At 36.6% G+C, this 60948-nt stretch overlaps 3 protein-coding genes and 1 long non-coding RNA gene across 7 annotated transcripts; 2 read left to right on the top strand and 2 right to left on the bottom strand.

Moving 5' to 3' along the window:
• Positions 1 to 2067: 2067 nt before the first annotated feature.
• On the top strand, positions 2068 to 12530 carry LOC137711361 (COP9 signalosome complex subunit 7). 3 transcript variants are annotated; one of them, XM_068450589.2, is made up of 9 exons: positions 2068 to 3520; positions 4282 to 4357; positions 7362 to 7450; positions 10033 to 10122; positions 10299 to 10343; positions 10438 to 10508; positions 10916 to 11054; positions 12000 to 12042; positions 12261 to 12530. In XM_068450589.2, exons 1-8 carry the CDS (start codon positions 3194 to 3196, stop codon positions 12006 to 12008), a joined length of 846 nt encoding a protein of 281 aa, XP_068306690.2. In that variant the 5' UTR covers positions 2068 to 3193; the 3' UTR covers positions 12009 to 12042; positions 12261 to 12530. The 3 variants fall into 3 exon arrangements, with proteins under 3 accessions (XP_068306690.2, XP_068306689.2, XP_088552035.1); XM_068450588.2 differs by having other exon boundaries at positions 11951 to 12042; XM_088695909.1 differs by lacking the exons at positions 12000 to 12042; positions 12261 to 12530 and having other exon boundaries at positions 10916 to 11063.
• A 12201-nt stretch (positions 12531 to 24731) lies between these two features.
• On the bottom strand, positions 24732 to 26113 carry LOC148696415 (uncharacterized). Of its 2 annotated transcripts, XR_015963824.1 has the most exons (4): positions 25896 to 26113; positions 25726 to 25794; positions 25535 to 25633; positions 24732 to 25122 (listed from the first exon to the last, which is right to left on the bottom strand). It is a non-coding gene; the product is annotated as an uncharacterized LOC148696415 (long non-coding RNA). The 2 variants fall into 2 exon arrangements; XR_015963823.1 differs by having other exon boundaries at positions 25726 to 26113.
• Positions 26114 to 35919: 9806 nt separating this feature from the next.
• On the top strand, positions 35920 to 36315 carry LOC148696414 (uncharacterized). The gene has a single exon (XM_088695209.1). It carries the CDS (start codon positions 35920 to 35922, stop codon positions 36313 to 36315), a length of 396 nt encoding a protein of 131 aa, XP_088551335.1.
• A 5157-nt stretch (positions 36316 to 41472) lies between these two features.
• LOC137711003 (ethylene-responsive transcription factor 1) lies at positions 41473 to 42729 on the bottom strand. The gene has a single exon (XM_068450191.2). The coding sequence runs from the start codon at positions 42601 to 42603 to the stop codon at positions 41794 to 41796; it is 810 nt and encodes a 269-aa protein (XP_068306292.2). The 5' UTR covers positions 42604 to 42729; the 3' UTR covers positions 41473 to 41793.
• Positions 42730 to 60948: the final 18219 nt, after the last annotated feature.

The following is a 60948-nucleotide window of genomic DNA, read 5'->3' as shown; positions in this document are numbered from 1 at the left end:
ACAATCCTATACTGGGCCTTCGATAAAACCATCATTTTCCATCCTAGTAGTTTAGGTGAAGACCACGACATCATGGTTCTGACTACCGAGATTAATTTTCGTATCTTGGTGAATTGTGCCAGTGGCTTTCGGTGTCACAACAACAGGAAGATCATGTGCCTGCGACACGTTACTATAGACTTGACTTTGAACTATAAGTGCTAAACTGGTAGTTGTTTTTCCCATAGTTGTTTTCTTTTTTATTGACCGTGTCTCAATGGTCATGAACTTCGTAGCTTTAGCACTGGGTACCATTGGGCATGCCAAAATGTTGATCTTAAAAACTACCTAGCCTACGTGGCATACATGCTGAGTAATTAACAAGCTAACTACGTTCTTTGGTTGAATGCGGGGTGTGCCAATTCGTCAGCCGAGCTCTGGTGGGCAGTAAAATGTATGTTGATGTGGCATTGGGCGCGCTGCTGACTTCGAAGTCTTGCAATTGTGGCTGAGGAAAGAAATCATCTCGGCTTTTGGGTTTTAGAGCCTGAAGACAAGACTGCTAGTTTGTTCGAAGTTCATGAATCGTCGGCACCGGGTTCGGTCCTAGTAATTATATTTGTGCAAATATAAATATGCCGAACTGGTACCAGACTGTACGGACAAAAATACTTAAAAGAGATAAGTATCTTGATTGTAAATGTGGTCCGGCCGTCTGAATGCCGAACTTGAAAATGTACTTGAGTATCCAATCATAAAATAAACTCAGCTTTCAATGTGCTGAGCCTGGTAACACCTCACTTCGCCAAGAAGGCTGATGAGATGACCCTTTCCAAACTGAAGGTGCTCATCGGTCGGCTAATTCTACGGCTTCAGTGCTGTTTATCCAAACTGAAGACGTCGCTGGTTGCATCCACAATGCTGTTTATCCAAATTGAAGATGTATTGGCGGGAGAAAATAAAATAAAAATCTCAAGGTGTTTGAGAAGTTTCCACGGGGCAGTTGTGTGTTGAATTGGATGGGGTTAAAATGATGCACTACCTTCTCTATTTATAGTATAAACTTCCTTGATAATCGAGTTAAAATTTTACTCGGACTAGAATTCCTCATCCTAATCTGATTAGGTTTTGACCAATCCTAACTCCCATAGGATTCTGAATCAAGCTCTTTAATCACGCAAATTCAATCGACATCTTTTTTTATTCGAAGCATCCTTAATTTCTGAAGAATCCTTATTGCACTAGGATTCGACCACTTCACCCTTATCCAAGCAAAACCATTTTCTGATAGGATTTGGCCAAATTCTTCTGGACTTGGCCCATAATAAAGAAAATTCCTGATATTTCTTATTAGACTAAGAACAAGTCCAGGCTCGGCCCAAAACATTATTTTGGGCCCAAACAACAATAAAACTAAAATTTATCAACAAACTTATACCCAATAATCAAACCTAATATCACCGAATCTTTATCCTCCGTTCATTCTAGCTAAAAGTCTAAGACGTTCTCACAGAGAAAGACAAGCTCTTTTTGAATGATGGAGATGATGATTGTGAAGTTTTGAATCCTTCAACTAAGGTATGAATCGATTTATGCAATTTTTTTTCGTTTCATTTCACAATCAACCCCTTTTTCAAAGCATAATTACTAGCAAAAACATATATAGGATTTAAAATTTTAAAGTCTAGCTACTTGTGTGAATATCATGCTTTCTTTTTGTTTCATTCGTGGAGGCTATACTTTGCTTGTAGTTCTGATGGCAATGCATAGTAGCAATATAGCGATTGTCCTTGAATTTGAAGGTGTTGAGTTCCTTCTATCTGGTGAAAGAAATGCATGTATGTAGTCTCCAAAAGCTTCCCCGTCTTCCTCTTGTTTCAATGAGTCATAATTTAATTTGGTTGTTGGACTTCAAAAATGTTTCAATTTCATGAAAATATAGGAACATGATTTTCAAGTAGGTTCGTAGCATAGAAAAACATGCCTTCAATTTCAGAGGTGAATTTTTTATCTTGATTATGATAATTAAAACATAATCTTGTTTAAATTATGAGATTATTAGGTAACCTTATTGTCATGCAATGGGAAGATGGCGTGCCTTTATTTCTCAGCAAATTCGTGTGGGCCTTGCAAGACTCTTACCTCTCAGATGATGAGACTTTATGAAATGCTTTGAGTGGGAGACAAAGAGTTTCATATAATTTTTGTCTCCTCCGACTGTGATGAGGAAAAATTCAATGAACACTTCCAAATGCACGCCATGGCTGACAGTGCTAATCTTCATAAAAGATTAATTAAGTGACATGTATGGCATAGAATGAACTTCGATACGTTGATTTTGGGTTTTTATTTTCTATAAGAATTCAATTAAAGGTAATATGGGAGTAGAGAGTAAGTTAAGTATAGAAAGAGGTTATATGAGTTCAAATAAAATTTCCATTTTCATTTTTATTTTGCGTTCTTCTAAAATTCCTTCTGCGCGGGGATTTGTGTTAAAAGAACCGCCTTTTATTAATTTAATAGAGGAAATTGTAATAATGATCATGACTATTGGTCCCTTAACTCATCAAAATGCACATCTATGGTCCTTTTTGTCAACTCCGTTAGAACTTCTGTCAAAATGAGTCAAATATTGCGCATGTGAGGTTGAATCAAGGGGCAAATATAAAAAACCAAATGAGGTCGCTCAATTTTAACCCAATTAGAGAATTTATCCCTCAACTTTACCAATGATAGCTCAACTTTAACCCAATTGTAACAATAGTCCTCCAATATGACTCATTCTGACGGAGTTGATAAAGGGAATTATAGCTGCACGTTTTGATGAGTTAAGGGACCAATGGTCATGACTTTTTAGTTGAGGAAACATTGCTCTAATTAGATTAAAGTTGATTGACCATTGTTACAATTTACTTGTTTAGTAAATCAATAATACTCTAACTTAACTCCACCCTACTTAGTTGGGTTGATCGGTAGGGAGGAGGTTCTCTCTCCTTCTAATTTCTCTCCTGTTCCCTTTATTTATATTTAAACGGTTACAATTAAATCACATCAATATTTTATATTTTTTGTAGAGATAATAATACCAAAAAAAGATAAAAAGAGAAGCGGGAGAGAGTTGAGAATGAGAAGGGAGAAAACCGATCGGTGACCAGCCCAAACCTTTTGATCATTACTATAAATTTCGCCCAAAACAAAATAATATAAATATCAAATGTACAGGACCCAATATTCCCTCCTCCAAAACCACCAAAATTCATCCTTCAATTCGTCTTTTCAAGCCCTCTCTTTCCGTTTACCAAAAAAAAGAAAAAGAAAAGAAAAAGCTCTCTCTTCCCACCAAAATCTGGGTTTTTTCTTTCCGTTCTCAAAGAGGGGTTCCATGGAGGTAGAGCAGAAGCAAGCTCAAGTGATCGAGCACTTCGTGAAGCAAGCCTCTAGTCTCCAGGGGTCCTCTCTCGTCAGCCTCATAGTCCAACTCACCTCCCATTCTTCTCTTTTCGCTTTCTCTGAGATTTTGGCTGTCCCCAATGTGCTCGAGGTAACTCTCTTTGCTTTCTTGTTGTTGCTTGCCTGAAAACAATTTGGGTTTTGTTTCAAATTTGTGCTTTTTGGTTAAGTGCTTTTAGATTCTGCTAGTCCCATGCTTTAGAGCTTCTGGGTATCCCTTAGATTTTCTAGTATTTGTTGATTTTGAAGGTAATTAGTGTTCTCGTTTGGGTTTTATGCAAGATTGTAAATTTGGGTTTGATTTAGTATGTGATCCCAATATTAGAAACTAGAAAGTGGTTTTTAATATCAAATTAGAATGAGTTCCAATATAATTTGTGTTTTATTTCAATATAGAAAATAGAAGGCGTTTTGAGAAATTTAAAACAAAGGGAATGTTAATCATATATCTGATATGCATGTTTGGTTAAATATGGAAAATATGGATACCCATTAGAGCCCAAAGAGATCACTTACTTAGTATTAATCCCGCATCGAAATTGGAGCCTAGTAGATGGTGTCTTTGATGAGCTAATTGAATTTGTGCTTTCTTTAGTGTTAACTAACAATCCAATAAAATTTCTTTTATTTTTCATGTTATTGATATAACTTTGTTTACTGGAATTGCGAAAGGTGAAATAAGGGGGTAAAGCATGCCGTCCCATTTTATTTTCTTTCTTTATTAGTGTAGTTAAGTTTTACTCTTGGTTCTCGATTTGACTATCAAATCACCATTCCTTGATTATCTTACTTGACATTGTTTGATTCTTGACCATATTATTTTTCTACTCTTGTAAATTAATTTCAATGCAGCTTCAAGGAACTGGATATGCTGTATACATTGATCTGCTTCGCCTCTTTGCTTATGGAACATGGAGCGACTATAAGAGTAAGAAACTTTCTGCACAAACTGCTTTGCACCACCTGCGGGGATACATTATATACTTTTATTTGTCCTTCAATTAAATTAACTTTTTTCATTTTGCCAACTAGTTAAATAAGGATGTTTTTCGTTGTTTGAAAACATTAGATGTTTGGTATTGGATACCAAAGGTTTTACAGTTTTCTAGAGTCTCGAAACTATCAAGGATTCATCTAGTCATAGTTTAAAATAGAAGGTGATATCAGTGATTGAAGATAGTTGAGGTTCAACCATAAGACCAATTGGCAATATATGGAGTAGCTCGATTACATATAAGCACCTGCAAGGTCCCTCCTTTCCCAGATGTAGGATTCATACTCTCAACACGCCCCCTTATGTGTGGCTAAGTTTCAAGCCTAGTATGTGGACAACACAAATCGAGTGAGGTAGAGCACGTGTGGCGGTTGGGCTTTACATGAGAGACAATATGCTCTGATACCATGAAGAAAGTTTAGGTTTCACCATAAAACCAATTGGCAATATGAGTAGTAGCCCATTACTTATAAGAACATACAAGGTTCCTTGTTTCCCTGATGTGGGATTCATACTGCGAACAAATTGGTTGCATGGATGTGGTGGGATTCTTCTTTTGGAGTGCCGACATTAGTTTTTTTTTTGTGGGGGTAATAATATATTCAAGAAAAAAGAATTGAAATTTGTATTTATTATAAGATGTCGAGTCCTAAAGATTAGCACCATTACAAGTCATGTGGTGGGTTGCGCCGGTGTCTATGTACCATGTGGGATCATAGTATTTGTGTGGAGCAGGAGGGACACTCGCTATGAAGGCTTGAAAGCCTGCACAAGGAGCCATGTTAAGACGGTGGGGGCAGGCTGTGAAATGGTTGCCGGGAGAGTTGCAGTGGATGCACCAAGAACCCCAGGAGCCACATTAGGTTGAGGACCCTAATTATTATCCTGCTGATAATTGCCACGTCCACGCGACCACGTCAATGACAAAAACCACCTCAACACCGGCCCAAACCACCATGGCGGGTGCTTGCTGCTACTATGGCTGGGGAACATACTGCTGTTGCTGCTGATGCTGGACAAGCAGCTGTTGCGGTGGAGGACGGTTTTGGGCAGCCATGAGGGCATGGGCAGGAGCAGTAGAATTAAGGCGATTACACTGATCCTCATAGGTGAGCAGACGAGCCCGCAAATTACTGAAGGAAGGAAGAGCATCCAGCTGCAGAATGGAAGTCACAAACATGACATAGTCTTCCCGAGTCCGCGAAGAAGATCTGAGTCAGACGGGCGGATGGATAGAGGCTAAATCATCAGCCAAGGACTTGGCCCCCTTCAAATATTCATGAATCGAGCGAGTGCCCTTGGTCATATCAAGAAGACAAAAAACAGAGATTCATTGAATTGGCAAGGGAGGCTTGGGAAAAGTGTTGATGGAGTGCATTCCAAATCTCCTTGGCAGAAGTCTTGCCAACAACGAGAGACATAGTAGATTCAGAGAGGGTGGAAACCAAGTAGCTGTAGACAAGTTGATCAACCTTGAACAATTGAAGATGCTTATTAGGTTGGGCAGGGGCATCGCCAGAAGCAGGCAGACGAGCAGCAGGCGCAAGAAACGAACTGTTGACGTACTTAAATAAATCATGTCCAAAGCGAAACAGGCGTATCTGAAAAGCCCAGGTAAGAAAATTGGTCACTGTAAGCTTAAGAAAGTGGGCCAGATTAGGGCTGGAGGGAGAGAAGCAGAGGCGATGGAGGGAACCACTGCAGATGATGTGGGGCGAGAAGAAATGGAAGAAGCAGAGATGGTACAGGTAGCTTCTGAAGTGGATGTGACATGAGAAGGAGAAGAAGGGGGGGGGGGGGGGTGAGACTTAAAAGTTGATGGTCCACCATAAAACCAATTGACCTGATGTGGGATTCATACTCCCAACTGTGATTGGTATGTTTTGGTGTGTTCTGGTATGCTTGCATATGCTGTGAAAAGCGTCATAGTTCTGGAAATGAAGGGTAACATTGATACATTTTCCTCTGGCAGGTTTGATATAAACCTAAACAATTGTAGAGCCTTGTCCCACCTATTCATGCTTATCCATTTTATCCCACCAGGGCTTATTTATTATATTAGTAGGATGCTGTTATATATTTTTTAATTATCCCCACCCATGTTGTTTTCTGTCCTCTTACTTTAATACTACACTAAATACTGATAAGACACTACTTTGAACTGGTACATCCATTAATCGTATTTGAAATGTCCAAACTCTAGGAGCCTGTTCTATTTCATTTTCCCCAAGCTAATTGTGTATGTGGTCATTTTGTATTTTTTCCTTTTCTGTATCACCACATATTCAAGACACTATTTTATGAATATGTTTTTCCTTAAATAGCATTCTATCCCATCATAGCATGCCATCTTTCATTATGACGTAAAAGAAAAATTTTGCGGTTATATACTTAAAAAGGCAGAGTTTCTGAACCTTGATTCCATCACCTTTAATACTTCAGGAAGGGAGTGATGAAAATTAGTTCAGTAAATAGCAAAGTTATTGCGGTATGTTACACAACTTCATAATAACTGAGAGACCAGCTAGTGTTAGGAGCCTTCTTGGTATGCATACATTGACAAACATTACCTGCAAAACTAAAAGTTGTCCTTGTTCATTGTGTACTTGTTGTACAACGTCATGGGGACAATCAACAATATTATTATCAAGCCACTGTTGCCTTTCATTAGTGCTCAATGTGTAAGGCAGCTTAGCGCTTCAGTTTATTTGATTGTTTGGGATCTAATGATGTGAAATTGTCAGGTCTACTTATGTTACTACTACATAAATTATCTCTGTATTGGACGAGATGTTGTTTAAGGAGCCATAAGATCTTAGATGAGTCATATTTTTAGTTGTTTCATTGGATTTTGACATTGGCAGTGACACTTGAAATTTTTATATTCCTTATTTCACATACCTATGAATGAGAAATTTATTGACTGAATGAGTGGCAGGTAATGCTAGCCGTCTTCCACCACTAGTCCCAGATCAAATCACCAAGCTGAAGCAACTTACTGTGCTTTCTCTAGCTGAGATGAACAGGGTATAAGAATTAGCTCGATATCATACTCTTATTGCTGGACCCTATTTTTATAGTTGCAGTCTGGTTATATCTTACTTGAAATTGCCGACTAGTCCCTTATTGGATTATGGAACTTACACTAATGCAGTTTAATATCTCTTAAAATTTCTTACAATGGTCAAATATTTTACTTTTGTGCCAGGAAAGAAAGCTACCTCATTTTTCCATGTGTAGAATATAGGGGCTTTGGGTGAAATTGCTTTAGTTCGTGTATTTCTCAAATCAATGTTCATATGAGATTTCTCAAGGTCTTGTTGCCTAGGTGGTAAAAAGCTTGCTTTTGAAATTCTGAGACAAAGTAAGGCTAGAACTTTTTTATCAGTGAAGTTGGAAGTTGCATTAGATGAAGATAGCAAAGATTCAGAGATTGGGGGATAAAAAAGAGAGGAAGAAGGAGGATCAGAAGAAATTGTGGCTATTCCTCTCCAGTTTATGTATATGAGCAGGACAAAAGAGAGTGGGCCTAAAAAAAAAAAAAATTTAGTGGACCTACTAGTGAACTTAATTTTTGCATCCCAAATGCTTACCAAAAATTACTCACATAACTAGGAAAGAAACTACAGGCAGAACTAAAAATGATCACATAAAAATTGTCCAAACTAGGAGGTCTATTCTAAGCCTATCTAAATTGTTGAAGGAGAGCTGATAGAACATTTATTTCTTCATTACCCTATACTCTGTGACTCTGGCAGAAACTGTTTAGACCATTCTGTTTTCTATATGACCATGACTCTCAGTATTGGCCACACAAATATCAAAGGTACCATGCTCTATGTGATCACTACCTCTGTACCACCACGGCCTCCACTAGAATAAACCATTGTTGACCTTCTTTGGGGTATGTGAGGAAACCACACGTCCATGCTTCTTTCTCTATAAATGGGAAAAGGCTCGTGCAGCAGTAGGAACTTCTTCAGCCACTAAAATGTTGGTTCTTATGCACAAAATACTCAGAATTCATTATAGGCATAAGTTAGGGAAACTGAAACTATTCTTACTCTTTATGTTTTTGTAAGTAAATGTTGACATAGGGTAAGCCTCCCATGATCCTTTCAAAATCAATATTATGCACTAAAAGTTGTCTCCTTTTCTGGTGGTTATCATATTTTACGAAGGTGAGAAAAGATGGGGCAAAGAGATGAAAAGGGGAAGGGAGCCTCAGAAAAAATTATAGCTGCTGTGGTGCTGCCTCCTCAAGTTTATTCATTATATGCTCTACGGAATAGTGTGGGCCCACTTGCAAACATAAGTTGCCTCAAATGAATCATGATAGCGTTCTCCTATAAGACCAAATTAAAACTAGAAACAAAAATAAGAATAAATACTTCTCATATATAGTGATTCTAATAAGTTTAGGTAAATTATTTCATGGCTGGCTCTAAATGCTGTTTATAAGATGACTACCCCCTTGTTATGTGCTGTGGAAGATATCTTCCTGAGCTTTATCATCGTTAGAAGTTTTCCTCAGGGATTTCTGGGAGTTTGATGTTGGCTGGAAACCGGAGGGAAAAGTAAAATAATCAAAGGATAGTACGCATCCCTTGACTTATAATCTACACTATTATTGAAGAAAACCCTCTTTATCAACCAAAGAGATAAAATAGTTATGTCCCTTTTATGTAACATAAGTCTAATATTATATTTAAAAACTAAGGGTACTATCCTGACTTTGCTATCCTACTTTCTCTCTTCCACATCCCCCTTTTTTTTCTCTATTTACCTTTCTTCTTCTGCAGTAACTTATCCTTCATCACATGCATAACATGTTGAAGGGTTTCTAGACTTCTTTAAAGAAAAGCAAAAGGATTTGGAATATTTTTTATTTGGCCCCTTTTATTTCATGGAGAAAATTGGCTGGATTAGGTTAGAAAAGCAAACACAGTTTGCCAAAACATCTGGGTGTTTGTTGCTGGTGGAAACTAGCTGGGGTATTGGGAAAATCACTTTATCCTTTGGCAGTGTGCAATGTGGGCTTCTTTTTGGGTTCGATCAGAAAGAGGTAGGTTGTTTAATTCCTTTTGGGATAAAATTAGTTTCCAGCTTCTAGTTCCATTTTTATTAAAGGGTAGGGGGTTGGTGTTTGAATTGAGTAGTGGGACTTTTTTTTTTTTTTCTGTTGATAGAATTAGACTGGTTATGATGAACTTATTACCATGATTGTAGCTGTAGCTTTTCTTCCTTACTACAACAACAACAACGTCGGCTATATGAATCCTAGAACGCCATTGCGGTCCGTTGTGTATCATGTCTTCCGTTAGATCCAAGTACTAAGTCTTTTCTTAGAGTCTCTTCCAAAGTTCTTCTAGGTCTTCCTCTACCCCTTCGGCCTTGAACCTCTGTCCAGCTTTTCTTCCTTACTAATTAATAAAATTATGTTCTTATCCAAACAAATACCATGGTGGGTATCCTGTCCTTTCGTCTTGAATATCCAATGAACATTCTTTTCCTTCCTAAATTCCTGATCTTAGAGTAATATAGCTGACATATGGACCTTCTGAGTTGGTAGGTATTCTACAGTTTCTAAAGTTTTCTGTTTTTACCAGGTTATATCATACGATCAACTTCTTGAGCAGCTTGATCTTTCAAATGTGCGCGAACTTGAAGACTTTCTTATCAATGATTGCATGTATGCGGTATGTGCCCCCTATTCATTAATGAGAAAAAAAAATGTCATAAATTCCATTGGTTTTAAAAGAAAAGAATATATTTGTTCTCAATTTATGAGATGATTTCTTTCAAGCCAGTAATAAGGAAATACTGAAAGGGTTGCAAGCTGAAAAAGGCTAATCTTTCATTGTCTTATGTATAGGGCATAGTCAAAGGGAAGTTGGATCATTTGAGAAGATCTTTCGAGGTTGGATATCCTTGATTATTACATTTGACTCTTTTGATGATTTCCTATATGTTTTGGATTCAATGTTCTATCTTAATCATCATTTTATTTCCAGGTTCAGTTTGCAGCTGGGAGGGATTTGAGACCTGGACAACTAGGGAATCTGATACAGACTTTAGATGATTGGTATGCATATTTCTGTATTTAGTTGGTCACTCTGTCTGTGGTCTTTTTCCCACTCTCATCATTTTGTGTATTTGCACTCTTCCCTTAATTTATTAAATGAGTGAGGCGTGGGTCTTTTTCCCACTCATTTTGTGTATTTGCACTTTTCCCACTCTCATCTAATTCAGTTTTCAAAAGAATGAAACTTGAAAACTCGAGTACTTTTCCGTTTTCATTTATTTTTTATTTATTTTTTATTTTTTAGAAAACTGAAAAGTGAAAACAAAAGCTTACATCATGATAAACAAATTGTTACCTGGACATTTTCTGTTCCAAAAACGTTTTTTTAGTTATCGTAATGTAGAAAAGAGTACTGTTTAAAAAATCTTGAGTAGATGATGATTATAGTAATAATTTGAAACTATCAGGCTAGACACTACAAACAATGCGCTTCTGACAATTGAAGAGAAGATCAAATGGGCAGATAAAAAGTGTGAGTTGGATGCAATACACAAAAAGGCAGTCAAGGACAGGGTGGAAGAAGTAAAGAAGTCTGTCAATAACAAGGTAAGTTGAATCCATCATCAACCTATGTAGTCATAATTTTGTTTTGTGTTATTTGTGATGCACCATCTAGGATTGCTTCTCTTTTCTTTGCTGGAGTCATAAGATGTCCTATAAGGGAAAAAAGGCCAGGGCCGCCAGGCTTATCTGGGGGTGCTTGGTTCTGGCTGTGCTATGGGTGGTATTGTTGGAAAGAAATAAAGGATTTTTAAACATTATGTGGGAGTAGGGGTTGAGTAACGGGACAGAGCAGTTTTTGTCAGCTTTCTGGGCTTCATTTCTACTGAGTTTAGTGTCTTCTCTTTTATTTGGCTTGACTGGCAGGCAGAGGTTCTTTAGTGTGTCTGAGAGTTTTCGGTTATTTAGCTTTTTGTTGTTTATCTTTTCTTCCTCATCTTTTCGGAATAAAAAAAAATGAAATATAAGAAAAAGGTAGATGAGATGCCTTTGTGGGTATGCATTAGTTAAGTTTTTGGTTTCCATATTGTGGACTGCCACTATTCTTTATATGTCTAGGACAAATTTCCTTTTTGTTTTGTATAGAAGAGCTTTTATCAAACTTGGCAGCATGCTAGGAGCCTAGAACCAAGATACAACAAATTTCATACAACTTCAACCTGTCAAAATACAGAAAATATTCCAAATAAAAGGGCAAGCAATTAAAACTGTTTCCTTTTTCAAAAACTCTAGAAAGTTTACCTCCACGGATCCCAGTTTCTGTTGTTTTCTCTGTATCAAAAGCTGTGAGAATTAGGGGTACCTACTTGGGGGAGACTCAGAAGCTTGGTTAACTAGGATTCTTTTTCATGTACTTCTAAAATGCCCTGGGGAGGGAGGGAGGGAGAAATTTTCGTGGTTGTGATATATATTGGTCAACTTGTTTTACTTACTTGGCACAGGGTGGGCGAGACTTCCAAGCCATTGATGACATTCTGTTTGGTGAAACAGCTGGACTAATGGACTATGAAGAAGATCGAACCCGAACCAAGAGGTATTAAAATTCAGACATCTTAACCATGTGTTTTTATTATACCTCCACCCCTTCAAAATTAAAATGTCTGTATCAATGGCGATGAACCAAAGTGATGTGTGTTAATTACTGTGGCCTTGTTGACAGTATGAGCATATCCATTCGGTTCAGGCTAGCATATAATGTATGGATTGCATCAGAAATCATTCCCTTTTAATCTTATGAAATTCGTATTGCAGGAGGAGGTCGCCAATAAGTTGACGAGTGCAAGGAGTGGGTTTATATCTGGAGCACTGCCATATTCAGAGAGCTTAATTATTTCATGCTCAGTTGCTTAAGGATGGTTGTATAGCACACTTGCTTGCGTAGAGACATTTCGAAACTTCATGTGTATTTATAACTTAGAACTGGTGTGGCAAAATTAGTTTCCGACAATCCATTCCTAGAGTGATGATTTTGGTTTTTCAAACTGGTCTTTTTTTTATATACAATTTTAAAGGTTCATCCAACGGAGTGCACTTTATTGCAGTAAGTCGAACTTTTTAGTAAAATTCTAGTTTTCCTTGGAATATATCTTTGGGAGTGCTTCATAAAGAAGTGCTTTTATAAACCTAAAGAACTTTCACATTTTGGTCAAATGCAGTAAGTTGCTTTTGGATCTGTCAGTAGGAGCTTGATGGATTTGCTATGCTAGGACATAAATATGATCATTCATGTGTCTGGTTTGCTAATAAATGCTAATATGTTTGGTATAACGATCCGTCAAGGATCTTATTTGTAATTTGGTTCTTGTTTAAAAAAAAAAAAAAAAAAAAAAAAAAACATTTGGATCTCACACCGTTCTAATTTCATTTGTAACTAGCTTCTAGGCATGCACTCATGTGCGCGCCAAAAACTTGTTCTTGTTTTCCTTTAAAATTCTTCTACGTTAGGTGTTAGTATTACAACGCATATTGCATATAAAACCTTACTTACAAGTACAACTACCTGCAATCAAGGTTCTAAAAGACGCTAGGCACTAATCGAGCGGCGGACTGGGGCTTAGTGCCTAGGCGCCTAGGCAGGCGCTTAGGCGGACTAGGCGGATTTAAGTAAATCTATTATATTTCGTGTAAATAAGTGTTTATTTATACTTAAAACTACAAAATAGAATGACTTATATATTATGACGTATTGGAACATAATGAAAATATGGGAAGCAAGCATATAAAGTATGTTTATTTAAGTATTCAACAAGTCTCTTACAATTTATTGAAAAAAATAAAATGCAAAATGAAAATTATTTGTTTTCTGTCTAAGTCGCAACCTAGGCAGGTGCCTGGACGGGCTAGGCGGGTGCCTCAGCAAGTCTAGGAGCCATTTCTTAATTTTCAAATACCTAGGCATTAATCGGGACGGTTGTCAGCCGTCTAGCGCCTAGACGGTGCTCGGCGGGGATTTTTAGAACAATGCATGTAATTTGTCATACAATGGCCTGAGACAAAAGGCAAAATCTACAAGTGCATTTCTACAACCCTAATAGAATGATATTCTACTTTAGACTAATCTTGAAAGAATAAAATCCTAATTAGAATTCCATTTCTACAAATATTGTAACCAGATTTCCTTCCTACTTAGGAATCCTAATAGTTATAGCCCGAGGGTCATGACCAACGAGGAAGGGCTTAAGTTGATTAAGCCATAGAAGGTAGTTTGATTAAGTTTGAGAAAGTGACTGGTGTTAGGCCCGGACAACTATGAAAACACCATAGAAAAGAGAGAAAGGTCGGCTGAGGAAGTTGGAAAACCCGGGGCAAGAACAACTAGGGTTTTATGGTCGTTTGAAACTCGCATGCATCTTAGCTCCCAAGACTTTTTCATGGAATTCTAACAATTTCTTTTGATCCTCAAAAACCCACAGGAACTAAATTGATGCTTCCACATCGATAGCATGAGTAGGTTGGGTCAGGCTGGATTTCCTTGTGTGCATGTAATATATTAAGGTAACAATTATCACACTTATGTTTTGCCTTATACCTTGATCCTCTTTTCCATTTTTCCATTATAAAAAAAAAAAGGATTTTGAAATCAATAAAATATGGGTGTGAAAACTACATTTATTGAGAGTGGTAAGGGCAAAGCCATAAACTTTTTTATGGGTAGACTAGCTAAAAAAAAAAAAATCACCCTAAAATTAAATGATATTTTTTGTTACCTACGTGTTGTATACAAAAGTTTAAGTTTAACTTTTGTATTTGTATACTTTAAAATCTGCTTGTCATAAACTCAATAAGCATCGCAATTGCAAACTATAAAAAATACAATAAACCATCCAGTTTCACATGTATCTAGATGCAAATACAAAAAGAAGGTAGAAAACTTGATACATTAACTATCTCAATTACAACTTCACAACTAGCAGAAAACAAAACAATGAAAGTAGAAGTAAAGACAATCTTAAAAAAAATTGATTGAAAATAATATAAAGCCAACCGAATCAAAGCATAACTTGAACAAAATGACATCACAATTTTCATGATAATTTTTATATTTTTAGTTGTGCTAAATATGTACTGGGCTAGTTTCATTAGAAAATAATTCTTCTTGCACTTTCTTCGTCTATTATATTATACCATACACTAAAGTACATACATATTGCCACAAATCCTTCCTAAACTACAGCCCACCGTAGCTTTTGACGTGGCTCCGCCATTGAGTGGTATTATGGAATGAAAAGAAAATTATATATTTGCTTTCTTTGAGAAAATTGTTTAGATGACATGTATATGAACATTTTCCTTAGTTTTTGTCAAGAGATATGTTTACCCAAAAAAGTCAAAAAACTGAAACATTTCTTAGCAAGTTGAGAAGATACATGTTGCTTGCTTGGAAGACTAAAGATTCAAACATGTGAGTAAATTGGAGACATTTGAATAGTTGAGACGTTGAAAGAAGGACGTATCCTGGATAAAAAATTCAGGTGGGCTAAACTTTGAAGACAACTATCAAAGTAGGAAAATTTACTTGCTTGCTGCGGAAAATTTTGAAAACCGAGAATTTTTAATCTACTCAATGACTTTTAGTCCTCATTTTTCAAAATTTTCTTACAGCTTTAATAGGAGTTTTGTGTTAAAGAGAATTTGACTTAAAAAGTTAGTTTACTTAATATTATTCTAATGGTTCGTTTACAAATTCGTAATCAAAATAAGAGAAATTAAGTTGAGGAAAAATTAGAATAAAATAAAATTAGAATTAGATTCTTGTTGAAATTTGTAGAAATCCAAAATTTAATTTATTGTTATTTTTAATTTCAAATAGGAAATAGTTTTAGCTTTGTTTTATTTTAACTTAGCCCAACCTTTTATAAGGGGCCAAACAAAAAACAAAGACCTCTCTTTTTAATCTTCTAATCGACAAGGAGAAATTTCTTAGTATCATCTGCCTCCTCATACTTATCCCTTTCATAAAATAATATTTTTCCAATACCCTATTTTGCTGACTAGTGTAGGCTATGCAACTGGGAGGTGGAGGTTTTCTAGAAAACGGTGGAAGCCTAAGCAGGAGGTGGAGGAACTAGGGGTGTCGTGGAGGGAGGCAGATTCTCTGCCCTTCCATTTCTCATTCTTTTTATTTATGTGGTTACGATTAAGTCACTTTAATATTTTATATTATTATTATTATTATTCTTTTTTGTCTCATTATCTCGATAAAAAATAATATAAAATATTAATCTGACTTAACCATGACCACATAAAATAGAAAAGCAGAACACGGAAAGTGAAGGGGTAGCTGTCGTGGAGAGTCTATGGCTGCAGGTGGCAATCATGGTGGTTTTAGATTGCTCTGTAAGCAGTCTATATAGTTGCGGAAAGTCTAGGCTTAGGTTCCAATCTTGAATTTTTTATTTTATTTTATTATTATTTTTTTTTTTAAGAAAAAATATTTGAAAGTTTTAAGTTTTAACGATAATGATAAAATAAAGGGTAAAATAAATAGTATCAGGATTGATTTTTTAATGTACAAATATGAATTTTCATTAAAATGAACAATACCGCAGCTTTTCATTGAAGTTCCTTTTTTTTTTTTCCTATAAATAGTTGCACTTTGAATAGAAATTTTTATATCATCTTTTCATATCTCTCAGGCACGTTGCATATGGTAGTTCTGCACGCATAGTATATATATAGTTTAGGATAAATATCAGTTTATTACTCTCAGATTTCGTGGTTTTCAACATTTGGTACATGAATTTTTTTTCGTCCCAAAGTCATACCTAAAGTGTTAATTTTGGGACAGTCTCATATATCTGTTAGTCTGGCTGTTAAGTCTTCCGTTAATGCAACACCCATGTGGACAATGACTAGACGTCATGTGTCATTAAGGGAGTACACGTGGAAATTAAAATTTAAAAAAAAAAAAAAACAAAAAACAAAACCCACCCGTCTTCTCCCTCCCCCAACCCTCTCCCTCCCTCCCTTCTGCAACCTGTACCCTTCATTCTCTCTGCTCCGAGGTCCTCTCCCGCCACTCTGACCCCCTCGCCCAACTCTCTTCCCTTCACCACGCCCAGCTCTCTGCCCTCTCCACCATACGATCTTCCGTTGCCGCCCTCTAGTCCTTCATTCACCACACCCGATCCGAGTTCTCCGACCCATTCGCCTCTATCCGCACCCTCACCATCCAGCTCCAAAATCCATGTCTCATTCGATCTTCTGCACTACTCTAATAGAGCCTTCCGCTTCTTCAGTAAACTCGGATCCCTCACGTCCGATGACCCCGAGCGGCTCGATCTCGCCAAGGCCACTCAACTCCATTGCGAGATCTTAGCTCTCTACAACGAGTACGACCTCACCGGCATTGATGTGGTCGATTCTGAACTCGAGTATGTCAAAAAGACTGGAGACCAGTTGCGTACAGAGGAGAGAGGGATGGAAGGTTTGAACCAGGCCGAGATGGGGACTAGACTGTAGGTGTTTTACAATTTGGGGGAGCTGAGGCAGGCTATGGATCAGAAGAGATGAGGGAAGGTAGGGTTGCAAAGGAAAGAAGGGAGGGAATTTTTGTTTTTTTTTTTTGAAAATTTAATTTCCACGTGGACCCTTTAATGACACGTGGCATCCAGTCATTATCCACATGGGCGCCACGTCATCAGTTAACGGAAGACTTAAGACTATCCCAAAATTAACATTTTAGGTATGACTCTGGAACGAAAAAAAACTTCATCTACCAAATGTTGAAAACCGCGAAACTTGAGGCTAGTAAACTAATATTTACCCTATAGTTTATATGTAGAGAGAAGAATTAGAAAATAAAAGAGAGTAGAAGAAATACACAGTGTTAGGAGTGATCAAGGAGCTTGCTCAAGTACGTGGAGCTTAGTTATATATTGCAGTAGTGATGTAGATGTTCATTTTAGTTTTGAAATTGAGGACAGGGAGTTTCTTGGGGAACTTATCATTATTGGGGTATTTGTCTTGTTTAAACTTTGTGAAATATGTGTTATACTTGATATATCTTTATAGCTGATATAAGTGTGGTATTCATATTACTGTTATTGTCGATAATGAAACCAAACTAACACACCCCGACCTGGAATATCCACCTGGACATCCGAATCGAGTTGTGCTGGTCGATACCCAGAAAGTGACAAAGTCATAAACTGATGTGATGTGGAAAGTGCTACTAATTTAAACCTAAAGTAAGTAATTCTAGAGTGCGCATGTGAGAAGGACGAACCCATTTAACACAAGTGATGTTCAGAGCATAAGTAAATTGCAGTGAAAACATCATAAGGACATTTATACCGAAAGAAAAAGTCTCCTACATGAGCTTTTACTAGCAATCCTCGTCGTCATGAAACTCCTGCCATTAAGATCCTGGAGGGGCAAAAAACAAGGATGAGTGCTTGAAAATAAAGTTTTGTAAAACCTTTTTGAAAAGTGTAATATTATAATAATAGTACGTAATATGTACCTGGCAGTGGATATCGAAACATTGTTGATTATACGCATATCATTTCATGTTGAAGCGGATGGATTTTATTGGTTTATTTGAGAATGGGATATGGAAATGGAACTATCTTTTGTGTTCAACTCTAGTAGGAACTAGCAAGGGTGGTAAAAGTGAAATTATAAGAATGATATGACGTAGTGGAGACTCTAGCAATCGAGAGAAGAACAAGATGACCAACAAAATGAGAACTGGGATGATTGAGTTACCGGGGTTAGTTTGTATATCAGAGAATTTGGACCACCCCTGTAGTGATAAAATGCATAGTATAAGATGTGCAGGTCCGCGCGTTTTATTATAAAATTGATGGATTGGGTGATTGAAGTTAAGCTCCATTCATGGTTTATTAGTTAAATTGTGATTAATGATACAAATGTTATAATTGATTATGTGTTGCATGACACTTGGTTTAGCCTTGACAATTATCCTTGATAATACTTATGTCCCTTTGAGCTATGGTCTCGCTCACCCTATATATTTTAGACCTTGCAGGTTTGGTACAAGATTAACAAAGGGTAGAAGAGCTAAGATTGTGTTCAATGAGGGATTTTAAGGTTTATATTTTATTTTGTACACCCTGTAAAAATTTTGGAGTTATTTTATAAGAGAAGTCTTTTTGTCGATTTTATTTTTAATTTTACTCATGCATCGGGCGCAAGTTTATTTTTTCACTGACCCAGGGTCTGAGGCATGACAAAATTGTTTAGTAAAATTTTCAAGAATCAAAGTAGGAATAGTACTGAACCATATAAGTTATCTACTAATTCACATAATCTGAGTAAGAATCAATGTTATTACTAAAATGCCCCTATTTTAGTAATATATTTTAGGAAAATACCCAAAAATGGGACAATTTCTTAATTTTGGAAACAAAATGGGACAAACCGGCCATACATAAGCCATGCACACCATGCACAAAACCTTAATAAAATACCCATATATAAATGAGTTATTCCTCACTTTCTCTCCCCAATTTTTTGATTTCTCTTTCTACTATCTTTTTCTCTCTCTTCTCTCACTTTCTCTCTCTACTCTCTCCTCTTTCCTCAGATCTCTGAGCTTCGATTTCGAAGAGATTGAAGTCCAAAGAGAGGCGAGAAGAGTGAGCTGGGCTTTGGGTTCACCTCATAACTCTGATTTCAAACAAAGGGATGCGAGATGAGGTGAAAAGAGTGAGCTGGGTTTTGTACCATATTTTCTGTTTTGGCCGGAAAGTTCCATTTTTTTTTAGCGACTGAAGCTTTGGCAGGCATAGTAAGGTAGAGTGTTTAGTTCCAAGTTCCTTCATCAATGATTTATAGAATAAATGGGTTGTTTAGGGTTTGTGTTTCATGTTGGGGTGTATGGGTTGTAGAATAAATTTCAAGTTTTGACATGCTACAAGAGTGGATGGAACAATTTCTGGTTCAAGTGATCAATTGCAGAAATTTGGGAAATTTTTTCCGTAATGTGCAAGTGGTGTGCATACGGTGTGCATGGCTATATCTTAATATAAGAAGTGGGAATGTTCACTAGTTACAATGCACGTATGTTTTGCCTCAGAATTTAGCGAGTATGACCACAACCTAGTTGTCCTCGCCTAAAAAAACAAAATTAAGAAAAAGTTTAAAGGACGTTAAGGGTTATGCGTGTCCGTGAAATAACGACAACGAGTATTATATTTTCGACGTGCACGGTTAAGCGGTGGTTGATATATGTAACAAGCCTTTTTAAATTGTCACTGTAACCTTATATACATAACAATTATAGTTTAATTGTATCCACTATACCAATATGTTGTCGTTAAAGTTTCTCTCGTTCTGTGCATATGATGCGCATGTATTGTACATATTATGTGCATGTGGTGTGCATATAGTTTATTATGTGTAGATGGTGCGTATTTACATCTATGATACTCTTCGCATTAACGTAGTTTACTATTTTTCCTTTCATTCAGAGGCAGATGCTGCAAATACAAAAAAAGCGAATGAGTTCATGACACAATTTTCTTTTATTTAGTTGGGTTTTTTCATGCCCATTCAAACTGCAATTTTTTCAAATCCTTGAAATATTTGAACCCAATCAAATTTGATACCAAATTCAAATTAATGAATCTTCGATTCTTCATGTAAAGTTTAAGGTCATTTATCTGATTGCTTCATTTTTCTGATTTCGAAAAAAGAGCTGTGAGCTATGTTTTTTGGATTGAGCTCAAATATATAAGCATAACATATACATGTCCTGTACATGTCAATATATATAGTGCATGATTCATTGTGACCGGAATGTGTCACCATATAAGCAGTGAGATACATGTTTAGGTACCGTTTTTAACCTTTGTATGTGATTTGGGGAAAGATTGGTGCGGATTGGACGAAGGGGAGGATTTTCCAGTTTTCTAGGAAATGTAAACCGTGACCATCTGACCACTTTCAGTTCAATTTCCCGACCAACATCGACCATTATTGGGCTTCCAATAGGTATAGATCGATTCCTTACATTTCCATCTTCAAGTTGGTTTTTGTATCATCGAATTTGGTTAAGAAATTAGCTTGTTTGGAGCTCGGGAAGTTAACCTGCAATTTGCAAAAATTGCATGTTTCATGAGGAAGGCGCGTGGGCACATGTGGGAAGCCACATCGTGGTGGCGCATACGGCACATGGCTGCCACTGCTGCCACCTTGTAGCAGCGTGTTGAGGAACCCGAGGTTCCTCCTTAGGTTTCTCGACATGCCGAACCCGAATCCGCTGTCCATTTTCTGAAATTCGACCATTTTAAAATAGTTTCTTTATTAGCCGTACTTTGTACGAAAACGAGTAATTATGTTAGTATGTTATATTTATGTAAATGGTTTCTTTTCTAGGTGAAACGCATCGCGAGGATCTTCGATGCCTGCAAGGCGGGTCCGACTCGACGACATGAATTGTGAGTGGGTCTTTTCTTTGATATATATATATATATATATATATTTATTGGTTAGTTTCCATATATATACATTTATTAATAAATCCTCTACGTGATTGCCATGATTAAATTAACGTTTATAAGAAATGCTTTATTGTTGGGAAATGATGAAATAATCCTACGGGATGCACATGTAAGCTTACTATAAGAAGATGCCTTAATTATATTTATGGTCATGAATAGTGTTATATCGACTAGAATTGTTGAATTGCTGTGTCATGATTATATTTATGTTATCTGCTCATCGTTTGTTGCACCAGTATTAGTACTAGCCCGGGTCAGGGCCAATCTTTCACATGTATGTGCACATCGCACCGTACGCTCACTTTGGATCCATTGTAGGTGTCAGTCATGTCCTAGATTGCTAATAGGCAATTAGGACTCGTATGTGCTGCGCATAGCGCCAATCTTCATGTCATTGTAGTATTAGAGCGTATATCATTGTTACACCCAATCATGTTCATGTCAGAATAACTTTGCATGAACTCGTGTATCAGCATGTGTCGATGAGCACTTGATATGATATGTTCATTTACGCGAAAATATGTGATTTCGGACGTCATATATTTATTTACGAAAGTTGTGATGTTTGGCATCCTTGAAATACCGCTGGCTATGGTAAGCATTTTTATACTATACGTAATATGTATAATTTGAAAACTATATTTGTTTCACGAGGCGAAATGTCATTTGTGATGGGAAATGTCAAGCTCAAAACCATAAATTAAACGAGAAAGAGATAGAAGGAGACGACTGTGCACAGCAGCACAGGTACACGTGTAAAGGAATTGTGTGGAGCTTAACAGATATGTTATATATGTATAGATGTATGTATGCGTGTGTGGAGCTTAACAGATATGTTATATCCTAAGTACATTATAATGCACAGTCATCAATAAACTTGATGTAGATTATATGTTCTTCAGAATCTTTTTATAGTGAATTTGAAAAACCACCATGAAAACTGTAAGTAGATGGATAAGCGTTAAAGGTACTGTAGTTAGTTCACCTCATTACACACAAAATCAGTAGTAAAGTTCTTTTCTCAGACTGTAATGACAACTTAAGTATTTTATGTTTTTAAACTATGAATGTAGACCATTGATTAAAGTTTACCACGTGCAGAAGTCAAAGATAATGTAATGAAGCCAACAAGGGTCGGTTCAGTTGGTAAGAATCGTTCTCTTCGCTAGATTAAGGTCAATGTTCGAGCCCTGCTACACTAAATACCTCTTGGTGCATGATCTGTAAAAAAACCAAAAAAGTGAGTTAAGACCCCCTCGGTAAGTTATCAAAAAGGTTTGTGGCATACCTAACCCTGGGATGGGATAGCTTCTACTCCCCCTAAACTTTTAACAAACAAACACAAAAAAAATTAATGTAGTCACTACAAAAAAAAAAAATAATAATAATAATAATAAAAAGGCTTTCCCGACTACTATGCCAGTGAATTTTATCGTCGAGCAAGGTCAATTTTCACTGGAAAAGTGACATATCCTTATTACAAAAGACCTTACCCGACGGCCACAATAAATTTTGCCAGCACAGATCTCTCACAGTGAATCTAAGACGACGAAAGAGTAACACTTGTAGGGAATATGTTTGTCGACAAAGGCAATCTTTCTCGACGAAATATTATTCTCCCAAGCTTTTTACCGGCACAATTATTTGACTAGAATGAATCTTTATGCCGTCAAAATGTTTGACATAAACGCTTTAGCGGCAAATTTTTTGCCTCAAAAGACCCCTTTTGTCGACGAAAATATGTTTCGTCATGATAGATATTAAATTTTGGAAAAAAAAAATATATATATATATATATATATTCCTCTAGCTAAACAGGCTGTAGAAGAGGAAAATATACTACTTTGTTTCAATAAGATACAATTATTGAGAGAAATATTAAAAAAATAGAAACCCTTAATATTCATTCTTAATACAAATTCATGTTTTGAACTGTAAGTACATGACGAATGCTACTAAATATAAATAATTTTGGTTTATTGCTCTGAAGTTTTTTAGTTTTCAACATTTGGTACATCAAGTTTTTTTCATTCTAGAGTGGTACTTGAAGTCATAATTTTGGGACACTTGCATATATCCATTAAGGTTGATGTTAAATCAGCCATTAACTAGTGATATGACGTCCATCTGGACAATGACTGGACCCCACGTGTCAATAGGGGCCTATGTGGATATTAAAAATAAAAAAAATTATAGAAATTAAAAAAATTTGGGCAGTCTCCTACCTCACCCCCGACCCTTCCTCCTTTCTCTCATATGCATCCATCATTCCCCTTCCCTTTTCAACTCTTCCCACCCAACCCTCATCTCTTATTCAGCGGCTTCGTGAAATTGAACCTCCAGGCCCTGCATACCATATTTAATGGCGGTGGAGCGATCCATATTCCAATTCCATGAATCCAGGTTGTCACATCCCGGCCTAGGCCCCTACCACATCCCAAGATCGACTCCACCGTAACACGATATTATCCGTTTTGGGCCCCAACCACGCCCTCACCGTTTTGTTTCTGGGAACTCACACGAGAACTTCCCAATAGGTCACCCATCCTGGGAATGCTCTCGCTCAAACTCGCTTAACTTCGGAGTTCTGATGGAACCCAAAGCCAGTGAGTTCCCAAAAGGCCTCATACTAGGTAGAGATGGGAATATACATATAAGGCTTACAAGATCCTCACCCCTGGGCGATGTGTGATCTCAAATTCCACCCCCCTTAGGGGTCCAACGTCCTCGTCAGAACACTTCCGGCTAGGGATTGGCTTTGATACCACCAAAAGTTGTCACGCCCCAATCCCGAAGTACATCCAGGATCGATTCGCGACAGTAGACTGTAAGGGGATGCCATGAAATACAAACTGGAATACTGAATTGAAAATAACAATAATCACATTTATTTAAGGAAAGGTATAGGGGTAACCTAACACTCCTAGCTCTCTAAACCCTATCAGCTACCCCAAAGCTCCTTGTATCTAATAATACATGCACAAGCGCCCCTACACTATCAGAATGGTGCATCGGGCAAACAACAACCTGGATAAGCTGCGAAGCTCGTGTGAGTGACAATAATTCGATGTAAGTGATAATATTAAAAACCATCCATCGATCACGGTTTATAAACATTAAATATAAAATCATATTTTATGAAGTCATAATCAAGTCCTTGAAAATCCCGAATGAGTCACCCAGACATCCAACGACTCGTCTAAAAGAAGTCACAAAAGCTCACAACCATAAATTCATAGAACACAATGAAAAGTAGGGCTAGAGCGACACAGTTCGGTCGAAGCTTACATCTCTGAAGCTATCTCAATCCAAACTCAATCCGAAGAATCAACAAAGCAATTAATCAAGTTCCAAACCTTTCAACAGAACCATAATACCAAATGGGATTCCAGACCACTCAACGAAATCCAACCAAGATAGGATTCCGAACCACTCAATGGAATCGCGGAGTAGAAGGGATTTCGGACCTCTCAACGGAATCCGAGTAGATATGATTCTGGACCTCTCAACAGAATCGTGGAGTACAATGGATGTCGGACCACTCAACGAAATCCAACCTAGATACGATTCCGGACCACTCAATGGAATCGTGGAGTACGAGGGATTCTGGACCACTCAATAGAACCCCAGTGGATACCCAGTTTTGAATCACTCAACAGAACCGAGCGGAAGGCCAAGGGACATATCAACAGCTCACAGAAACAAAAAAAAGCACAAGTTACCCAATTTACAAAGGCTCGACGAAATGAAACAAAGCACAACTACTAAATTTAGAACGAATCAATGAAGCGAGAAATGAAATAATGAAATGGGTTATGAAACAGGCTTTGAAGTAACAAACCCCATGGCAATGGGTTAACGGTCCACTACTAGCCCACACATTTCATCACACATGCCAATCATACAATTCAAACCATATTTCAAATATACACGTCAAATCTTATTTCATAAACATAAATCGATGGCTAAGTATTAAAAATAAAAATCCAATAGAAAACATATTTATAAAACCAAGTTATATCCACACAGGATAACAATTACGAAAACAGGGTAATCACCAATATCACATATATTAAAGTCACTCACCTGGAGTCCGCACTAATACACCCTAGCACAAGAATTGAGACATCATGCACTATCGTCGCCTAAAACAAAGTACAAGTTCACATTTAGATTTCCTTCGATAATTCATATACTCAAAAACTCTCATATGCCCCCCACAAAAACATTTAATGAGAATCAAACCATCGTTCAAAGGTAGGGTCCATGATCCTACGTCACTTGCTCCATAAGATACAACCACTGGATTTTCAATTCGTAAGTTCCTAAGGTCCTTAAATATTACGTACTATAATGTATCAAATCTTGGTAACAATCCAACGGTCGGTTCATTGATTGCTATAATGTTCAAGTGGCGGACCTTAACGAAATTTGATTCTGCTGATTTTGCAGATTTTCTGGGCAATCTTTAGAACTTCATATCTCACTCGTTTCTCACCCAAACTCGACCCATAATATACCAAAACGAAGCTAGAGAAGTGTAGAACAAGATTATACCTGCTTGGAGTCCAAATGGTGGCCAGAGATGGCCGGAAAATGGCCTGAAAGACGGCTGCCCGCGAGAAAACTGGTAACTCGCTGGAATTTCTGGACAAACTTTAAACGTTCATAACTTTGTCAATACTCAACCAAATCAAATGATTCAAAAATGAAAATCATAGCTTGGAATGAGACGAACAGATTGGTACCTTTTTCGATGGCTAAATCGACATGGATTGTCTGGAATATGGTCTGGAAGGTCACGGGTTCGCCGGAAACTGGACAAACTTTAAATTGTTATAACTTTCTCATTTTTCAACCAAATCACACGATCCAAACATGAAAATTCATCTAATCGACGAGAGGAATCGATTTATACTGATTTGAGTTCAAAAGATGGCTGAAAATTGTCTGAATCACGCCTAGAAGTCTCAGCCCAAAACCTTGTACTTCGAACTCGAGGTTAGGATTTGTTTTCAATGAATCAAAACTCAAAACTGGGTTTATGGTGGTGAAGATATGCAGATAATGGTGGTTTTGGTGTTCAACAAGCCAAAATTTTGGTGGTGATGATGGTTTGTTTCACGGGTAGAAAAGGGAGAGTCGAGAGAGAGAGTTAGGGAGTTAGAGAGAGTGAAGAGATACAGAATAAAAGAGGAAGGAGAGAGAGGGTTCCAGAAAAGTGGGGGTGGCCCACGCATCATTCATCCAAATACATCATGTGCTGAATTGTCAATTTACCAAATGCCTTCGACGTTTAAAGGTTTGTAGAATCTTCGTTATAATTCCGAATCACATTCTGTTTGCACCCACGTGTTTGTCTCGACGAGGACTATCCCAATATATAAAGATTAATGAAAAAAATACGTAGGGATCAAATATGCCGTAAATATAAAAATGTCGAAACTAAGAATACGAAATACGGAATACGTAATTTTAAACAGTGAAATCCAGGAACGGAATTTCACACGGGTTGTCCCGTGTCAAGTTGGAGTAGTTGCAGAGGAGATCGAGGTTGTAGGCCGATGGGAGCTATCAGATGTGGATCCAACGGTCAGTGCAATCAGAGTTGGATTAACGATGGTCAAAATTATTTTTTGGGACTTAGGCCAAGCTAAATTGAATGATGGTGGTGCTAGAAGAGAAGAAGAGGACGAATGAGGTGGTCATTTGTCCTGCCCCGACCCACAAATAAGGACTATTCACGAGTTAGGGTGTGAGCCATATCTTAGCAATAGAAATAAATTCTATAGCCAAGATATGGTGGAAAATAAAATTGAATTACAATGGTTACTCCATACATCATATAACAAAATCTTACATAAAATTTATCTAATGCGCAGCGGAAAAACTATAGTGCACAAACTAATTCACAACAAAAAGTACCAACAAAATAATAATTAAATTGTGACAATTCTTTCAAATGCATGAAATAGAGCAAATGAGATGGATGAATGTACTCACTCCCTTCTAATCCCGCTAACACATACCTAGGGCATCCAAGCATGCATGTCCCATACCATGCTTATACCATTTGGCTCCTAATACCCTAGAATATGAGTTAACTCCCGTTCATCTCTTAAACCCAATTTTCATAATTAAATTCTCAATTTCCACATTATTTATGTAGGCACTTCCCCCCGCCGTCCGACATATACAAGATTCATTATTTTATATTCAAGGCATTCTCCAGCCCTTGAATATCTTCACAACTCAAACACTTTACACAAGTGAGCACTTGACACAACACAACTCAACTCTCTTTCTTGCTTACCATGCTTATGTATATGCCATGTAACATGGATATCAATAATTGTTGAAATTTTTAAGTGGTATTTCAAAATACAAAATCTCATCTTAAATTTCATTTGTCAGTTATGATTGTATTAATTATATTTGATTCTTTATTCTATTTAATATTTTATCTCTGTTGACCATATCTTTAAAATACATTGAATGGATTTGATCCTAACTTATTTCTTTGACCGTTTGACATAGGGCATTTAGTTGTTTCCACTGGCTATTGTTTTCAAATCGGTTTAAACAAAATTCTTCAATAGCATTGATTTTTTTTAACGTATCGGTTAAACGATTAAATTAATTGTATAGATGTTATAATCTTTTGATTTAATTTGTTTCAATTGCCACCATCGTACAACGATTTTTTGGGGCTCAGCCTCTACTATTTATACTGGCAGCCACAAGTATTTTGGGTAGTGTATCATCCTCTCTATTTTCTAATCAAGAGCTTACTCTCAAAGTTATTGTTTTTTCAATTTCAATTTTTTCAAAGGAAAGATTCAAGTTGTTCATTCGACCATGTACGCTTACCAAGGTCAATAGGATGCTATATCCTGAAAGATAGGGCGCCATAACCTGCTACACCGAGATTTTATCTCCGAGGGGCGAAATCTATTCTTAGGACTCCCTCCCCTTTCTTTCTTTCCCAGTTTCATTTCTTTCTTTCTTTAAATAAAATTAAAAAAAGTTATGCACCCACTCCAAGTTTATCATGGAAAGCAACCAAGTATGTTTAAGCTTCAGCGTCTGAATGCACCACCATTCCGATTTTGCCATAGATCTTAGGTTTCAGTACTCTCTCCCCTTTCTTTCTTTCCCAGTTTTGTTTCTTTCTTTCTTTTTTCTAAAAAAAAAAAAAAAGGTTCTACACCCGCTCCAATTTTATCATGGAAAGCAACTAAGAATCTGCAAATTTTTTTTTTCTTTCTTTATGCAATAGTTGCTTTGATCATGTGACATGAATAATCCACATATATAGATGTAGTAGGGTTATTTTCTTTTCTTTTAATTGGGGGGTTTTGGGTTCGGGTGAGGTTTTTGGATTTTTTATATTTATAATATGAATTAGGGTATCGGAATGGTGGTGCATTCAGACGCTGAAGCTTACAGATACTTGGTTGCTTTCCATGATAAACTTGGAGTGGGTGCATAACTTTTTTTTATTTTATTTAAAGAAAGAAAGAAATGAAACTGGGAAAGAAAGAAAGGGGAGGGAGTCCTATGACCTACGGCAAAACAAAAGTGTGGGAAGGGGGGATTTGGGAAGAAAAAAAATAGGGGGAAAGAAATAAAAAAGGAAACATAACATTAATATATATAATATATTAATTAGTTAAAAAAATAATTATAAAAATTTTAAATATAAAATAATGATAAAAGAATATATTTAAGACTTGCCACATGACAAGTTTTAAGTGGATTTTAGTATCATTCAGCGAAGTCTAGTGGCAAGCCAAGCCCCATACAAGTTTTTCTCCTTTTAATGCGTCAGTTTTGGTTTGCAAAATAAAACTAAAATTAAAATTAAAAGAAATCATTAAGAATGATATTAATATGATCAATGAGGAGTTGTATTTTGAAACACTCGTTAAAAATTCCAACAATCTCCCACATATTTCAAAGTACAATTTGCATCACCAGAAGTGAATTTGAGGACCAAAATTCCCTTATGTGAATCAGGGGACTAACTACCCACATTAGCCTTCGGATTGAAGTTTGTTCTAGCAGGTTGGCATAAATAGGCCGTGCGCCCTACCTGGATATTCATGAATGCTCTAGAGAGTATGCCTAAACTCTCATAGGAAGTGGCCCTACTTCCACACTCATATAGGTGAATCCATCAAGTGTGCACTGCAATCAAACACATCACCCATAAGGGCTATGGTATTTATTAGGAAATTAATTCAACCTTAAACACTGCAATAAGCATTATCTACACTATAGGGAGGGATTCTCAATAATAAATTTGATAATGCACGCCCAATCAACAAGTGATTTATTTTTACCTACATGAACCTATTTCCTAGGATCACCATTCACATAGGTTGGGTTACCATCACTCTTAATCGTTGTAATAGGCATTAATCCCATCCTCTTCGATGTATCACTCACTAGCTTTCTGCTTAGTGGTTTTGTTAGAGGATTCATCTCTGACCGTGCAAAATCTAGGGATATAACCCCAGCCTCAAGCAGCTACCTCACATCATTATGTCTTAGGCGTATATGCCTATTCTTCCCATTATATGTTTTCTTTTTAGCTAAGGCTATTGCAGACTGGCTATCAAAATGCAGACACTGATGAAACTTATCTCTTCCATAAAGGAATGTTTGCCAAGAGGTTTTTAAGCCACTCAGCCTCTGACCTTGCCGTTTCCAAAGCTATGAACTCAGACTCCATAGTTGACCGAGCTGTGCAAGTTTGTTTAGAAGATTTCCAAGACACCGCACCCCCACCAAGAGTGGATATATATCCACTAGTAGATTTCACTTCGTCTAAATCAGAGATCCAATTGGCATCGCTATACCCTTCAAGCACCGCTGGAAATCCACCATATTTCAATCCGTAATCCATAGTGCCTCTCAAATATTTTAATAATCGTGATATGGCAGTCCAATGATCTTTATTGGGGCTTTGAGTATACCTGCTTAACCTTCCAACTGCATAAGCAATATCGGATCTTGTACAATTCATTAGATACATTAAACTACCAATAATTTGAGCATATTCAGATTGGGATACACTCTCACCTTTATTCTTCTTTAATTGAGTATTTGCATCATAAGGTGTAGAAAGAGACTTACAATCATAACATCCAAATTTCCTCAAAATTTTTTCAACGTAATGTTCTTGGGAAAGAAAGATACCATCTGAAGCTCTAGTAATTTTTATACCAATAATTACATCAGCTGCCCCCATATCTTTCATGTCAAAATTAGAAGCTAATAACAATTTAGTCTCTTGTTTTAAACCATACAAAGATTTTACAAGTTTGCACACCTTGTGTTCGATACTTGGCACAACATTACCTTTAGGTTGATCCATGTAGATCTCCTTTTCTAAATTGCCATTTAAAAATGTGGTCTTCACATCCATTGGATGAACAACAAGGTTATAGATGGAGGCTAAAGCAATTAAGACTCTGATTGAGGCAATTCTTGTTACCGGAGCAAAAGTATCAAAATAATCTACATCTTTTTGTTGCTTGTAAACTTTTGCACCCAACCGAGCCTTATATTTGTCAATGGATCCATCAGCTTTTAGTTTCTTTTTGAAAATCCACTTACACCCTCAGAGCAATTTCACCCCTAAAGACTTTACGCCAGCACCCAGCGCATTTATCCACTCAGTGAACAGTGATAGACTCCAATGAACAGTAATAGGCCAAGAGCATCTCCATCCCTAAAAAAAAATAGCCTAGTCAATTTTATTAAAATATTATTATTATTTATTATAAAATAATAAAATAATAATTGTATTATATAAAAAAAAAGATAAAGTCATATTTCCACTAACCCTCTGTACTCTTCCTATAATCCCCAACCGGTTCTCTCTCTCTCTCTCTCTCTCTCTATTTTCTCTCCCTCTCTCTTTTCCAGCTCACTCCCGTGAGCTCTCCTTCTCATTCCTCTTCAAACCTTCAACAAATCAAACACAAAATATTATTTTTGTAATCCCTGGAGCTCAAGGAACCCAACCATGGCCTTGCATGCGGCATCGGTGCATGGTGCGAGATTCCACCATTGAAGCCGAGAGCTTGAGCTCTCAATCTCTAACCCAGGTGATGTTTCTATCACTGTATTGTGTTCTTGAGCTTTAAATCCTGTTGTGTTGCAATTTTTGTGGTTAATTTGAGGGCTTAATTCCCTGCATGTGATTCCGACAAAGGAAAACGGACAACTGCGACGAGTTCAAGGTCCAATCTCGATGAAATCTCTTGCATTTCACCTGGGTAAGTTCTCAATCCTATTCTTATGGTTTCTAACATATAAATCGTGTTGGAAACCTTTGTGTTGATGCAAACTTGCTGTCAGTGCATTTTTTTTCAGATTTTCCGTCGAACTCGGGCCATCATTTTCAGGCCATTTGCCTTCTCCCTCTGTCGCTCCATCCATCGCTGACATCAACACGGCATCATATGGGCCGGTCCTAAGGTCTGTCAATTTTGGGCTGGCCTGGAAACTAGCTTGGGCTGGGTGCCAGGCAATCCCGTGGGTTGGAGAGACTTCCCTAGGTGCCAGGCCATTTTTTTGACTGTGTGCCGGCCTATCCCACCCCTGGTGGAAGTGCTCTAACGTTTTAGCTCCTGCAAGCAAATCAACTAACTCCTACACATGGTTAGAAATAATTGATTCTAATTCACTGTTAATAGCTTCTTTCCAATAAAGTGCATCTGGTGCCGTTGTAGCTTCATTGTAAGTTCGTGGGTCACTATCCACAATGAAGGTATAAAAATCATCTCCAAAATTAGTTTCCTTTCTTGCCCTTTTGCTTTTCCTTGGTTGAAATTCAGAATTTGCATTTCTTTTAGAACATGGCAATGATTGAGACACACTAACAGACTTGTCAATATTGAGCTTCACAGGAAAAATATTTTCAAAGAAATCAGCATTCTTGGTTTTCCATGATATTATTAGTTTCCATTACATTAAGCTCACTTTTAATAACTAAGAACCTATAGCCAACACTATCTTGTGCATATCCAATAAACATTGCATCAAAAGTCTTGGGTCCTAATTTTCTCTTTTTTGGTTTAGGTAACAGGACCTTGGCCAAACACCCCCACACTTTCAAGTAACCTAAATTTGGTGAATAACCTTTCCATAACTCATAAGGAGTTTTTTTCCAGTTTTCTTGCACATGCTCTAAAACATCTACAACACTAATCAAATTGTTAGTAGCCAAAAGTTGTATTATATTATCAATAATATAGTATTGATAACACACAACAATCTAATTGAGAAGTATTACTTTACCATTTTACACCATCTTTCTCTAGGTGATATTGATGCATAACCCCATTTGAGTTCCATCGAGCAATTATGTTAGGTAAGCTCTCATGCATTTTCTAGGATTTGTCTCCCTTATATTCCAGCATTCTCAAGGGAAGTAAATGAAGATTTTTGATGGTATGGTGGGAGTGCTTCTCATGACAATGATCTCAAAATATAAATGCATAAACAACACAAGATTTAAGTGGTTCACCAAATCGACTACATCCATTGGGGTTTGCTTTCATTGTATTTCACTACATATGAGAGACTTACAAATACAATGAAATATGGCTTAAAGCCTTAACAATATGTAAATGAAAGATAAGAGGTAATATGAAAGGGAGAATGGCTTTTTGTTGGAGTTGTTCTTTTTCCTTTTTCTTCTTCTTCCTCTCTCTTTTCTCCATGTCCTCCGTTGGTTCTTGCTCCTTCCTTTATAAAGATTGCATGACATCCTCCTCTCCAAAAAAAATCTCCCAAGTGTGCCGATACAAATAAACCAAGTGTTGTGCCAATCATTAGACATACAATGTGTTCCAACAACAAGACAACAAGTGTTGTCCTAATCATTAACAATGATAAGTGTTTCAGTGGCAAAGCAACAAGTGTCAAGTTAATCATGAACAGATGAATATCATGCAAGATGGATGCAAACATCAAAGGCCACGTAAAGGTTTATCTCATGGTAAGCTTCATAGAGTTCTATTGGAGTGAGAATATTGCCCAAATGATTAAGATTCCTTTAGATTGATGAGTAAGCACTTCTAACACCACAAACATTGCCTCATGCATGCTTATAGACTAACATACACATGCTATAGACTCCACCTCTTCACCCTAATTATTAGCTTCTATTAATTACCAACTTCCACCTCATCATTTGAAGAAAAAATCAAGCTAACTCTACTAGAAAATTCCCAACTCTCGGAGCTTAACTCTCCAACCCTTTTACGCTTCACTAATTAAAGATAAAAAAGGCTAGCAAGGGTAACTTAGTTGCTATTGGCACAAAAGGATAAATAGAAACCCTAACAAATCAAACTAATGCATATATATATATATATATATATATATATATATATATATAAAAGCTACACAATTACTGGAAAAAGTTACAAAATTATGATGAGGGTGCCAAATAATAGAAACCTCTCTAGTTGGAGACATTTGAGTATAAAAGTACTAATTTGGCACAAAAATATATTTTTGTAGTGAAGGGGTCCCTACTAACTTACATGTCAAAATACAAATAATTGTAAATATAATATATAAAAGAAATCCAACAAAATCATTACATTTGAAATAAAAGTAATTACCTACACACACATATATAATCATTTTTTTTTTTTAAAAAGGGTATTACATTATTAATAACCTAGACTTGGAGGAGGCCGTTGAGAGAGAGAGAGAGAGAGAGAGAGAGAGAGAGAGAGAGAGAGAGAGAGAGAGAGAGAGAGAAATAAGTGGGTGGAGTCAAAGAGGGAGGGGGAAGGGTGGGTACAAGGGAGATAAGGGAGGGAGAAGGGAGAGGGTGCCCAAATTATTATTTTTTTATTTTTTAATATCTATGTGGGTCTATATTCACATGTGGCGCCCAATTATTATCTACAGGGCGCCATGTTACTAGTTAATGACTGATTTAGTAGCACCTTAATGGATGTATGAAACTTTTTCAAAATTATGACTTCAAGTATCACTATGGGATGAAAAAAACTTGATGTACCAAATGTTGAAAACAAAAAAAACTTCATAGTAATAAACTGAGATTAACCCTAAATAAAACTTCTATATAAAGGAGAAATGTCAAAGAGAAGAAAAATTTATGCAGAGTCGTAACTAGTCTTAACTCTCTTTAAGCCCTAAACATGAGAAATGTCAAGAGAAACAAATTTACCTTATTGCCTCTGTAGCTAGTTGCTCAGTCATACTAGAAACTAATCCTTATCGCCGACAATCTTAAGATTTAGCTTCGAAATTCTTCCCTATTAAATATCACAGTGAAACAATCACACGGTAAAATGTTTCACCACTAGAAAGTTATCCTGGCGAATTTAGTATTTGACTGTAAATAATTGGCTATAACGACAAATAATTCGCCAACGAAGATTAAAATTTCATCAATGAAGATTTTGTTTGATAAATTTGAATTTCGTCGGGGTAAATAACCTTTTCCGACAAATACCATGTTCGACGGGAGGAGTTTTGCTGCGAAAGCACTTTTTTTCTTTTTCTTTTTTTTGTGAGTAAAGTTCAAATCATCACATGTAGCAACATAAATATCTTAATATCTTATGTTGTAAAATTGTGAATTTAGACGATTTATTAATATAAAATTAATCATTAAATGTGGCCTAAATTCATAATTTGGTAATATAAATATTTATCTAACAACACAAATATATATTTCTCATAACATAAATATATGCCTCATAAACATAATTATTTATCTGACAACATAAATTTCGCAAAATAGTATATTCGTATTCGAGGAGATTTTGAACTTATTGAATTGAGGGTGCTTGGGGCAAGTTAATATGTCAAGGAGATTTTAAACTCTGAATTTGTTGTAAACAGTGGGTATGTTTTCCTACATGTATACAGTAAAGATTCATATGCTAAATAGTGAAGTTTTTGTAAGTTTTCAAAGTAGTTACTCTATAAATAGAGCACTACGAGTGTTCAACATATATGATACAAAAGCAATAAGAAAAGAAAGATAAGTTAGAATATTTTCAGTATCTTCTTATTTCTCTCTAATCTGCAATCATTTTGTGTAATATTTTGCAACAGTCTCGCTCCTATCCCTAGCAAAGGTTATTTCTTTAACTTTTGCCTATTTATAACACGTTACCAGTAAGACTCTCTAACCCTAAAACATTTTCTCATTTCTCTTCGCCAAAAGAAAAAAAAAGTTTCCTCTAAGGTTTTTACTGTTCTTCTTCTTCCTCTACCTTAATTGCTGGATATACCCTCGCGAAGAATTGTTTGCACCATGTTTACTTCTAGTTCTCAACCTAGCAGTTACTTATGTCTTTGATTTCTTGTTTGGTGTAACTCTTGACTATTAACCCAATGTTTATTTATGCAATCCAAAGTGGTGCGGTATCATCACCTATCTTGGACTGCAGATTTCATTTTACTGTAAATTTTAGGTGGTGTGGAATAATCACCCACCCTGCTCTGCATATTTAAATTTTATCGTAATTTTAGGTGGTGCGGTATAATCGTCCACCCTGCTCTGAATATTTAAATTTTCCTGTTGTTTAAAGTGGTGCGGAATAATCGCCCATCCTATATTTTTTTAGATGAGAATGGTGCATGGTGCGGAATAATCGCCCATCCTATATTTGTTTAGATAAGAATGGTGCGGTACAATCGCCCTTCTCATTAATCATGTAAATCTCGAGCCTGAAGTTTCGAGTACTTATCATTTTGGCCTGAATATCAAAATTTGTAAGAACTAGAAGTTCTAACAATATATTTCTCCAGAATACATATTATTGCAAGTTCTTACACACCTCATTTTTCTTTTAGAAAAGAAAATGACGAACTTGGCAAATCTTGATTTTGTTGCCCTAAATATTACTGGAAAGAACTACCTTACCTGGGTAATGGATGCCAAGATCTATCTGGAGGCAAGAAATCTTGGGGATACCATCAAGGAGCATACCAATGCATCCTCTCAAGATCGAGCGAAGACCATGATCTTTATCCGTCCCCACTTTGATGAGGGACTAAAGAGCAAGTACCTCACAGTTGAAGATCCATTAACCCTCTGGAAGGCACTAAAAAATAGATATAATCACCAGAAAATGGTGATTCTTCCAATGGCTCGTTATGAGTGGGCTTACCTAAGGATCCATGATTTCAAGACGGTGGCTGAATACAATTCTGCAATGTTCAGAATTAGTTCCCAGTTGAAGCTCTGTGGAGAAACAATAACTAAGGAAGATATGCTGGAAAAGACTTTCAGCACATTTCATGGCTCCAACGTGCTCCTGCAGTAGCAATATAGAGAAAGAGACTTTACTGAGCACAACCAGCTGATATTTGTACTCCTTGTAGCCAAGCAAAACAATGAGCTTCTGATGAAGAATCATCAGTCCTGGCCTACTGGATCTGCACCATTCCTAGAAGTGAATGCTGCTTCCCTTGAATGGAATACCACATCCTTTTGTGGCAATAATTACAAACGAGGACATAGCCACAAGGTGGAATGGGAAAGGCAAAAACCATGGTGTCCATTTTCATAACTAGGTTCCAAGGCATAATACAGGCCCGAGCTTTAAGAATGCAAATCACCAAAAAGGCAAAGCTCATATGAACACTCCTAGAAATCCTGAAGGAGTTTGTCATAGGTGTGGTGGCAATGGGCACTGGGCATGTACCTGTCGTACCCTAAAACATCTGGTGGATCTGTATCAAGCCTCCCTTAAGGAGAAGGGTGTCAAGACCAATTTCCTCGACTAGGCTCAACCAATGGAAATACATGATCCAGTGTCCAATTTATCAGGACAGTTGAACACAACCCACCTAGATGTTTCAGACTTTATTACTGAAGGAGTAAATGAAGTTTATAGGTCCGATTAAATCATTTATGTTTAATGTACTCTTGTTATTTGTACTTGTGGTTTAATGCTCGCATTTTCAATTCAATAAAAGCAGTATTCCAGTATGAATAAACTGCTTTTTAACTGTAATTTTATTTACTCAAAGAACATGGATAAAAATTATGGTTATTCTCAAAAGAAGAGCAATGGCGGAGATTTTTGTCTTGCAGACTGTGCAACCACACATTCAATACTTCGAGATCGAAAGTATTTCTCAAACTTGGTACTTGCAAAAGTAAAGGTAACAACAATATCAGGGCAATTAGATGTAATTGAAGGTTCAAGAAAAGCCCAGATTATGTTACCAAATGGAACAATATTGTTCATACAGAATGCGTTGTACGCTACTCAATCCACTCGAAATTTGTTGAGTTTTAAAGACATACATCTAAATTGATACCACATTGAAACGAAAAGTGCAGAAAATGTGGAATATTTATGCATTACCTCTAATGATACCCAAAAGCGTATATTGGAGAAGTTGCATGGTTTATCGAGTAGATTGTATTATACATACATAAAGACAATTGAGGTATATGCTGTCATGAAACCAAAAGTTCATAGATTCAAAAGTTTACATGCTTTGGCATGACCGTCTAGGTCATCCAGGATCCACCATGATGTGTAGGATCATTACTAACTCTAATGGACATCCATTATTGAGCAAACACATTACTACCTCAAATGATATCCCTTGCAAGGCTTGTCCTCAAGGGAAGTTGGTAACTAGACCATCACAACTAAAGGTTGATGCTGAATCCCCATCATTTTTGCAAAGAATTGAAGGGGATATTTGTGGGCCTATTCAACCACCTTGTGGACCATTTCGATATTTTATGGTTTTGGTTAATGCATCTACCCGATGGTCACATGCTTGCCTATTATCCACTCGAAATGTAGCTTTTGCGAAACTTCTTGCTCAAATAATTAAGTTGCGAGCACAGTTCCCAGATCATCCTATTAAGTCAATTCGACTTAATAACGCTGGTGAATTTACGTCTCAAACCTTTGATGATTACTGTATGGCACTGGGCATTGATGTTCAACACCTTGTTCCTCATGTCCATATTCAAAATGGTTTAGTAAAGGCATTTATCAAGCGGCTTCAATTAATAACTCGCATTCTGCTCATGAAAACAAAATTGCCAGTCTCTGCATGGGGACATGTCATCTTACATGCTGCATCATTGGTTCGACTGAGACCCATAGCCAACCACCAATACTCACCAATACAACTCGTGTTTGGATATCAGCCAAACATTTCACATGTACGAGTTTTTGGTTTATATTGTTTATGTGCCTATTTCATCGTCACAACGTACTAAAATGGGACCTCAGCGTAGACTAGGAATTTATGTGGGTTTTGATTCACCATCTATCATTAGATATTTGGAACCCTTGACAGGTGATATGTTTACAGCTCGTTTTGTTGATTGTTATTTTGATGAGACAGTATTCTCGTCGTTAGGGGGAGAAAAGATCGTTCCAGAAGAACGACAAGAGCTAACATGGGTTGTTCCTACCTTGTCTCATTTTGATCCGCGAAGCATTCAATGTGAAAATGAAGTGAAAAGGATCGTTCATCTTCAAAGTATTGCTAATCAAATGTCAGATGCATTTAATGATGCTTCGAAAGTGATAACGTCACATATACCAGTTGCAAATGCACCTGCAAGAATTAATGTCCCTATTGGACAAAATAAAGTGGCAGCGAATGATTCATTTAGTGCACGCTTGAAGCGTGGTAGACCACCAGGTTCAAAAGATTCAGCCCCTCGAAAGAGAAAGATGAGGGCACAGTTGAACCCAAATGAAATCATTCAGGAAAAGAAAATGAATGATAAATCCACAATTCATGATTCTGTACCTCCAGAAAAAGAAAATGTCCTTGATGAGACATCTGTCCCTGAAGAGACAGAAGTACATGAAAGCAAAGAAATATCCATAAATTATGCATATACTAATGAATTGTGGGATCGAACTGAAATAATCGTCAACGACAAGTTTGCATTTGCAATAGCCACTGAAATTATATTAAGCGATGACATTAAGCCCCGCTTTATTGAAGAATGTAAACAGAGACAAGATTGGCTTAAGTGGAAAAATGTAATCCAGGCAGAATTAAATTCCTTGGAAAGGCGAAGTGTTTTTAGACCGGTAGTCCAAACCCCGCCTGGTGTCAACCCCGTGGGTTACAAATGGGTATTCACAAGGAAACGCAACAAGAAAAACGAGATTACAAGATATAAAGCACGACTCGTTGCACAAGGTTTTTCACAAAGACCTGGAATTGATTATGAAGATACATACTTTCCTGTAATGGACGCAATTACGTTCCGTTACGTAATAAGTTTGGTGGTTTCAGAAAAACTTGACATGTGACTCATGGATGTCATCACTGTGTATCTATATGAAGAATTAGATACTGACATATATATGAAAGTCCCAGAATGACTTAAGTTGCCTGAAGCAACTAACAAACCACGAGGTATGTTCTCAAACAAATTAAGGCAATCATTATATGGGCTAAAACAATCTGGATGAATGTGGTATAATCGTCTCAGCGAGTATTTGATTAAAGAATGATATACCAACGATGTCATCTGCCCTTGTGTGTTCATTAAGAAATCAAACACTGGATTTACTATAGTGGCAGTATATGTCGATGATATGAACCTCGTTGGAACCCCTTAAGAGCTCAATAAAACTGCTGAATATCTAAAAAGCGAATTTGAAATGAAAGACCTTGGGAAAACAAAATATTGTCTCGGCCTGCAGATCGAGCATGGTGTTAATGGAATTTTGGTCCATCAATCAGCTTACATTGAAAAAATTCTGAAGCGATTTGGCATGGACAAGGCAGGCTTATCCACTTAGCACCCCAGTGGTCGTTCGTTCTTTAGACATTAAGAAAGATCCATTCCATCCAAAGGAAGATGATGAACTGGTCCTTGGTCCAGAAGTACCATATTTGAGTGCAATAGGTGTTTTATTGTATTTAGCACACCTGATATAGCTTTTTCAGTCAACTTGTTAGCAAGGTATAGCTCTACTCCAACAATTCGTCATTGGAAGGGAATCAAAGATGTATTATGATAACTTCATGGAACAACAAACATGGGCCTCTTCTACTTAGAGAAATCCACAAATGACCAGATTCTTGTTGGATATGCAGATGCTGGTTTCCTCTCTTATCCGCACAAAGCCCGCTCACAAAATGGATATTTGTTCACTAATGGAGATACTGCAATTTCATGGCGATCAACAAAGCAAACATTAGTTGCTACATCTTCCAATCCCTCGGAAGTAATTGCTTTACATGAAGCAAGTCGTGAATGTTCTTGGTTAAGATCAACGATCCATCACATCCTGAATTCATGTGGTCTACCTTCAAAGACAGATAATCCAACTGTCATCCATGAAGATAATGCAGTTTGTGTTGCCCAAATGAAGGAAGGATTTATCAAGGGCGATAAAACTAAACACATATCTCCAAGATTTTTCAGTGCACATGAGCTTCAAAAGGCCAAAGTGATTGAGGTCAGACAAATATGTTACAATGAAAATTTGGCAAACTTGTTCACCAAATCTCTACCAAAGTGCACATTTCAGAAGTTAATGCAGGAAATCGGATTACGTCGGCTTACAAATTTGAAGAATGCGGAATCAGGGGGAGATACAATTCAGGGGGAGCATTCATAATACATGCATGTTGTACTCTTTTTTCTTCGATTAGGATTTTTCCCATTGGGTTTTTCCTATCAAGGTTTTAACGAGGCAACATAAGAATGCTCAAGACCATATCAGCAAACCTGGTAAAGTTGTGTTCTTTTTCCTTCGCTATGGTTTTTTCCCACTGGGTTTTTCCAAGCAAGGTTTTAAAGAGGCAACTGATGTTGATATGTGGGCATTCAAGGGGGAGTGTTGTAAACAATGGGTATGTTTGCCAACATGTATACAGTAAAGATTCATATGCTAAATAGTGAAGTTTTTGTAAGTTTTCAAATTAGTTACTCTATAAATAGAGCACTACGAGTGTTCAAAATATATGATACAAAAGCAATAAGAAAAGAAAGATAAGTTAGAATATTTTCACTATCATTTTATTTCTCTCTAATCTTCAATCATTTTGTATAATATTTTGCAACAACCTCGCTCATATCCCTAGCAAAAGGTTATTTCTTTTAACTTTTGCCTATTAATAACAGAATTGAACTTATGTGGTATAGAAGTTCATGTTCTGCCAAATGGTATGTCAGTATGTGGATTTTTCTATCCTTTAGATTATTCTCTTAACTTATGATTTACGCCGGACCATTTAACAAAAAGATCAACTGTTCATAGAAACGAATTTGAAAGTGACATGCAAACTAAAAGTCTTAGAGCCTAAATACAACCGACGCGAGACTGCCTTTACCGAATACAAGTGGTGAAGTTTCTATGCGAGTTGGCCATGCCCAAAGCTATCATAACCGTAATAGTAGGGGGAGATGTTGAAGACATGATTGGTGACTGGAGTGAAGTCATAATACAATTCGAGTTGGTAACAATTAATTTGTGCAGGAGAGAATCATTCCATTCCAAAATTGAGTTCATCAAACAATAAGAAAATTCTGTATTCACAAAAAAATAAAAAACCCACAAAAGCAAGCATCACCCTCTCTCAACCCATCCCCTTTTATTCTCTTTTTTTTTTTTTTTTTTTTTTTCAAGAAACAAAATAATTGGCTTCTTCTCGTAAAATAAAAAGCTGAAATCCTACATTTTTTTTTTCTTTTTAAAATTGTATCTCAGATAATTACAGTGTGTACTCCACAATTTGAGCGGTAGTGCCACTAGTGCTTTCCCTCCCCTACTTTTGCCACCATCTCATCATCAGACCACCAATAACTGCTCGCCACGTGTTACCGACACCGCCACTTGGCCTCCCACTTGCTGCTGCCCCATCCCTGCTCCCATTTCCAATCCGGCTTGAACCGGGCTCGAGCCGTCCGCCTTCTTTCTCCGCTTCGGAGATCCGTTCTCCGAAGACGAAGATGACGGTTCGGATGACGACCGCTTAGACGTTACCCGCACCGGGTCGGGTTCGCCCGAGTTCACCCGGAGTGGAAAATTCAACAAAGCTCTGGACCCGCGCATTCTGTAAGCGGCTCTGTCATAAGCCAAAGCCGCGTCCTCAGCTGTTTCGAAAGTTCCCAGCCATACCCTCGCGCCATTCTTAGCCGGGTCCCGAATTTCGGCCGCGAACTTTCCCCACGGCCGCTGCCGTACGCCTCTGTAATGCTTCCCCTTCGCTGGCACCGCAGCTGGAACGGCTTCAGCCGACTTCTGAACCGGTTGAACCGGCGCCGCTTTTTTCTCCGGCACTCTATCCACCGGTGGCAGAACCTCCGGTTCCGATTTTACCGAAAAACCGTAGGAACACGTATCGGCTGAACCGGATGGAACCCATCCGACGCTAACGGCGTCCCTCAGTACTCCGTAGAGCACCATGTCTTCGGAATCGTTCTCCTTGAGCGGCAAATCGCCCCAATTCTCGGTCAAACACGGGTACAGGCTACTGAAGCTGGAGCTCCGAGAAAAAATGGGTCCCGAACCCGAGTTGCTCATCGGGTTCCCGATTAGGAGATCCGTCTCTCCCAGAAAGTGTCGCCAAATCGAGTCAGCTCCACTCTGTCCGTACATTTCGCAGCCGAAAAACCAAAAAATTCGGGTCCGGGTCGAAACCGAAATGTGTTTTGAAGTGTAGAGAGAGAGAGAGAGAGAGAGAGAGTTATATTTGTTGAGATTTTGGATTTCTTCTGGGATTTGAGGAGAGGGAGGTTTAAATAGGTGAGAAGGTTCATGCACACTTCAACCGGATGGATATTTTCGGTATTTAATATTTTTTTATTTTTCAGTGGCCGATATTTTTAATTTTTTTAGTTGATGTCGATGTCGAAGTCGGCTGCTTTGAAATTTCTTTAGAGATTTGGATCCTCTCTCGTGAGCTAATAGAAGAGATCCTTCCGATCAATCATCGTGGATCGTTAGATTTTTATTCAACAGTTATAAATAAAGAATCTTTTTAAAGTTATAATGATTGTAATCGTTTGATAAAAATCCAACTGTCCACGATGATTGGTCAGGATGATCCTCTCTGTTAGGTCAGGAGAGGATCCAAATCCTTTCTTTAGTGTGTAAATTGTGTTGTGGGCCCGTTTTCAATTAATCACGTTTGGTTTTGGGTTGGTGAGAGAAGCGTGATGTCATCCTGTTACAGCAGCAGCAAAGTGCTACTTCTTGTTGTGTCGCTTTGCTTCCCCACTATTTTTTTGTCTCTTTGCTTTATCCACAATCGAAATGCAAAACCAAGAAGTCCACTTCGACGACTCCAAGAAAGTTCATAATACGAGACTATTGATTCAGCAACTAATACGGAGATTTTTTATGATAAAATTTTATTATTAGTAAATTATACGTATAATAATTATCAAATTAAAAACAATACTAATATCGTTAAAAGAGGATTTTTGATTCGTCATTCTGATAATTTGACACAATTTTTTAATCACTTACATTATATAATTAATTTATGCATTTTATAATAACCAAATCTAACTAATAATTCTTTTTTACAAACAATAGTGTTAATAAGTTAACGGTTAGTTGTTAGGAGCAGGGAGATCTTTATGAAGATGCATATACATAATTAGCAGCAATGTTTAGCCACACGTAGAAGCGTGCGGATCATATTGATGCTTTTCTACGGCTACCAAAATCATGCAAGTATAGCCATGAGAGCGCCATTGGTGATGAAACTGACCAAGAGTATTGGCAAGCCGTTCGTTGCTATTACTTGAAGTGGTTTTTTGAGGTGGTACTTCGTAATGTAAAAAAAAATGTGCGACCGGGGCAGATTAATTGTTCTGATGCTAAAATAAAATCAAATTAATTTCACCCAATAATTACTTGCAAAGATCGAAAATGTGCTAAGCCAGGCCATTTCAAACCCATGACAATACTTCAGGTTAGGATAGGGCATGCTTGGGTTCGAGCGCTTCGACTCGTATTGACCTTCGTAAGTTTTGCTGCTCGTGCTTGGTCGGGCCAAACAGGATAGGGATGACAAAGAACCCCCACGAGTTTGGGTATTCATGGATACCCAATCCTAACGGGGTGCTTATGGTGGATAGTACACAAGTACGGGACAGGTTCAGGGACTTTTTGAAAAATCTGAGTCGCCGTGATGGTATTTTCATTTTTGATTAATTCAAACTCGACCCGATTATATATATATAATAAATAGTTATAAATTAGTTACACAAAAAAGTACGTTGTTCTACTCTAACTAAGTCTAAAATTTCAGTCTTCAACCTAAGAGTAATTTTAAGTAAACTAAATTTGCAAACTAAATGATGTGTTACCAATAAGAAATAAGTATGTTAATCAACACTTAAGTAATACTCTAATTATCAACTTCCAAGTTATTTTATTTACAATATTTTGTCTACATATTTAGTCTCTCTAGCGTTACTGATTCCCGATATAATGCATCTATCGTTACGTTGGATGCCCAGTTAATAATTGAAACTTTTGCTACAAAAACAACTTAATCATGATTTGCATTTTGTTAAACACATTAATCAATACTAATAAATTAATCATCAACAACTATGTTACATAGTTTACAAAATATGACTTAAATTGACAATCTCAAACATTACTTTTTTATATTCAAAAAATATTTCATCACACATTGATTGCAGATTAATCCATTTAGATACAATTCAACTTAAGTCGACCACATACTTTCAAGAAGACTTTGTAAGATGAAAGTTGGTCATCATAAGAATTTATATTTCTTGTAAAACCCGGTACGCTAGGAATTGTAAACGAGCTGAAAAGGATATTTTTCTGCAGATTCATCGGCTGTAGACACCAAAATATGCAAAATGTATTGTCTTTGGAAAAGTCCCCTCAAGGTCAATAGAAAATAGAAGGACCCACCTCTCTCTCTCTCAATTTGCTTTCACACTCTAACGTCTGTTCGAGGACGGTGAGGGTGAGTCACTTGCAATACTTTTTGTTATTTTATTTTTGTTAAAAGATGAGATTATCCAGACAGTTGGAGCATCCAAAATCGCCCCAACTTCTTTGATCAGTTTTCTTATTGCTTTTTAGGGTTTTTGAGTTGTAATTGTGATGGATCCACTTGTCATCTCCTGTTCTCATTCTCCCTAGCATGATTTTTAGGATTATTTTAAGAATACTGTTATTCACACACTCATAATTTTTCAGTTCAATTGATCCGACGGATGAAAATTAAGAGAAGCATGTGAGAAGTAAAAATAGATACGTGAATAAAACTACCCTATTTTAAAGTGGGTTTAAACTGATTCTTGCTCTTAATGCTCCAGAAATTCATTAGTAGCTTGATTACATATTAGAGGATACATTTTTAATTGTACTCAACTGAACTCTTGAAGGATTGCTTCGATTTGCATCCAAAAAAATTAGTATCCACATTTCAATGCTTCATAACTTTAGTTTATCTACTTACCTTTGGAAAAATTGAAGTAAAAAATGTGTTAAAAATTTATCCAAAATTCTAACCTTGGAAGATGCTAGTGTAAAAGATCTCATTTTTTTTTTAGTTGCACATTTCGTCGAGCATTTAGTGTGCATGTCGTCCTCAACCAAGCCATATTGTGTGCATGTCAACAAAAGTCAACATTTATCGAGTGCTGTGATAGGCATTGTAGATTTGTGAGTGACCTTGCTTAGTTATGTCGAGCACCCAGTAAAGTGATGTTAAAAATGCATTTCATCAAACACTTGGTGGCACAAAAAAATCTTGTCCTAAACATTCATAGGTCCATTAAGGTCCTTCAACAGCCTTTTTTGGACCTACTTTTCCAACACAATTTGTATAATGCACCTAGGGGTGATTTTTGTTCGGATCGGAAACAAGTGTCAATCAAAACAAGTTTCGGAGTCAATTATTAGTTCCAATTTCGGCATTTTGGTTTATCAGAATTAATCGACAATCTCAGAATCAGTTTTATCTTGGAACTTAATTTGGATCTCCTACATTTTGCAAGACTGAAAATTTTCAAACTTTTGTGCATCCACAATTCAATACTTTTTATGAATGTTTGCAATATTTGTGGGTTGTTACGTATGTGTATGACATAAAAGCATATTAAACAAGATAAAATAGTACGTATGATTATATTCTTCATTTTTAACAGATAACAATATAATTAAATATACAAAATGAGAAATAAAGTATATCTAAATATTCAGTAGTACTAAGTTTAAGAAATTTGGATCGAAACTTTGGAAGTTCGGATCGGATAGGAACATTATTCCAAGCCATCCAAAATTTTCAAACTCATAACGGTTAATTTTTAATCGAATTGGAACTTCCAAACCAACTTGCACCACTAAATACACCATAGCCTAAAACAACATGGCTTGGCTTGCTAGATGAGGATTTTTTTTTCAACTTGTTTATTTTTTTAGCTTTTCACTTCTCACCCGCCATTTCAATTTCTAACCGTCAGATTAAATAAATTGAAGAATATAAAAAAACAAAAATTAATAAAGAGCGTGTGAGAAGTAAAAATGAGTTATAGATAGCATCATCATATTTTTTAGAGAACTTTAACGAAAAGTTTTTGGTACTGTTCACTTTAACAAAAAATCACATTTTTACACTAAAAAATCAATCTTGGTACTATTTATTTTACCCTTTATTTTGTCATTTTCGTTAAAACTCAAAATTTTCAAATTCTTTTCATTAGTTTTCTCTATTTTTTATGGTTTCATCATTCATGGAAGTGCACATATATTCTGTACACGTGCACTCCTCTCATTTATCTTTAATTCTTTATGCTCTCTATTTATACGATTACCAAAGGACAAAACATAGATTAAAAGGAAAGGTAAAAACTAGAAAGGGGGTAGTGTAAACAAACCGCAGTGAAAAAAAAAAATGTGTTGTTACGTTTTGTTAATTTGAAATATCTTAGAAAAAAAAGGTGTTGTCACGTTCTGTTAATTTGAAAATATCTTAAAAAAAAAAAAAAGTGTTGTCACGTTTTGTTAATTTGAAAATATCTTAATACCCTCATTTAGTTATTCAAACTATCATCGCACCCCACACACTTCAATACGTATATGCAAAAATTAGATAAAGTTTCAGCATGTACCTGCTGGAGCTGTGTGTATTTTCATTTGTAAAAAAATGTGGCTGTAGTGGCTGCGGTCTTGTTCTACAATGGAGGATGAGTGAGTTTGAGAACTTCAAAGAAAAAGAATCTTAGGATGTAGTTATCTAATGTTAGAAATACCTTGTAGTGTATTGAAAATATAATTTTCCTAAGAAAAAAAAAATTGAGTATCAAAATTTAATGTCAAACTTTTAAGTGGGATTAAGAATGAGTATGTGGGACCATGATTTTACAGGGTTGAAGTAAGGTTGATCCGAATATGGTAAAGTCCGTTCATGGATTTGCCACCTCCAAGGTGGAGCTATGTCAGACGGAGTAGCGGCACCACCATCATCCTACTTCAGGGCAATAGGTAAAGTTCTAATGACTTCCCTGGAGGACCATGTTTGTTCCGCAATACACGCGATCTGATTTGGATATGGACACAATCAGATCCTCTAAGTCTTGGGGTTTCTACAACCTAGGAATTGGTGTGGGCCACAAGTAATCATGACTCCTAAAGAGGATGCAATATCTACTTCTAGATATCCTCTAGGATTCTCCTGGCTTAGAACGAGGATTCTATTCTAAAAATGTCTCTCTCCCCACAGTACAAATACATTCATCTAGAGTTCATCTAGACACAATCTAAATACTTGAATTCTCTTGCCTACTGCTTGAATCTAAAATCATTTACTAACTTGACCGTCGAAGAACCTTTGGCTGACACTCCCTTCCAGATTAGGGCTTGCTTACGGTTGCTTCATTATTATGTAGGTTGCTTGAGTTTGTGCTCAACCACCACTCACAGCGGTGAGTGAATTTGGTTCCAACAGAGTATATTTGAGGTCAAGTAGCAGTGGATGCAATTAAAGATAAAATGAGAGAAGATTGGTTAAGATGGTTTGGACATGTGAACCAAAAACCTACAAATACTTCAGTTAGAAAATGCGACATGAAATAGAGCGGCAAAAAAGATAAAGGAAGACCTAAGAAGACTTTGAAGAGACTTTAAGAAAAGACATGAAGTACTTGGAGCTAACAAAAGACTTGACGCAAAACCGAGTACAATGACATTCTAGAATTCATACAGCCGATCTTCTTAGTGGGATCAAATTTTCTTTTGTTGCTGGTTGTTGTAAAGTTTTAAGTGCGACATATTGAACAAATGTAGGATTTCAATCGAAACCATCCCACTTCATATTGAACTTTAACAATCCAAACCCTCTATTTTGTAAGTCTTGATTCATAGATCATCCTTATAAAAATTCAATTGAATCTGAAATTGTTTGCCGTTTTAATTGTAAAGATAAAATTTCACTAGTTTCTTGAAATAAATGGTTCAAATCGTTAAAATTCGATATGATATAGGCCCCACAATTAATCCATTTTTTATTTTTTAAATATGGCCCCACAACTAATCCCCATTTTTGAAAAAAAATGGAGACCCATTCCCTTAAAGACTCCTTGTATGTGTGTGTGTGTGTCTATATATATATATATATATATATATATATATATATATATATATATATATATATTTGAAGGATACTCATTTGTATATGTATATATGAGGCCTTTAACATAAGGGATTCCCATTTTTTTCAAACAAATTGAGATTAGTTGTGGGCCCCACATCACGTTGAACTTCAACATTCTGAATCGTCTATTTTTCAAGTTGAACTTATAGATCATCCCTGCAAAATATTAGGCAAATTAGAAATACTTGAGACTTTTTTTTTTTTTTTTTTGAATAAACGATATTCAACACTAAGGGGAGGAAGTGGGTTTAGCCTCACAATGGGTTAGCAATAATGTGGTTCAAATTAGCCTTTGACGAGAATCGAACTTAAGACCTCTCATTTACAAGTGAAGAAGAATATCACTAGACCGTAATACAAAGCGGCATTTGAGACATCTAGTTAGGTCAAAGAAATTGATGAACTCTTTGTTCCATAAGAAACAATGAAATTTTATCATGATAATTAAATAAGCAAAGAGTTTCCAATTAAATTGAATTTTTGTAAAGATGATCTATGAATCAAAACTTATAAAATAGATGGCCTGTATCATTGAAATTTGACTTGGAGTGGGTCTTACAACTTGACCTTATTTTTATGTAAAAATGAGGATCACTTTGGATAAAGGGTATGTATGTATGTATACGTATGTATACATACAGATGCATATTTTATTTTTCTTCTGTGTTTTGAAATTTGTATTGTAAGATGACATTTTGGGAATAAAAATAATAAAAAATGGAAGATATTGGCAATTGAGTTCACCAAGATATTGGCAATCGACCGCTAGGACTTAAAACATAGATTGGAGCTCTATTTTGTCTTGGTTTGTAATTTTCTAAACAATTAAAACCCCTTATCAATTGGATCAAAAAAAAAAAAAAACCCTATCAATAATCTCCCCCGTCGGATACAAAGGAAAGAGTGGCCCACCAGGGAGTAATGTTGTGACACGTCATGTTTGACGTTTGATTAGTTGAGCAATGACCCGTAGTGGTCTTAGTAAGACTCTGACCGCAACCGCATGGAATATTTCTCCCCTCTTTTCCGAAAATAGCAACTTGCTCTCTTATTCCTCGCCACTTTACGCAACGGCCAGCACATTCCAAGCCCCACACATTGCCCTTTTATCCCAGACACGACAAACTAAAATTTATTACAGGGTGCATGAACTAACTCACACGAACACGACAGTGACTTCCACAACAATTATTAATTAAAAAATCAAATTAACCACATGTCTAAATTAGGAGCCTACGTGGTAACTTCTTGTCACAAAAAGAATATGGGTTGTTGTCCAAAAAAAAATAAAAAATGGTATATGGGTCCGACTTATCCACTTGAAGCATGAAAGCCCATGATTCGATGAATATTTTAGTGTACAATAATTGTATCTTCTTTTATATACATTAGTTAACAAAACATAATGTAAAGTTTAGGGACCACTTAGTAGTACAATTTAACAGTTGTAAGTGATAAATTTTATATTTGATTATCGTTAAAAATGAATTTGAATCATATTATTATTATTATATTATGAGGTCAAACCCACTTCTTATTTTTTAAAGTAAAAAATATTGTTTGTTCAAAAAATAAAAGTAATTGTACCTTTTTCTTCTTTTTTTTTTAATTTAAAATTTTTTGTTTTTTTCGTAATATTTTAATACTTGTGGTAGTCAATGATCTGTTATGGTGTGACTTTCGGTTGTTGTTGAATTGAATTCAAACTCTAAATAATTTTACAAATATATCATATTTTGATTAAAGAAGGCTTCATATTTCAAGCAACTTGTTTGTTTTTTGTGTATAAAATAGTGAGTGCTAAAAGATGTTAGGTTGAATTTGATCATTGACTGTATGCAAATAAAGGACACATTCAAATTGCTTCAACAATAATATAGGCTTAGTAAAATCCCAACATCAACAAATTACAATTCCATATCCAAGTTCCACTCTTCGTATCTTGAAAATTTTGATCGTTTAATTATATTGAAGAAAATTGAGGTTGCATCAAAAAATTAATTAGCAACATGAAAGGTAACCTATCACTTTATAAGCAGATGCAATAATTGGCGAATTTCAATGTGAAAACATTTCTTCACATCCTCACACATTCAACATTCTCCTTTGACACAAACAACCAAATTGACAGATTTCTCTTTTACACCATGGTCACCAAAGATTTTAATTATGAGTTACTTAGTATTTCTAGGAAGTGACTAGATATTCAATCAATGTATTCCTTCACCCTTTAGTGACACACCCCGACCCGGAATGTCAACTAGGACTCCGAATCAAGCTGTGCCAGCCGACACCAGGAAGGTGATGAAGCCATAAAGTGTAGTGATGTGGAAAGTGTGAATAAATTTAAACCTAAAAGTGCCTAAATATAAGAGTGCGCTGTGAGTGGGAATGAACCCAATTCACACGTGATGACAGAGCATAAGTATAGTACAGTAAAATAGGGTGAGAATTATACCATCGATGATAATTGCCTACACCAAGATTTTCCAATAATCCTCGTCGGTACGAAAACTCTACTACTAACACCTGGGTGGGCGAAAAATAAGGGTGAGTGTGCCTCAAAATATCTCAGCAATATTAAATGTAAGCCAAGTGTGAAACCAATATAAAATAGTATGCCAGTCGGAGTCACCTAACGTGACCTGTACGACTGGACCTGTAGCTCATCAATCTAGGCTAGCACACGAGTCAGAGTCACCTAATGTGGCATGTACGACAGGCTGGGTATAAATATTTACGCTTACATGAAAGCTGTGCGATAAATCGTGGGTCACTTACGAGTCAGAACCACCTATTGTGGTCTGTACGACAGGCTGGCACCAGACTTGGATCCAAGGTGAGCGTGCGGTGTAGGAGGTGAACAATCACGTGAAGGCTAGTTCTAGCCCCGGACGGGAGCACTAATACCAGGGTGCAGCCATGATGAGCTTTAAATAAATGTGTGCATACCAATGCAATACAACCCATTCAATCACATAATACTCACCTGAAGCTTACCTGAGTCTCTGCAACATCACATAATACAATTCACAAGTGTAACAATGCAATATTTAAAATGTAACTTATTTACGACATGGCAAGCAAAGCATAGTTCCATATAAAAAAACGTTTCTGGAAACCGTAAAGTTTATATTTATACACACACACACACACACACTATAAAAAGGAAAAGACCCACTCACCTGAGGTCCGCGCTACAACTCCCTAGCACAAATGTTAAGGCGTCACGAACGATCGTCGCCTGGAACAAATATCAATTCACAACTTAGAATTCTTATCGATAGAACACGAAACTTACGTAAAACACATCCCAAGGATATCTCAAATCTCACAACACTATGTCAGAATGACAACTTTCTTCCACTACAACCTTTGGGAAAAGAGTAAAGAATATCCTTTACTGAGATCACGTCTCCCAGGAAAAGTACCAATCTAAACAAAACTAAATTTGAGAAATTTTGTATAAAGCTGACTGTCGGTATTTAGAGAATTTGGTCTCATTACTGAAGCGGATAAGAAAGTCATTGGTAAGACTACTATGAATTTAACAGACTATCTGTTTTTCGTCATCACTTGATTTAGTTGCTAAAATCTAGTTACGATCCCAAGGTTTGGTTTTTCGCCTTCGCAGATAGGTTCGAAGTTTCCTAGATAAGGGGTTGATTGGATAAATTCCTAATTGGTAAGCTTTCATAACTAAGTTCTCTCAATGAAGTAAGACTTGCTCGAAAAGACGCAAGAAAACTAGTGTAGTATGAGAAAGTGGATCAATGATAATATCTTAGGTAAGACCTTGGAATATGACGCCTAAATGTACGTCCTTAAAACGTACCATAATACTTCCTCTCACTACGCCGCGTGCTAATTGGTCTTCACCACTTTCTCGAGACTTAATTCACTCCAACAGTGAGAAATTAACTCATACTTCAATTTTACTGTCTGCCTGTGGAAGTGATCGAAAAGGTGGCTAGTCGAAGAGGTTATGTTTATCTAGATAGGTGATAAGGTAAAAACAACTATGAGCTTACTATTCTAATACAAAGCTTGCTTCTAACTTTCCAAGATTTAGTTTCTTCGGCTCTAGCAGTCACTGTTAGTCAGTCCATCAATCGCGCGCTAATTAACGAATTTATGACATTTTGATATTATTCGTTACCATGAAACTGTGAACTGATGTTCTGGTATAAAGGTATCACTCCCAGATACCAGCATCTGTGTCCGGTATCAAAAATCATACCGTTTGAATATTGGTTGAAAGTTCTTGGATATCGGACAATATCGTCAATTAGTAGCGCCGCTATAGGCTGATTACAGACTAGAGCCTTCTCGGGTAGGTGGTTTTGGACGACTGATAAGGAACTGGTCTTGTGAGGTGGTTTCATAATTCTAAGGGAAATACTTACTACCTCGGAGATTTTATACTAATCATAGGTATAACAACTCGTCATTCGGTGCTTATGCTCATCGAAATGACGAGTACATCACCAAAATAATTTTGGAAACTAGTATTGGTTAGAATGTCTGAAAGCCAGAAAGAGGAATTTGCTAATAATCTAATTTAGAAAGGGTTTAAACGGAAGTCGATCTTTCTCCTGAAGATCCAAAATGATAACTAGTGTGTTTAAGAAGATTAGTGCTATCGGGAACCAAATGTGACCGTCCCCTAGATGTTTCTTTCGTTGAGTGCTACCTTTTTAGCACCAGGTTGTCGCTCAAGACAATTTTAGAATCTTGATGAAGCCACTTCATAGGTATCCTAATAGATGATATGCTAACGGGTACTGCCAAGGAATCAAAATCAGTTCTGGTTTCCTACCTCAACAAGGTTGGTAATGATGGCGTAAAAATAATGATAAAATTGATTTATAGATCCCTAATGATACACCGTTCGATACTTAGCCCTGCTTTACGGCCATCAACTTGTCTCAAATTTACAACTTTCCTTGGTAGGGAAGTTCTTCGCTTTAAGTCTAAAAGCGTTCGCCAAAGTGACCTTCTAAAATGTTGACAAGTCGACAAAACTGCCCAAATATTAGGAAAAGCTAACATATTTTTCGTATTCGACAAGGTGGCAAGATTCGAACATTAGGCTCAAGAATCGAGAATGCTTACATCACGCATGTGATGAACGCAATACTGCCTAATTTATGCTCTGATACCAAACTGACACACCCCGACCCGAAATATCAACTAGGACTCCGGATCCAGCTATGTTAGCCGACCCCAGGAAGGTGACGAAGCCATAAAGTGTAGTGATGTGGAAAGCATGAATAAATTTAAACCAAAAAGTGCCTAAATACAAGAGTGAATAAATTTAAACATAAAAGTGCCTAAATACAAGAGTGCGCTGTAAGCGGGAATGAACCTAATTCACACGTGATGACAGAGCATAAGTACAATACAGTAAAATAGGGTGAGAATTATACCATCGATGATAATCCCCTACACCAAGATTTGCCAATAATCTTCGTCGGTACGAAAACTCTACTACTAACACTTGGATGGGCGAAAAATAAGGGTGAGTAGGCCTCAAAATAAAGTCTTAATAAAAACCTTTTGAAAGCGTTATAACCCCTCGCTGTAAAACCCGAATAGTTTCCAAAAAATAATACTACTACGTAGGTATAAAAACCAATGCCCAAGAACAACAAAAACTGAAGTATGCCATGTCATAATATCTCAGCAACAACAAATGTAAGCCAGGATTGAAACCAATATAAAATAGTATGCCAGTCGGAGTCACCTAACGTGACTTGTACGACTGGACCTATAGCTCATCAATCTAGACTAGCACACGAGTCAGAGTCACCTAGTGTGACTTGTACGACAGGCTGGGTATGAATATATACGCTCAAGTGCTACGATCACGTGAAATCTATGCAATAAATCGCGAGTCACTTACGAGTCGAAACCACCTATTGTGGTCTGTACGATAGGCTGGCACCAGACTTGGATCAAAGGTGATCGTACGGTGCGGGAAGTGAACAATTACGTGAAGGTTGGCTCTAGCCCCGGGCGGGAGCATTAATACCGGGATGCAGCCATGATGAGCTCTAAATAAATGTGTGTATACCAATGCAATACAACCCATTCAATCACATAATACTCACCTGAAGCTTACCTAAGTCTTCGCAACATCACATAATACAATTCACAAGTGTAACAATGCAATATTTAAAATGTAACTTATTTATGACACGGCAAGCAAAGCACAGTTCCATATAAAAAAATGTTTCTGGAAACCGTAAAGTTTATACACACACACACACACACACACACACACACACACACTATAAAAAAGAAAAGACCCACTTACCTGAGGTCCGCGCTACAACTCCCTAGCATGAATATCAAGGCGTCACGAACGATCGTCGCTTAGAACAAATATCAATTCACAACACATAATTCTTATCGATAGAACACGTAACTTACGTAAAACACATCCCCAAGGACGTTCAAGAATGATTTGAAACCCATTGGCCAAAAGTCAACCGTTAATCAAAGGTCGACGGTAGGTCCATAACCCTATGTAACTCGATTCAGAAGGTCCACACCTCAGATTTTCCATCCGTAACTTTCAAAGATCCACATTATTCTTCTAAAACATTATACTAAAGTTTCATTACAATCCAACGGTTAGATATCTGCCAATTGCAAATTCAAGTGTCGGTCAACATTTTATTTTATGAACTAACAAATCCAATTTGGGAAGATCCGTACATCATATTCCCGATCCATAAGTTCCTATGATCTTCATAAATTATGTACTATAACATATTAAAGTTTGGTGACGATCCAACGGTCGGATCGTTGATTACTATAATAATCAAGTGGTGGACCTTAATGGAACTAGGTTCAAACGATGGAAATTTATCAATCGGACTTCACATACAGAATTGGAGAATCAAATTTATCCTAGGAAAGTCAAGGGATGCCTCGGCCCATGCGCTGCCATACACGGTTATCGCCCGTCCTAACTCGCTAGAAAAATCAACTATTTTTAAAAATTCTCAAACTTCACAGAAATGAAGATCTCAGTGAGTAGAGCAAGTTTTATACCTGTGGCTAAGTCCAATTTGGCCGGGAAATGCCCCAAATCGTCCTCGAACCGCCGGAAACCCCATAAAAGGTGTGCTTTGATTCAACCTCGATTTGAACTCCGACACCCCCAAACTTGTTTGAGCTTTGTTCCTGGGTTCAAGGTGAGTGGTTTGATGGTGGTAATGGTCGACGATGCTTTCAATCGTGACACCTTCGGAACCCACAGGTTCCATTCTTCCTCAAAACGGGGTCAATCTAGATGGATTTTGGGTGGGAATGAACGAGGGAAGGTCAGGTAGATGTTTGGTAGTGGTGGTAGGATGTGATTCACACTGAAAAATCGCCTGAATGGCATCGGAAAACATGGATGCCGTCGGGTTGGGTACGGTTTAAGGGGAACCCTGTTGGTTCCTCTCCTTCTCCCCTTCTCTCATCCTTCTCTCATTTCTTTCCTCTCCCATTGGTCACTCTCTTCTCTCTCCTCTTTTGAATGGGCGTCCCGCCCCTCCTTTCTCTCATTTATCTCTTCTCCCAACCGTCCGTTTCTTCTTTTATTCAATTTGGGCCACAGATGTGGCTTTCCAGATTTTGCTCCAAAAATCTGGAGCTTTCTAGAAATTAATCAATTTACTATTTTGTCCCCGACTTCATTTGTTAATAACTCATTTGTTATAACTCCAAATTACGTTCTGTTTGTGCTCACGCGCTCGTAGCGACAAGTACTACGATGATACTCCAAGAAAATGACTCTTACGTGACATGACAAGGTAGTCAACAAAAGTCAACGTATTTGTTTCGAAGAGCATTTTCATAAATTCACAAAATTAAAATTATTAAAACCTTAAAATTTGGGGACGGGTCGTTACATTTAGTGTATCACTAAATATATTATTGTAGAAGGCTTTAATAATGAGATTAGATCAATAATTAGATTCTGATTTTGATTAAACAAACACGAATAAGAGACACCAAACCTTAAGTGAGTCGTGAAGAATCTGCATTGTGAGAAAATAATTCTAGTTGTTTGGTTTCATATTAATATTAAAATACTCGATTATAATTATGAGTTTTGACAAAGAAGATGACCAAAACAATTCAAAATGTTGTCAGCATTTAGAGCAAGTCCATCTATTTTAGGAGCGTAAGGACAAGGGGCATGTAAATTGCCCTCTGGAAAGTGATTGTCTTTGTGCACTCCCCTTGTAGGCTTGATCAAGGACAAGGGTAAGGGTGACTACTATTCACAAATATTTTGTTTTTATGCCTTGTAAGTGTGTTTCAGTATGAACTTTGTAAGTTTGTTCTTTGAAAATAAAACTCCTTGTTTAACTCTGAAAAATTAATTTCAAATACAAAGCAAAGCACAGCATTACAACAACCATAATTGCTTAAAAAATAAAAGGCGAATGAAAAAGATAGTTGTAAAAAAAAATTAAATTCCTTCATTTTTTTTGCTCTTTTTTTTTTTCCTATTTTTTTCATTTTTTAACTATTAGATTAATTCTGACCAGCTGATTTTTCTTATTATTGAAGTCGACGCTCTAGAACGTGCCACATGACATAATAATAACTTTTTCAATTTTTTTAGCTGTTGAAAATCCAACAACTCTCGTCACGCTACATCAAGCAATGGTTTGGATTTCTTTTGGATATGCAGCAGTGGGCTCACGACAATAGAAGCTGTCAACCCACTCGACCAATTCTCATGTGAATAACAAGCGCAAAAAAAAAAAAAACGTGACTGACATCATACTGACGTCTACCTTACATGTCGGAGTAAAGAGGCAATTCCAAAGCTATTGTTTTGCCTTTTAGGTCATGAATTTACTTTCTCTCCAACAACATAAAATCAGCCACCCAAATATATAAAAATGGTTTGGATTATGTTACTGCAACTTGACGATGGCAAAGTTAGAATTTGGAGGTTAATTAATTGGAAGTCACAAGATTAAATGCAGGACCAAATCATCGTGATCATGCATATGCACGCACTATGCAGAAAGAGAGTTGGATTATATTAACATTAATAAAATGGGAAATAAAGCACGTTTTGGCTCGTAGATAATAATAAAGCAATGCAGTCATAAGGGAATGCGGCAGCCTGACATACTCGATTTTCTTTTCGGACACAGATCCTCTCGGGATCTGAGCATATGGATCAATAAATCTGGACCATTAAAATTTAATATAACAGCTATAAACAGGGAATCTACTTAAGAGTTATAATAATTGTAATCGTTGGATTAAATTTCAATGGTCTGGATCTATTAATCTCTAGGCTCAGATCCGGAGAGAATATGTGTCTTTTCTCTTCAACTTGCATTTTACTTTTGAAGCTGTTTTATTCATTTGATGTTCTTTATTTGCATCCGGATTGGTTAAGGTTAAGAGAATGTACCATGTTATTGTTTCTATCTCTCACAACAATAAGAAACTCACTGGATCAAATGAATTTTGTTCATAAAATAAAATAACAATATAATCATCAACAAGTGATTTTTTTATTTATCCAACACATTGCATCGAATTTAAATAAGGATAATGCTAGGGAGACGATTTAAGATTTTTGTGGAGTTGGAAGACAATATAACAACAAACAATTTGATATATTTGATTTATACCGCATTTATTAATCAGTTTACATGTTTATTAAGAATAGACGATACATGTGTATGTGAGATTCATTTGTATTATAAAAGTGATGAGTAATGTAACGCATAAAGGTGGTCCAAATAACAACACTTACATGTTGGTTAAATATCAACAATCAATCATAAATTTACATATGCTAATAAATAATAAATACGAATTGATAATTTAACAGAATATGAACAAAACGAAATAATATTCAAACAGACAAACCTAAGATCGAGGCTTGTGTACTGCAATGTCCTTGAAACAGAAATTTCGTCCCTACTGAGTGCTTGTAGTTCTATGGACGTCTGCCTCACCAGGATTCAACAATCTAAGTTAGGATTCCAGCACTGGAAAACTAGACTTCTGGTGAATTTCTTTGTGGTTCCCTTAGTAAGAAGGGTTGAGATTGTAGAAGAAGAATTTGATTTTTCTCTATCCTAAATGCCATGTATATGGATGTATATATAATAGATTTATGCTTGTTCGCAACAGGTATGAGAATGAAATGTGTTTGTTGCTCTCTAGTGGCATTCTTTCATCGCTTCAGACTTCATCTCAAAAGATGAGTCTTTTGATATAAAAAAAATTAATTAATTAAATTTGAAATTATATATTAATTATCAATTAATTATATATTAAATAACACACCCCAAAGCCCAACCCCAAGGTTGAGCTTAATTTTATTCTCTATGGTCCATCACTTTAGTCACTTTCTAAAAATGATAAAGCCTTATGAAATGAGGGAACCTTTTGATGGTAACCAATATGGGACAATGAAATATCTACTCAAAATTTCCAACATTACAATACAATGGACCTTCATGGAACCATTTTACTTGAGCGTAATTGTTGACTGTGTAAATGCGTTAGTAATATTATTAAGCTAATTGCCCAGGGCCTTCTATATTAATTTGGCCCAATCCTCATTGGGTTGGTTTCTGGTGGACCTTTGAATTAATGGATCAGATCATGATTCATGCATGACCTGAAACCTAATTAATTAATTATCAAATGATGTTCAAAGGTTTTATTTATTTATTTATTTATTTTAACAAAAGATATTATCTACATCAAGGGGAGCAATAATGTGATTCAAATTCACTTTTGGCGAGAATTGAACCTAAGATCTCTCACTTGCAAGCTAAGAGGAATACTACTGGATCGTAGTTAAAAGGTTTTTGTTTTCAATATAATAATATGACGAACACATCATATCCATTCTCAGTGTGAACAACTAAAACTAATATCAATCAATGTAAAACCAAAATTTAACTCATTCAAAAGAGTTAAAAAGGCGTAGATTAGCTGCAACTTTGACAAAATATTGTATGTTGCTTGTGCCGCGCCTTACCTGGAATACCAACGGTTTGGATTACGTAGGAAGTCTCTCTTCGCTTCTTCAATCCTCCTATTGACCTTGACAAGTGAAATGCTACAATTTCCTAGTCACTTCGTCTATGTCATTTCATTGAGTAATTGCATTCTACTGAGCTGGTTCTATCTATTGCCATGCATAATTCTTACCCATCTTTTAGCCGCTCCCGAGTTTCGTGCGAGCCAGCATCCGCGAAAATATAAAGCAACACCCTTGTTTTCGAGTCAACATCCTTCCTGGTTTGGATAGGCCTTTAACAAGCTCAACCATACTTCTTGTACTTTTCAAAGCTAATATTCCAAATCTTTGTAATTATATACAGGCAATATTGACTTATTTTGTACGCAAACATGCTTCTTTGAAAATAGCCTAGATTCTTGTGTATTGCTCTAAAACTCTACAGAAATATCATAGACTATTGGCATTCACTTCTAATAAACTTCGATACTTTCCAAAAACTAGCTCTACTAAATCAAACTCAAACAATGATGATAGTTAAATCAAGGCTTTACTTTCTTTACGGAGAGTTATTTGCTAAAAGGACTTTTTCAATAGGGAGAGTCTTCGATAATACAGTATACAAGACATATGCGAGTTGTGCTCTTGTGCCTTTGACCATGCTTTTATCCCATTGGGTTTTCCCTGACAAAATTTAAATAACGCAGTATTACACGCGTCTAACACCTTATTAATGTTTCATAAAATATTGCACTTGATTTTTTTCCAAGTTAAGTTTATTGAAATAACTATCAATGATTAGTGGACATTCAAGGGGAAATTTTGTAAATACTATTAGTTATGTGAATGTCCACATAAGGCCAATGCGAAATATGTAATTAATTAGTACCACGTAAATCCTAAACTTATAAATAGGCACTCTAATAAAAAAGAAATGATACTCTAATTTTCTCATTCCAATCCCTCTTTCGTCTCTCTCTATTTTCTTTGGTTCTCTCTTTCTCTATATTATATTTCCAAACATGTTACTATTTGAATATATAACGGTACAGTTGATAGCTTTCGAAATGAAAGCCCTTGTTCTGCCTTTTAAGGTCATGAGTGTACTTGCCCTGTAACAGCATAAAATTAGCCATCCAAATATAACCAAAAAAAAAAAAAAAAACCAAAAAAAGGTTTGGATTATGTAATTGCAACTTGATGAAAAAGTCAGAATTTCGAGGTTAATTAATTGGAATTCACAAGATTACATGCAGGACCAAAATCATCACGATCCTGC

The sequence above is a fragment of the Pyrus communis genome, chromosome 6 (genome assembly GCF_041283825.1).
Source record: "Pyrus communis isolate YQ-2024b chromosome 6, ASM4128382v1, whole genome shotgun sequence".
Lineage (NCBI taxonomy): Eukaryota > Viridiplantae > Streptophyta > Magnoliopsida > Rosales > Rosaceae > Pyrus > Pyrus communis.
The sequence above is the reverse complement of the archived record's forward strand: the minus strand, read 5'-3'. Positions and strand labels throughout refer to the sequence as shown.

Bases quoted from the DNA above. Each gene is read 5' to 3' on its own strand.
- LOC137711361 (XM_068450588.2), top strand. From the start codon at position 3,194: ATGTACAGGACCCAATATTCCCTCCTCCAAAACCACCAAAATTCATCC. The intron at 4,358-7,361 runs GTAAGAAACTTT...AATGAGTGGCAG, and splicing joins AACATGGAGCGACTATAAGA to GTAATGCTAGCCGTCTTCCA. The intron at 10,123-10,298 runs GTATGTGCCCCC...TCTTATGTATAG, and splicing joins TCAATGATTGCATGTATGCG to GGCATAGTCAAAGGGAAGTT.
- LOC148696414 (XM_088695209.1), top strand. From the start codon at position 35,920: ATGGATGCCAAGATCTATCTGGAGGCAAGAAATCTTGGGGATACCATC.
- LOC137711003 (XM_068450191.2), bottom strand. From the start codon at position 42,603: ATGTACGGACAGAGTGGAGCTGACTCGATTTGGCGACACTTTCTGGGA.